Below are 72,089 nucleotides of genomic sequence, written 5' to 3'. Positions count from 1 at the left end.
TGACAGAGAACTCAGAAAATCTGACTTCCGAATCAAATCAAACACCCGTTTGCTAGCATGTGACGTGATGCATACAGTAAAACTCTGCTGTATTGTCATGCAGCAACCAGATGCAAAAGTAAAGAAGAGCAGTTTCTGAGCCGCATGATGCTTCTGGGAGGCGACAGCTCCATAAATGTGCATAATAAATGTCACTGTGTCAAAGTTTTAATGTCGTAAGGTTACGTAATTCATCTTTAAATCTAAAGCTTGTGGCTTTCATTGGATTTTTCTCAAGCTGATTTGTTTTTAGGTGGGAACAAATGGTCCTTTTGATCTTTTACAAAACAATTTGTTATATCGAAATAAAATAAACACAGAAACTCTTTAATTTATTTTAAATTGACTGGAAAAGGCACCATCAAGTACTGGTTTCACCCTTTTTATGCACCAAAAGTGGTCTTTCTTTGTCCCAGTCCTGCTCACGATCCCTCATTTAATGTTACCGACAGACACTGTAGATCTTGTCCTGAAGGGGAAGAAACTTTTCATGACCTGCATATTTACTTTCAGGCTGATGAGTGGGTTGATTTAAAGCCCTTAGGCTGTTCTCGTAACACAGCCACACTGCCATGAGTTGTGACTGCCTAAATAAAACATAAAGTTTTCATAAACAGCAGAAAAACAAGTCACAGCTAAGAGATTTCATTCTGCCGTTGGTTAAACACCATCAGTAACTACACATCTTCACCTGGTCTGTTCTTAAAACTGCAGGCAATGTCACCCCATCAATGCCCATTTAATTACTTTTAATAACACCACTTACATGTCCTCATCTCTGTCTCTCTTCTGCGTGAGCCCTCAGTCTCAGGACCTGTCAAGGGTATTTCGGGGTTTTAACAGCTGACATGTCCTTTCAACTTGAAAGGAGATTGATATTCATCAAACTAAAAGCAAAAATAAAAGCACCTTTGTGAATTTGTGAATTCAACACAGTTTTCTTGAGTCAGAATGAAATTTGACGTTAAACTAACTTCAGAAACTGATGAAACGAATAAGTAAGTAAATAAATATGTTTCTATCGTGGCTGCAACTATTTCCGTTGGGAGTATTTGTGTGTGTTTGTTATCGCTAGTTTGTTTTAGGAGTGCTAACGCGTTGGTTCCAGGGAACTTGCTCTGAGCAAACTGTGCAGCTTTTGAGACATTTGAGTGCATCTCAGTTCAGAAATGCAACCTGATGAGTGTTCAGTTCCACACAACGCAGTGTAAAATACAGATCTGCTGATCCCAGAACCTGGCCAGAATCACATGGTTTCTCTGCATATACAATACACATTCATACACACACACACACACACACACACACACACACACACACACACACACACACACATTCCTCTGATTTCATACATCATGTTCTTCTGCACACTTTTAATTTCAGATGTTTCTGTTGGATTGCTCATGGATGAGACTGTAAATGATTCTTATGATTTGCTGGAGTTACGCTGATTTCAGGTCAGACTCAGAAACAAGCTACGCTCAGTTTTCAGTTGACACACACACACACACACTTACACACACACACACACACACTTTTACTTAGGATTTTGTGAGGCAGTTGAGTAACTCAGCTGTATTTAAAGTAGCCTCTACTCTAGTTGTGAATTAGTGCTCGTAAGTAAACATGAACTGACATTAAATGTTGTTTTTAACAGTGTGAAGCTGGAGCTGTCATTAGCACTTAGCTGATAGCGCAGCTTAGCCAAAGTAGCCAAGAAGAGCGCTTGACAAAGCTGAAAACTCCAACTTTTACCTTACCTGATGCAAATAAGCACCTTAAAACCAAAACATAAACAAATCTCCTCTTTGCTGATAAAGACAGTTTCAGCTTTTTGCAAATATAATCTTTTATAATTAAACAAATCTGTTCCTTTAAAGGTGCAGCATGTAACCAAATCAAAGCTCAGTTACATTAATATTTAATAAATCAATAAAAATCTGCTCACATAAAAAAGCTGTTATGTTTTGATTCTATAAGACTGCTCCATTTATATTTACTTGCTGTGGGTCCACATACATTAAAGCTGCTATATTTGTGTAACTATGTTTACTATGGTGTCTCTGAGTGGACAAACAACTCTGAATGTGAAGTGAGAATACTCTGAGCCTAAAACCTGTAGTAGCAGCTTCGTTTGAGAGGTGACAGAGCACTGTTTGGAATAAGTAACACTGATGCTTGTCCACAGGCAAACCAGGCAGATGCTAGGAGCTCCCAGGCAGAGGGGGTCCTCTGAGAGCTGACCAACTTTGAATCAAGACGAAGCAGTGGCAACGTAGAGGGTTTGCAATGACAGTGGTCGACCATGAAATAACTTCTCACAAATATGAGAAGTTTTCCAGACACAAAAGAAAGAAAGAGAAAACAGGAAAAGTAAAGAAGCTCATTTAGCTCAGAGGAGACAACCTGGGAGGCTGAAAATAAATACAGATAAGATGGATAATATCAAACTAAAGCTGCTAATTCAGGCTAACTGTAAAGCTAAGGAAGTTAAATTATAGAATTAATAAGTAAGGACTCTAATATGTACTAATGAAGTGTATACATGAAGGTTATTGTGTGCAAATGGCGTTTCTATTTTATTTTCCATGTCCAGCAGGCTTCAGGCTTCTAAAAAGTACTAGCTGTTTAGCTGTAAATGTAATCCTAGTAATGCAGGTTTCAGTGCACAGTTTAAGTTTCTCCAGTGAAAATACGTTAAATCATTTTGCTTCTGTTCAATTAATTAAAAAAAGCTAATGATGAAAACAAATTCAGAAAAAATAAAAGTCATCAAAACATTTAACAGTTTGAGGAATTTAACGTTGTGACACCTTTGAAGATAACATTATTATTATGTATTTGTCTTTAGCTGCATTTTCATGACATTTTTTTGTCAAATAAAAACAATATTTCTAAGTTTCCACAAACAACAATTGCGATTTGCGGGTTTTTCCATTAAACAGCGTTTAGCGCATTAGCCTCAACTCTCGTAAAATCTCATTTGAGTGATGAGATTTTGCAAGGATTGGGACTTGTCCAAGGAGGCCACGTAGCGTTATTTTGGGGTTTTTTATTTGTTCCAGCTTTTCAAAACTTTTCTCCCTCTTTTTCTTTTCTAAAACTCTAAAGTTTGTTGCTGTTTGTTCCACACTGCGCCATCCTTACCAGAAATAAACTGGTATAAACCCCCTCCCCCACTCTCCGTCACGTCCAGGGACACGTAAATGTAGTCTTTCTATTACACTTTTCCCATCTATTTCTATATCGAAACATCTGAAAAACCACCTCATGAGTGTAAAAACTTTTTAGCGATGTTTGAGACTATATTTCTAAAATGTAGGTGTTTCCATTAGCCATTTTTTAATTGTGATATTTAGCTTTTGTGCAATTCTATGTGTAATGGAAACACATCTACTGTTATAAGTTTTCAATATTATAATTAAAGGCCAATAAATGCTGGTTGGTGGGCCCACCTGTCAAATTTGGCTTGCAGATTATTTAGTTTTAACACACTGCTGCAGTTTATTAACTCAAGATATAATGCAATATGTCACATGTTGATGTCAGATATACCTTATTATGATAACCTGTAAAGTCTAGAGGTGCTTTATGATGATCTGCTGGTAGAACGTTGTATGGTAACATGCAAAGTAGTTTGTCCTAACGTTTGTAGATGACTGAAAAAGAAAAGAAGCAAAAATATAAATAAAAATGGAGATGTTATAAAGACGACAGGAGGTCACATAAGCACTGATTCAAACCAAGATATGCAGAGCATCATCTCTGAAGACACAACAAGTCCAGCCTGGAAGCAGATGGTCTCCAGCAGCAGAAGACCACACCGGGTTCCCTCCTGTCAGTAAGAACAGGAAACTGAGGCTACAATTCCCACAGACTCACCAGAACTGGACAATAGAAGATGGAGAAACGTTGCTGGTCTGATGAGTCTCCAGTTCAGCTCCACATTCACATGGAGTTTGGTTGAAAGGATCCATCCTTATTTCAAAGGTTCAGGCTGTTGATAGTGTTGGAAACGCTTTCTCGTCCCACTTTGGACCCCTTAGTCCCAACATGACATGGTTTAACCAGCACAGCCTACCTGAGTCCTGCTGCTGACCATGTCCATCCTTTTCTGAGCACAGTGTGGCATCTTCTGATGGAAACTTCCAGCAGGATGGTGCACCATGTCACAAAGCTCCCATCATCTCCACCATGTCCTCCAACGGCCTCCACAGTCACCAGATCTCAGTCCAGCAGAGCAGGAATCCCTGAGGTCCACTGTCCTGCACACTTCGATATGTTTAATGGCATACTTGTGCAGGGCTCGTAAGAGATCCATTTCTTTTGAATCAGAAGGGTTGCAGCAGAGAAACCTCTGATAACTGGAGAAGCAGAGTTGGAGATCACTGTAATAGAGCAGTGATGGAACGGGAGATTCTCATCATGGACGTGCAGCAACTGTGTGATGCGTCATGTCAATGTGGAGCAAAATCTCTGAGGAATGTTTCCAGCATCTTATTGGATCAATGACACCAAGAATGAAGGCAGTTCTGGAGGAAAAATGGGTCCAAACTGGTACTAGCACGCAGGACCTGCAGTGTTATTTGACAGGACAACATCATTAGCAATTCTAATGGAGCATCCTTGTTATTAAAAGATAATCTTGATCTTTTTCATGTTTTTTTTTCCCCTGAGGATGACATAGAAGAATGCAGCTGTTCAGCCTGCAGGGAATATTGTTTCTTCCTCTCTCCAAGCAGAAATTGATTTAGGTTTTGAAATGGCTTTTGATTCTGAGCCAAAACTAAAATGCTGTCTCATTTTGTTTGCTCATAGCCAAGAAAAAAGAAAAAGTGGAGATATTATCTCATCTGGCTGCATTTGCTCTGACTTAAATGCAGATTTATAAACAATATATGTTAAACAATAAAACAGATTATTATAATAAATGAAAAAGGGGAACTGGGTCAAAAACGTTTCTTCTGAATTAGTTTAATCAGTGGCTTGATGCACAATAGACTAAAAATATTTGTCTTGATTAAATTGCTGCACAGCTAGAAAAAAAGACATCAGTTCAGTGGGACAAAGTGAGAGTAACCTAAAAATATCCGTCCTGACGTTACAATAGTTGCCTTGCTAGGAAAGTTGGTCCGCTTAATGCAGGAAGGACAGCTTGGAAACGAAGCTGCAGTCTGATTTACAACCGTTTGTTTTGGACATGTGTGTAAAGTTGGGTTAAAAGGCCTACCCTGGAAAAAAAACCACATATTTGGCACAGCTTTTCCACAACATGAGCAACCTGACACTTCCGCTGCCTGCAGTGCTGCTACCTTGCATTTCTGCTTTATTGACCTGAGTGCTTGTTGTAACACGGTTAATTCCCTGCAAGCTGCACTCCTGGGTCCAAACATCACTTAGCACTGAACATTAAACATTAAAAGCTCATCAGGAGCAGGGAAGGAAGGAGGGAGATGCTGAAAAACGAATCCCAAAATGCGAGGGGTGTCGATGTGAAGTGCTGCATGTCCGCATCAAAAAGCTCCTCCTGCCTGTTGGTGTGTTTGGACTGCAGCCACGTCCTGACTGGATGTGCATGAAGATGTGGTCATCTACATCTTCTGTTGTTGAGTCAGTGAAAAAGGATCTCTGTTTGTGCTTGAACTCATGTGTTCAGTCTGTGTCGGGGAATGACCTGCGACTCCCAATGATGCCGTTCAGAAAGCAACAAATCAGCCCTGAGGCAATGGAACGCAGCTGAAAACACAACGGGAACTTTTAAAGATAATATCAAATAAAAATCTTTTATTGTTGCTGATATTTCTCATTCAGTTTTTAAGAGATACAGTATTAAAAATTATGCTGGCGTTATTAAATAATAAAAAAATACAAATTCTACTATTAAATTCTACTATTTAAAACTTGCTAGATGTGAACACAACTGCAACTAGAAAAGCACTGTGAGGTCGCAGCTTGTTCCCATCGTGTGATGATTTCCAGCGTTGGTCATTTTACATGGACACACTATCAGATTCCAGATACAGTCATTATGACTCCACTGTCTGGGCTGTATCCTAAGGTTTGTTGCATGTTTTAGCACGTCGTTCTGGATGGTAGTATCTAGTACGTCGTTCCTGTTCTGGATGGTAGTATCTAGAACATCGTTCCTGTTCTGGATGGTAGTATCTAGAATGCCGTTCCTGTTCTGGATGGTAGTATCTAGAATGCCGTTCCTGTTCTGGATGGTAGTATCTAGAACGTCGTTCCTGTTCTGGATGGTAGTATCTAGAATGCCGTTCCTGTTCTGGATGGTAGTATCTAGAATGCCGTTCCTGTTCTGGATGGTAGTATCTAGAACGTCGTTCCTGTTCTGGATGGTAGTATCTAGAATGCCGTTCCTGTTCTGGATGGTAGTATCTAGAATGCCGTTCCTGTTCTGGATGGTAGTATCTAGAACGTCGTTCCTGTCCTGGATGGTAATATCTAGAACGCCGTTCCTGTTCTGGATGGTAGTATCTAGAAGGTCCTTCCTGTTCTGGATGGTAGTATCTAGAACGTCGTTCCTGTTCTGGATGGTAGTATCTAGAATGCCGTTCCTGTTCTGGATGGTAGTATCTAGAATGCCGTTCCTGTTCTGGATAGTAGCATCTAGAACTTCGTTCCTGTTCTGGATGGTAGTATCTAGAATGCCGTTCCTGTTCTGGATGGTAGTATCTAGAACGCCGTTCCTGTTCTGGATGGTAGTATCTAGAATGCCGTTCCTGTTCTGGATAGTAGTATCTAGAACTTCGTTCCTGTTCTGGATGGTAGTATCTAGAATGCCGTTCCTGTTCTGGATGGTAGTATCGAGAACATCGTTCCTGTTCTGGATGGTAGTATCTAGAACGTCATTCCTGTTCTGGATGGTAGTATCTAAAACGCCATTCCTGTTCTGGATGGTAGTATCTAGAACGCCGTTCCTGTTCTGGATGGTAGTATCTAGAATGCCGTTCCTGTTCTGGATAGTAGTATCTAGAACTTCGTTCCTGTTCTGGATGGTAGTATCTAGAACGTCGTTCCTGTTCTGGATGGTAGTATCTAGAACGTCGTTCCTATTCTGGATGGTGGTATCTAGAACGTCGTTCCTGTTCTGGATGGTAGTATCTAGAACGTCGTTCCTGTTCTGGATGGTAGTATCTATAACTTTGTTTCCTGTTCTGGATGGTAGTATCTAGAACGCCGTTACTGTTCTGGATGGTAGTATCTAGAATGCCGTTCCTGTTCTGGATGGTGGTATCTAGAACGCCGTTCCTGTTCTGGATGGTAGTATCTAGAATGCCGTTCCTGTTCTGGATGGTGGTATCTAGAATGCCGTTCCTGTTCTGGATGGTAGTATCTAGAACGCCGTTCCTGTTCTGGATGGTAGTATCTAGAATGCCGTTCCTGTTCTGGATGGTAGTATCTAGAAAACGTCGTTCCTGTTCTGGATGGTAGTATCTAGAACGTCGTTCCTGTTCTGGATGGTAGTATCTAGAACGTTGTTTTCTGTTCTGGATGGTAGTATCTAGAACGTTGTTCCTGTTCTGGATGGTAGTATCTAGAATGCCGTTCCTGTTCTGGATGGTAGTATCTAGAACGCCGTTCCTGTTCTGGATGGTAGTATCTAGAATGCCGTTCCTGTTCTGGATAGTAGTATCTAGAACTTCGTTCCTGTTCTGGATGGTAGTATCTAGAACGTCGTTCCTGTTCTGGATGGTAGTATCTAGAACGTCGTTCCTATTCTGGATGGTGGTATCTAGAACGTCGTTCCTGTTCTGGATGGTAGTATCTAGAACGTCGTTCCTGTTCTGGATGGTAGTATCTATAACTTTGTTTCCTGTTCTGGATGGTAGTATCTAGAACGCCGTTACTGTTCTGGATGGTAGTATCTAGAATGCCGTTCCTGTTCTGGATGGTGGTATCTAGAACGCCGTTCCTGTTCTGGATGGTAGTATCTAGAATGCCGTTCCTGTTCTGGATGGTGGTATCTAGAATGCCGTTCCTGTTCTGGATGGTAGTATCTAGAACGCCGTTCCTGTTCTGGATGGTAGTATCTAGAATGCCGTTCCTGTTCTGGATGGTAGTATCTAGAAAACGTCGTTCCTGTTCTGGATTGTAGTATCTAGAACGTTGTTTTCTGTTCTGGATGGTAGTATCTAGAACGTTGTTCCTGTTCTGGATGGTAGTATCTAGAATGCCGTTCCTGTTCTGGATGGTAGTATCTAGAACATCGTTCCTGTTCTGGATGGTAGTATCTAGTACGTCGTTCCTGTTCTGGATGGTAGTATCTAGAATGCCGTTCCTGTTCTGGATGGTAGTATCTAGAACGTCGTTCCTGTTCTGGATGGTAGTATCTAGAACGTCGTTCCTGTTCTGGATGGTAGTATCTAGAACGCCGTTCCTGTTCTGGATGGTAGTATCTAGAACGCCGTTCCTGTTCTGGATGGTAGTATCTAGAACGTCGTTCCTGTTCTGGATGGTAGTATCTAGAACGCCGTTCCTGTTCTGGATGGTAGTATCTAGAATGCCGTTCCTGTTCTGGATGGTAGTATCTAGAACATCGTTCCTGTTCTGGATGGTAGTATCTAGTACGTCGTTCCTGTTCTGGATGGTAGTATCTAGAACATCATTCCTGTTCTGGATGGTAGTGTCTAGAATGCCGTTCCTGTTCTGGATGGTAGTATCTAGAACGCCGTTACTGTTCTGGATGGTAGTATCTAGAATGCCGTTCCTGTTCTGGATGGTGGTATCTAGAACGCCGTTCCTGTTCTGGAGGGTAGTATCTAGAATGCCGTTCCTGTTCTGGATGGTGGTATCTAGAATGCCGTTCCTGTTCTGGATGGTAGTATCTAGAATGCCGTTCCTGTTCTGGATGGTAGTATCTAGAAAACGTCGTTCCTGTTCTGGATTGTAGTATCTAGAACGTTGTTTTCTGTTCTGGATGGTAGTATCTAGAACGTTGTTCCTGTTCTGGATGGTAGTATCTAGAATGCCGTTCCTGTTCTGGATGGTAGTATCTAGAACATCGTTCCTGTTCTGGATGGTAGTATCTAGTACGTCGTTCCTGTTCTGGATGGTAGTATCTAGAATGCCGTTCCTGTTCTGGATGGTAGTATCTAGAACGTCGTTCCTGTTCTGGATGGTAGTATCTAGAACGTCGTTCCTGTTCTGGATGGTAGTATCTAGAACGCCGTTCCTGTTCTGGATGGTAGTATCTAGAACGCCGTTCCTGTTCTGGATGGTAGTATCTAAAATACCGTTCCTGTTCTGGATGGTAGTATCTAGAACGCCGTTCCTGTTCTGGATGGTAGTATCTAGAACGTCGTTCCTGTTCTGGATGGTAGTATCTAGAACGCCGTTCCTGTTCTGGATGGTAGTATCTAGAATGCCGTTCCTGTTCTGGATGGTAGTATCTAGAACATCGTTCCTGTTCTGGATGGTAGTATCTAGTACGTCGTTCCTGTTCTGGATGGTAGTATCTAGAACATCATTCCTGTTCTGGATGGTAGTGTCTAGAATGCCGTTCCTGTTCTGGATGGTAGTATCTAGAATGCCGTTCCTGTTCTGGATGGTAGTATCTAGAACGCCGTTCCTGTTCTGGATGGTAGTATCTAGAACGTCGTTCCTGTTCTGGATGGTAGTATCTAGAACGCCGTTCCTGTTCTGGATGGTAGTATCTAGAATGCCGTTCCTGTTCTGGATGGTAGTATCTAGAACATCGTTCCTGTTCTGGATGGTAGTATCTAGTACGTCGTTCCTGTTCTGGATGGTAGTATCTAGAACATCATTCCTGTTCTGGATGGTAGTATCTAGAACGCCGTTCCTGTTCTGGATGGTAGTATCTAGAACGCCGTTCCTGTTCTGGATGGTAGTATCTAAAATACCGTTCCTGTTCTGGATGGTAGTGTCTAGAATGCCGTTCCTGTTCTGGATGGTAGTATCTAGAATTCCGTTCCGGTTCTGGATGGTAGTATGTAGAACGTCGTTCCTGTCCTGGATGGTAGTATCTAGAATGCCGTTCCTGTTCTGGATGGTAGTATCTAGAATGCCGTTCCTTTTCTGGATGGTAGTATCTAGAAAACGTCGTTCCTGTTCTGGATGGTAGTATCTAGAATGCCGTTCCTGTTCTGGATGGTAGTATCGAGAACATCGTTCCTGTTCTGGATGGTAGTATCTAGAACGTCATTCCTGTTCTGGATGGTAGTATGTAAAACGCCATTCCTGTTCTGGATGGTAGTATCTAGAACGCCGTTCCTGTTCTGGATGGTAGTATCTAGAATGCCGTTCCTGTTCTGGATAGTAGTATCTAGAACTTCGTTCCTGTTCTGGATGGTAGTATCTAGAACGTCGTTCCTGTTCTGGATGGTAGTATCTAGAACGTCGTTCCTATTCTGGATGGTGGTATCTAGAACGTCGTTCCTGTTCTGGATGGTAGTATCTAGAACGTCGTTCCTGTTCTGGATGGTAGTATCTATAACTTTGTTTCCTGTTCTGGATGGTAGTATCTAGAACGCCGTTCCTGTTCTGGATGGTAGTATCTAGAATGCCGTTCATGTTCTGGATGGTGGTATCTAGAACGCCGTTCCTGTTCTGGATGGTAGTATCTAGAATGCCGTTCCTGTTCTGGATGGTGGTATCTAGAATGCCGTTCCTGTTCTGGATGGTAGTATCTAGAACACCGTTCCTGTTCTGGATGGTAGTATCTAGAATGCCGTTCCTGTTCTGGATGGTAGTATCTAGAAAACGTCGTTCCTGTTCTGGATGGTAGTATCTAGAACGTCGTTCCTGTTCTGGATGGTAGTATCTAGAACGTTGTTTTCTGTTCTGGATGGTAGTATCTAGAACGTTGTTCCTGTTCTGGATGGTAGTATCTAGAATGCCGTTCCTGTTCTGGATGGTAGTATCTAGAACATCGTTCCTGTTCTGGATGGTAGTATCTAGTACGTCGTTCCTGTTCTGGATGGTAGTATCTAGAATGCCGTTCCTGTTCTGGATGGTAGTATCTAGAACGTCGTTCCTGTTCTGGATGGTAGTATCTAGAACGTCGTTCCTGTTCTGGATGGTAGTATCTAGAACGCCATTCCTGTTCTGGATGGTAGTATCTAGAACGCCGTTCCTGTTCTGGATGGTAGTATCTAAAATACCGTTCCTGTTCTGGATGGTAGTATCTAGAACGCCGTTCCTGTTCTGGATGGTAGTATCTAGAACGTCGTTCCTGTTCTGGATGGTAGTATCTAGAACGCCGTTCCTGTTCTGGATGGTAGTATGTAGAATGCCGTTCCTGTTCTGGATGGTAGTATCTAGAACATCGTTCCTGTTCTGGATGGTAGTATCTAGTACGTCGTTCCTGTTCTGGATGGTAGTATCTAGAACATCATTCCTGTTCTGGATGGTAGTATCTAGAATGCCGTTCCTGTTCTGGATGGTAGTATCTAGAATGCCATTCCTGTTCTGGATGGTAGTATCTAGAACGACTTTCCTGTTCTGGATGGTAGTATCTAGAATGCCGTTCCTGTTCTGGATGGTAGTATCTAGAATGCCGTTCCTGTTCTGGATGGTAGTATGTAGAACGTCATTCCTGTCCTGGATGGTAGTATCTAGAATGCCGTTCCTGTTCTGGATGGTAGTATCTAGAATGCCGTTCCTTTTCTGGATGGTAGTATCTAGAAAACGTCGTTCCTGTTCTGGATGGTAGTATCTAGAACGTCGTTCCTGTTCTGGATGGTAGTATCTAGAACGTCGTTCCTGTTCTGGATGGTAGTATCTAGAACGTCGTTCCTGTTCTGGATGGTAGTATCTAGAACGTTGTTTCCTGTTCTGGATGGTAGTATCTAGAACGTCGTTCCTGTTCTGGATGGTAGTATCTAGAACGCCGTTCCTGTTCTGGGTGGTAGTATCTAAAACGTTGTTTTCTTTTCTGGATGGTAGTATCTAGAACGTCGTTCCTGCTCTGGATGGTAGTATCTAGAATGTTGTTTTCTGTTCTGGATGGTAGTATCTAGAATGCCGTTCCTGTTCTGGATGGTAGTATCTAGACTGCCGTTCCTGTTCTGGATGGTAGTATCTAGAACATCGTTCCTGTTCTGGATGGTAGTATCTAGCACGTCGTTCCTGTTCTGGATGGTAGTATCTAGAATGTGTGGTGGAAAATACTCTGGTCTTGAGAAGTTGTAATACATCTAAGAGTCAACTGTCTTCTTACAATGAACATTTTATTATAAACTAATACAAGCACACGCTGGAGCTTGGAGAGAGAACCCTCTCTACAGATGCTGAAGTAACACCCGATTATAAACCATGCTTAACTCCTCCTAGTTGCTGGGCAGACCATATGAAACAATCATTATCTCTTATTTAAGACTAAACTGAACTCACTAAGCATCAATCACTCACTATATTACTTTATTACCTTTAACCTCTAACCTTTAGACAACTGGTCAACCAAGCAGTTGACAAAAACCGATGCCCTGCAGGAAACTCTTCCTGTCTCAGACTTTGTCTGCACATTCCAGACAAGGATCATATGACTTAAAGAAAGCTTTGTGCATAGACACAAAACACAGCAGGATCACAGCAAATCAATGCATATATGTCTAATACTTAATACAAACCAAACTCATAACAATTTTCCCCAACACTCTCCCTCCTCTTGGTCCTACAGGACCAACAATAAGAAGAGAAATTGTTATCAGAACGCAAAAATACATACAGAAGACAACATTCTCAAAACATCAGGAGCCTCATGCCTATCAGGTTTTAAAAGAATCTTTCAGAAATTACAATAGTGAGGAGCCATTTGCTTCAGCTTCAAAATCTGAGTCTAGCAATAAATGTAAGAAAAGTGGAAACAAATCATTCCTCTTAGGGGGTGACAGAGGTGCAGTGAAGACACTGTCGGCGTTCTGGTGGGACTTGGCATATCACAGTGGCAGTGGAGCGCTTTTTTTCACCTCACACTGATCTTGCTTGAGAGCGAAGGCTGGTCTTCAGGTGTGAGAGTAGACTATCTCACTTACCCACGCAACCACAGGGATTATTCTGCCCTTTGTTGGGTGGTGCGTTATTCTTCTGTAATTTCAGACTGAAGAGCTTCAGGAGGTTCAAGCAATCTGTAGTGCCAAGCAGCTCACTCTGCGACCTTTACCGCTGTCTGGGTCGTCAGGAAAACCTGAAATGGCCTAAACCATCGATGTTGGTTCCAGCGCTGATGTTTAAAACTTCTTATCAGGACAAAATCTCCAGGCTGAAGTGAATAGAGCTGCATAGATGCTGATTCATGAAGGGCAGCTTTCACCTGTGTGCAAATGCCTGAAAAGGGTTCCTATGAGGTTAGGACAGTATGTTAAAACATTACTTTCACACAGAGCTGTGTCTGAACAGGCAGTCTTGGAAGGAACCATGCCCACTTGGGTGAGGGTCCTGCAAAAAGAATCACAAAAAAGCCCATGTTTCCATGTTACGCATGCGCATATACATCAGAACCAGAAAAAGTACTTTTGGTCCAAGGAAGACCTGAAAAGAGAGCCAGAAGGAAATTTCCCCGTCTGCAACCTGTGGGAGGAAAACATTCAGGAAAATGGCATCCAGAAAGTCATTCATAAGAGAGCGCCAAAACATGGACTCGTTTTCAGCTAAAGAGTAAGCTCAAGTAACGAGAACTGAGACGGGAGAGCTGCAGCCTCCACCGTGTCACAGTCAGAGCAAACAGCATCAAAAGGAAAATCAAGTCAGGGTCAACTAGAGGTCGGTCAGGGGCCAGGCCTGGGGGGTGCAGAGGATAGTCAGTTTCAGCTAAACAGTCATGGAGTAAATCATGAACAATACAAAGCAACAGTTAGGGCCACTCAGTTATCTGGTAGGTAATCATTCAAAGTAACCAAATTCATTTAATTAATTATTGCAAAGTTCCTATCAGGTAGTCTCATCTTAACCAACAACCAGAAAAAATCCTCTAGTACTGCATAGCAGGACATGTGTCAAACTGGACTCCCAGCAGTCTGACCAACACTTATCCATGCTGGAATTTCCTTTCTGATTTACTGCTCGTGTTGTTTATGTCATGTCTGCTAAATGACAGAAGCAGAACCACACTGAAGAATCTCTGCATATATTAAATAAAGCTCATTCAGAACTGTTGATTTAATCAGTAATGTAGTCTAGTTTAGTCTCATGGTTTACTCTGATTTGTCTCTCCCAGACTCCAACAGACCCATTCAGGAGCAACACACACAAAACTGAGATCATAATAAGACTGGCTTTCTATTCCAAATATATTGTGAACATAAGCATAAGCATAAAGCAACAAGATGTAAACCCATCTTTAACAGCTGGACTTCAGGTACTGAACAGCCAGAGACCTTCAGGTCATAATAAAGCTGTTTGTTTTCTATCTACATTTGAACTAAAGCAGCATTTAGAAACAAACTTCTAATACTGATGGCAAAGCTGTTTTCATCTACAACAACACGACGCACACATGCACGTGCACACACCCACAGCAGCATTTCTTCCTTAATGATTTTAATGCAAAGAAAAGGCCAAGGCTAACTGTTTAGCATAGTTAGCTTAACTTTGGAAGTATCAATACTGTTCAAATAATCTGCCTCATATTCATGTTAATTTTGAGGACATACAGGGCTTAAATGACTTGTTTGTTTACTTATTAAGCGTGTTAACTAAGAGACTGGTCTGTTTACTGGCAGCCATCGCAAGAGTTGCTTCTACTATTTGAATAAAAATCATCTGATGTGTATTTTAACCACTGAGCATGTCTGCTTTAATTCAAAATAATGAATTCAGATTAGGGATAAAACACCAGCTGTCAGCAAATAAAACACGGAGATTGTTGTACTTGTGTTGCATTCGCTGAAGTTGGGAAATTACAAAGCTACCTTCTTATTTAATGTCATATAGCGGCTTATTTTTTCTCTTTTGACATCTATTCTGTCTCAAACATTAAAAACTTAGTATTCATCACTTTTTTTTTTTTTTTTTTGAAAAGGCGGCAGAATTTGACACCTTTTTTTTGTTTGTTATAAGGCACAGCGTGCCAGAAGTTGACTTGTCTGTATGAACTGTTCAGCTTCCCTGCAGCAGAGCAGAGATGTCTGTGTCATTGTTCAGTTGCAGAAGTCTGCAGGAGTGCAAAATTTTATGCATGCTCATAAATGTGGTATAAAGCTAAGCAGAAACAGTGAGTAAATGTTTGGTTGTAGGGCCTCATTCCTTGGCCTGGTCTTGTGGATAATCATTCAGCTCGTATCACTCGATCTGCTCAGGAGTCAGACGCGCCACAGCCACCATGCTCTCCTCCAATCAGCATACAATCAGAAATTCATGCCAGGAAGTGCCCGACACATGTTCATCAAAGCTTCCTGGTAGATAAATCAGATTCATATGTGTAATTAATTAAGAGTAACATGTAAAGGATCAGAAAGTAGGCAAAAGTTCAAGGAAGGAGATCCAGGTTTTCCACAGAGAACTGAGTGAACCCAACAGTCTTTCTGACAGAATCAGGGTGCAGCTCATTCCAGAAAACATCATCTGACTCTGTAGTCGGGGTGGGATTTGTGCTGCCTGCCGGCCACATTGTTAGTCTTTTACTTCCAGAAAATTCCACAACTGAAACACAGTCTGAGGACAAGGAGGATCCATCACCTCCAGAGGTCAAAGGTGAAAATCCAGCTCAAATGTCCACCATAGAAGCCATATCCACACTGTTCACAGTCACAACCAACAGGGCTCTGCCAGACCCTCTGGTTCTGGGATCTCCAGGCCCCATCAGCAGCGGCCGGGTCCATGCAGCCACATCTGCATATCAGGTTCTGCTCCAGGACTCAGAGCTGACACAGAAGGGAGGTGGAATGATGCTTTAGGTTGTAGGGACCGTTTCTGCTCCAGTCTCCTGACTGACCACGCGTGTCACCCAGAACTCTGCAGTGACCCGGATCAAGAACTCACTCTCCCCCAGCCCCTCCTCTGAATCCCCTCAGGCAGGATAGACAATTTTAGGTCCCTGTGGACCAAGCTGCATGCTGACAAGGGTTTAGAAGGGAACGCTGCAATGTGTCCAACACCATACAGCAGACAAGCTTTTGAGACTGAACCATTTGGTCATGTGGTGTATTTTCTTCTCCAGTAAGGGGAAAATAAAGATCATAGCCTCATAATTATAATAGTTTTCTTCTGAATCCTGAGGCAAACATATTATGTGGACCATGTTCTGTGCTGTGAACAGCATGTAACTTGAACATTACATTGTAATTGTGTGTGTGAGACTATATTGTCAGTGGATTCATAACTCAGTTCTCTCCTGGGAAAGCTGAACATGATCTTGCTAAGAAGATACACTTGTTCTGAGAACTTCTCTTCTCGCCGTTAGCTCACATTTAGCTAAAGTGAACTTATTGCAAGGGAAATTTACTCTAGCAAAGTTACGTTGGTTCACCATTCCTATTTTAAGGTCAAGAATTTTCTTTTTTTCCTAACATTATGCTTATTTTCAGCATCCTTCAGCTGCATTATTTATTTCCAGTCTATCTAAATTTATTTAGACATGCTAGGTGTAAATTAATAATTGCAGTAGTAAAGGAATAAAAATCACCTTATGAATGTCTGAAAGGGAACAGACAGAAACCTAAGCTTATTGCCTACACAATGTACAGTAATTTAACATAGTAAGTTCCTAATACTATAAATCACATCTCTCACATTTCTGATTTTTCATTCTTAATATGTTGTTGCTCTTTAAAATGTTCTCAGGTGATAATAAAGAATGCTTTTCCTTAGGAAAAGGTTTCCACATTCATACAGGGAGTGGCTTTTATGCTCTTATAAAAGCTTTAGGAAGAAAAGCACAAGCAGCTATTTTACACAGGATTTATATGTTTGTTTCTGCCTAACATGCTATGACATCATCTCCTTCAGTGAGCAGAAGGCCTTTAATGAACACACTCTTTTCCTCACTTCCTTCTCTCATACATTTTTTGTTGTTTGTTTTTTTTCTTTTTTTTTTCTTACTGCAGTAAATTAGATTTTACACAAACAATTCACTTCAACAGTTGGATGAATGCATGTGAATGGGTCGTGCCCCCACGTTTGTCTACCCCCACACAAGCTTCTAGGCTCTCCTGCGAGAGTCCGGTGTGGCTTCACAAGACGTGGTTTTAATTCTCCACACAATCAATCCAATCAAGTTTAACACAGGAAATTTTACACAACCACCCCAGTTTCCCCTCACATGAAGACAGAGATTTCAATTTCTTAATGGTGCTGTACATCAACCTCCTACTGCAAAGGAACTAGTTCTGTTTGCAGCGGATGTACACAGAGGGTCAATCCCACACCTTTGTAGAATTATCAAGCAAAACTCTCAATGTCTCCAGAAACCAGCCCACACAGTTTCTTCTCTGTTCCTCCTCACTCAAGATGGCTTTCCTCTCAATTTTCTAACTCAAGGTTGGCCTGGTCTTGCTTCTCGAGCTCACAGGACTTACTGACTAATTTACTGGTCTCGGTCTTGTAACTCACAAGATTTACTGGTCTGGTCTTGCTACGTCTAGCTCACAGCACTTACGACTTGGTCTTGTTACTCACGATTTTTAACTTAAACTTTAACCTAAACTTAACTTAAACTCACAGGATTTTATTTATGACGTCAACCTGATCTCGTCTTAAGTTATTCTCTTATCCCTTGAGTTGTTCTTTCGATGAGGAGGTGAGGAGGAGAATCCCTGTCACAATGAGAATAATGAAGACAATTGACCACAAAACAGAAAAATATTGTGATTATTAATTAAGATATTGATTATTAATTTGTGATAAATTTCTAGTAATGTTTGACTCCAGGTTGAGTCTGAAAATTAATGTAAATTTAGAATAACACTTCTCACCATTGTCTTTTCACACTGGTTCAGAAGGAGTCCTGGCGTAGTCGACCACGGGTGGGAGAAAGACGTCCTGTCCTCTGAAATTCTCTAATTGAGGTTCTTAGGATGAATCTGTGGATTCAGGTGGCCAACCCGTCTATCCCCAACCTGGGCGGACTGACGCAGGATCCCGAGACGAGCCCCCAAAAACTGTGGTGGAAAATACTCTGGTCTTGAGAAGTTGTAATACATCTAAGAGTCAACTGTCTTCTTACAATGAACATTTTATTATAAACTAATACAAGCACACGCTGGAGCTTGGAGAGAGAACCCTCTCTACAGATACTGAAGTAACACCCGATTATAAACCATGCTTAACTTCTCCTAGTTGCTGGGCAGACCATATGAAACAATCATTATCTCTTATTTAAGACTAAACTGAACTCACTAAGCATCAATCACTCACTATATTACTTTATTACCTTTAACCTCTAACCTTTAGACAACTGGTCAACCAAGCAGTTGACAAAAACCGATGCCCTGCAGGAAACTCTTCCTGTCTCAGACTTTGTCTGCACATTCCAGACAAGGATCATATGACTTAAAGAAAGCTTTGTGCATAGACACAAAACACAGCAGGATCACAGCAAATCAATGCATATATGTCTAATACTTAATACAAACCAAACTCATAACAATTTTCCCCAACAAATGCCGTTCCTGTTCTGGATGGTAGTATCTAGAACGTCGGTCCTGTTCTGGATGGTAGTATCTAGAATGCCGTTCCTGTTCTGGATGGTAGTATCTAGAATGCCGTTCCTGTTCTGGATGGTAGTATCTAGAACGTTGTTTTCTGTTCTGGATGGTAGTATCTAGAATGCCGTTCCTGTTCTGGATGGTAGTATCTAGAATGCCGTTCCTGTTCTGGATGGTAGTATCTAGAATACCGTTCCTGTTCTGGATGGTAGTATCTAGAACGCCGTTCCTGTTCTGGATGGTAGTATCTAGAACGCCATTCGTGTTCTGGATGATAGTATCTAGAATGCCGTTCCTGTTCTGGATGGTAGTATCTAGAATGCCGTTCCTTTTCTGGATGGTAGTATCGAGAATGCCGTTCCTGTTCTGGATGGTAGTATCTAGAACATCGTTCCTGTTCTGGATGGTAGTATCTAGTACGTCGTTCCTGTTCTGGATGGTAGTATCTAGAACATCGTTCCTGTTCTGGATGGTAGTATCTAGAATGCCGTTCCTGTTCTGGATGGTAGTATCTAGAATGCCGTTCCTGTTCTGGATGGTAGTATCTAGAACGTCGTTCCTGTTCTGGATGGTAGTATCTAGAATGCCGTTCCTGTTGTGGATGGTAGTATCTAGAATGCCGTTCCTGTTCTGGATGGTAGTATCTAGAACGTCGTTCCTGTCCTGGATGGTGGTATCCAGAATGCCGTTCCTGTTCTGGATGGTAGTATCTAGAATGCCGTTCCTGTTCTGGATGGTAGTATCTAGAACGTCGTTCCTGTTCTGGATGGTAGTATATAGAATGCCGTTCCTGTTCTGGATGGTAGTATCTAGAACGCCGTTCCTGTTCTGGATGGTAGTATCGAGAATGCCGTTCCTGTTCTGGATGGTAGTATCTAGAATACCGTTCCTGTTCTGGATGGTAGTATCTAGAACGCCGTTCCTGTTCTGGATGGTAGTATCTAGAACGCCATTCGTGTTCTGGATGATAGTATCTAGAATGCCGTTCCTGTTCTGGATGGTAGTATCTAGAATGCCGTTCCTGTTCTGGATGGTAGTATCTAGAACATCGTTCCTGTTCTGGATGGTAGTATCTAGTACGTCGTTCCTGTTCTGGATGGTAGTATCTAGAACATCGTTCCTGTTCTGGATGGTAGTATCTAGAATGCCGTTCCTGTTCTGGATGGTAGTATCTAGAATGCCGTTCCTGTTCTGGATGGTAGTATCTAGAACGTCGTTCCTGTTCTGGATGGTAGTATTTAGAATGCCGTTCCTGCTCTGGATGGTAGTATCTAGAATGCCGTTCCTGTTCTGGATGGTAGTATCTAGAATGCTTTTCCTGTTCTGGATGGTAGTATCTAGAACGTCGTTCCTGTCCTGGATGGTAGTATCTAGAATGCCGTTCCTGTTCTGGATCGTAGTATCTAGAATGCCGTTCCTGTTCTGGATGGTAGTATCTAGAACGTCGTTCCTGTTCTGGATGGTAGTATTTAGAATGCCGTTCCTGCTCTGGATGGTAGTATCTAGAACGTCGTTCCTGTTCTGGATGGTAGTATCTAGAACATCGTTCCTGTTCTGGATGGTAGTATCTAGTACGTCGTTCCTGTTCTGGATGGTAGTATCTAGAACATCGTTCCTGTTCTGGATGGTAGTATCTAGAATGCCGTTCCTGTTCTGGATGGTAGTATCTAGAATGCCGTTCCTGTTCTGGATGGTAGTATCTAGAACGTCGTTCCTGTTCTGGATGGTAGTATCTAGAATGCCGTTCCTGTTCTGGATGGTAGTATCTAGAATGCTTTTCCTGTTCTGGATGGTAGTATCTTGAACGTCGTTCCTGTCCTGGATGGTAGTATCTAGAACGCCGTTCCTGCTCTGGATGGTAGTATCTAGAACATCGTTCCTTTTCTGGATGGTAGTATCTAGAACGCCGTTCCTGCTCTGGATGGTAGTATCTAGAACGTCGTTCCTTTTCTGGATGGTAGTATCTAGAACGTCGTTCCTGTTCTGGATGGTAATATCCAGAATGTTTCCACATCCATCTTTTATATCGTGTAAAACTGTAGGAAACTTCTGGATTTTCTCATACTCCATTGAGGAGTTCTATGCAGATATACTGAAAACGGTTCCATCTCACAACGAGAAAGAATCCCGCATTCCTGGATCCAGATACTGATCAGGATCTCTCCCAACATTTAATAGAGTCTAAGTCAGACCAAGACTTGTTCTTCATGAAAACATCATGAAAATGCGTTCAGTAGTTTAACATAAAATTGCTGACAAACAGTATAGACAGTAAAACAAACAGATAAATGGTGGAAAAAACATCACCTCCTTGGTGAAGTTGATAATTTGACCAAATATTCACAATCTAAACTATTTTATCTGTCCCTCAAAGATAGTAATGTAATTAATCTTACAGATGACATTATGCATCAGAAACAACGATATTATAGTATATTATATAATAAAGTCCACATTGCACTGGATTACATGATAATACATACATTATACATGCATAGAAACTCTGCTGCTGATGTGAGGCTGGGTCACAGCAGTGGAGCAGAGACAAGACGTCCCTTTCATGCTGTTAGCGTTCATCTGATCCGGCGCTTTGCTTGCTAAAGAGCTTCTTCATCAATTTATTAAAACATTAAAATAAATCAAGTTCTTTCTGGTTTTCATCTACACTTTATAACAAACTTCAATTCATTCCACTTAATACCAAACTAAAGAGTTTCTGTTTGACTTTTTCTACAAGCCTGTGGTGTAAGGCTGACTGGAGTTAATATTCCCACAATGACTTAATGATTAAATGAATTCATAATTTCATAATTTGCCTTCTGAATGTTTGAAACTACAAGGTATCCGTCCACAGCCTGGCAGCCTGACGAACAGTGATCAGCCTCCAGTTTCTTGTCCACAATCGGAGCATTTACAGAGAGCGTACAGCATCAAATTGAGTTAAATCTCCACGTGAAAAACTGTATCATCCACTCTGTCGCTGCTGCAGCCAGAAACATCGTGATGGTCCCTGTCAGATTAGGCAAATCAATCAGGCTGACCGGAAGAGAAAAGGGAGACGAGGAGGAGCAGAAGAAAGAGGACTGAGGGAAGTGTCTGTGTTTGCCAGGGAGGGGGGGAGCAGCTCCTCCCATAATTAAGTTAGCGTGCTGCGCTGGAGGTCCATGTTTATTCCTCAGACCAGGAAGTTTCCTTCACTTGGTGGACGACTCTGAAGGCAGCAGCGAGCTCTGTCTCTCCTCCGGCTTTTTCTGCAACTCATCCCTGGCTGCGCTGCGACTGACAGGCTGCTTCAGGACGAGGAGAGAGGAAGAAGCGGCACCTGTGTAACCCTCCACCATCCCTCTCTCCATCCCCTCCGCTTGCCCGATCCCAGGACTTCATCGCCATCTCCGCTGCCATCATGTGTGACTGCTTCCACCTGGCGTTCCCCAACTGGCATCATGCCTCATCAGGGACCGGTGGGCTGTTTTTACTCTGTCTTTTCCTCTGCTTTGACCCCCCCTTCCTGAGCAGTTTAGTGATTCAGCAGCAGGGATTAGCGGTGCAGCAGGAGGAGAACATGTTTGTGATGATGTGCGAGGCAGCTGGTGCTGATGCTGACCTGCAGTGAGTGCTGGGTGTGTCTGCAGAGTGCCTGAGGATGTCACTGACCAGGCTGTCAGGCAGCGCTGCAGTTTCTCCTCTTTCCTTGCAGCCGTGTGCTTGAAGCCCAGTCTGAAAGGTAAACAAAAGAGTAAAGCAGAAAAAAAAGCTGCTCTCCAAAAACAGCAGCAAAGGATGAAGTCCTCACGACTTCTACTGAAGAGAAAAATGATGAGAAAATGAACTAAACACAGATTTAAATGTGAAAATGAGAAGAGTTACAACCTGTAAGCATGCAAAACGTTGAAGCCTCCTTGAGCTTAAAGATTTTATTTTTTCCTTCTGATTACATCAAACAGGAAACTGATCCGCTTTAAGAATTTCCACATATCCTCAGATCATCTCTCTGTCAAATCCATTATGTTCAGGTTGTGTTCTCAGTGAAGGAAAACACGCGTGATCTTCAAGTTATGATAAGAAGTTGCTGATTTGAATATAATTTTATGGGAAATCTTTTTTAACGTGTTGCTGACTTACACATCCATGTTGAATCGATTCAGCCGTTTAACCTGAGCGGATGTTTTCTGGTGCATGAACAACATCACAGCCCCGACAGACTGAAATCTTCCAGAAAAAAAAACTGCTCAGTGGTGGAAAAGATCCTTCCCAGACTGGTGAGACCAAACACTGGAAATGAAATTACATCACCAACATGACAAACAGATGATGCATTCAGGGTCAAAAGAAGGTGACAAGCTTGTTTGTATGAAAAACGTTCAGTTTCAGGGTTTTTTTAAAATGTAAAATATGTGCACTTTTTCATAGAAAATTAGCACAATTATTATAAAAAAAAACAAACAAACCAAATTTCTAATGAAGAAAATATAAAAAAAATGAAATAAAAGTTGTTTTGTCAGATTGTTGACATTCAGCAGAAGGCGCAGGGTTTGTGTTGTTAAGTTCTTCATAGCTTAGAAGCTGTTGAGACTTTTCCCGACTTACTGACTGGAAATATGCTGTAAAGTTAACTCTTTAAGATCTGACTCATAAAAAAATGCAATTTTTTGGTGGATATTTACAATTTATTACCATGTGATATGTCAAGATTATTTTCTTTGTTATTTTCAGCTTTTTGGGATCTATTAGGGAGCAAAAGATACATATCATATTGTGTTTAACAGGATTTTTAAAAATTATATAGTCCAGTGTATTTCAAGGTTCTTTGAGCCAAGGCACACTTTTTTTTCACACAACAAACCAAAATGTTTACATATAAATATATATATATATATATATATATATATATATATATATATATATATATATATATATATGTATATGTATATATATATATATATATATATATATATATATATATATATATATATATATATATATATATATATATATATATATATATATTTATATCTGAGCTGATTCCCATCGTTCTGCACACCTTGTCCCGTCCCGATGACGCACATATTCTGCGCCTTGTTTTGCCTCCTGTCTTCGCTGGTCTCTCTTCCTTCTCCTTCTCAGCTGCTGAATAAGTGAAGCGGTATGCTGTTGCCAAGCTGGTGCTTCAAAATTATAATCAAAATAGTGACGAAACTGGTACTTCTGTAGTTTTTGCAGTGTAGACATCAATGTGTCACGTCTGCACTCTGTCCAATCAGAACCTTTCCCAGCGAGCTGCTGTAAACTTGTAGGAGAATACTTTATTCTGAGTTAATAAAACATCATAAAACCTTTTGTGTCGCAGCATTTTCCTCTGCTTACACTACAAAAACTCAGCCTTAAAAAACAAGAAAAAAATATACAAAAATTAGGTAAATGTTGCTTAAAATAAGATAAATTATCTGCCAACAGAACAAGAAAATTTGGCTTGTCAAGACTTCCCAAAAAAAGTAAAAACACTCATAAAACAAGAGGAATTCTCTGGCATAAAAACTAAGAATTATCTTACCTTTAAAAAAAATAAGTATATGTGTACTCAATTTCAGATTTTTAATCTTAGATTTCAGTTTTTGCAGTGTATTTATTTAGATGTTGTGGAGAATGCTGAGGCACTGCGTCTGGGTGCCTTATTAGCATTCACAGAGATTCCCATTTAAGCACAACAAGCCACAGCGGCTTGTCCTGATCATTTGCATGACTTTTCCTGAAACTGTGCTTGTGATTATCAGACATTGATTGCATTAACATCTTGTGATACTGCTGTGCTCTGACATGCTCACATCCATCTTGGTGAGTATAATAATGAATTCTCTGGTTCGTTTATCTTTGCTGCTGGTTTTAATTGAATCTGCCTGAAGATGTGGGGAGACTTGTTTTGCTTTCAGAGGCTTTGGGCGATGCTCGAGGCCAGAGAGGCAGGCGAGGGGAGGGATCCAGACAGGGTGGCTGATTTACTCGATGCTGGAACCTAAAATAAATGATCCTGATCAATTCGAACTATCAGCCTTAGAAGCACAAATCTTGCTCTGACATCGGCTGGAGTTAGCTTAAACAGTTTTTATGTGTGGCTGCTGTCACTCAGGGAAAAACGTCTGTCTGTCTACCTGCTGGATGTTGGATAAACACACTCCTTTACACGCAAACCTGTTGACAAATCTGTCCAACAATCAAACTGTTGTGTTAGCTCTCTACTTACAGTAGATGTCCCCATGATCACATTGGATCATGGTCACACACACATATGTGTGTTTTCATATTTAAGAGTTTAATTATAATGTCTTCTGAGCATCTTATGACACAGCTACAGTGGACTAAGACAACTCTGAGGGGCTTGAGATGAGTTCCTATAAACGTACTTACAGGATGTGGGTCAAAGTATATTTTGGTAGTAATTGTTTTCATTCTACATAATATATCAATCAGAAGGGCTGTGACGATATGCTTTTGTTCCGATTCGGTTTGATTCTTATTTTTTAGGTGCTGATTTGATTTAAATTTTGATTCTCACAATTCTTCGATTTGCTGTTTTTTGTAGATTAAAAACGAACAAAAAAAAAGTACGAATCTTTTTTTTCCTGTCATTTTTCTTGATTTCATTATTTTGCTTCTATAATGCCCAAGAAGACACGTAAAAGGATCAACAAAAACAAAAACAAAAAGGATAAGGTTTTATAATGGATTCGTTTTATTTATTTAAAAAAAACAACTATTTTTTTAACAAAAAAAAAAAAAAAAAAAAAAAAAAAAAAAATCGATTTTAAAATTGTGAAGCAAAAAATGCCGATATTCAATTTTTTGATTCGATCAGGGCCTGTGTAGTGGAAAAAAGTCTGTAAATAACAAGGAGTTTGGTGTTGAAGTGAAAAAGATTACAACATTTGTTGAACAGAAAATAAGAAAGAACAGAATAATACAAATTGCGATTTGGAGATGCAGGTCAGAGGTCCGACGGCAGAAGTCTGAAATGCTCTAAAGAGTTCGACACAAAACTACTTTTTAAGCCTTTGCCTACAGTACGGCCCTGCGATGGACTGGCGAGCTGACCAGGGTGTACAAGACTGCTGGGATAGGCTCCAGCTTCCCCACGACCCTTCATTGGACGAAACGGTTGGGATAATGACTGACTGACTGATTGGCCTACAGTACATCAATTGCATGTCATAAATCTATGTTATTCTAAACATGAAATGTCTGTTGTTGCTTAAAAGGTGAGGTCAAACTTACCACTAAGTTATAACCTCCCTAATGGCACCGTGGTATCTGACCCCTGCTCTGTAAAACTCTTTAAAGGAAGAGAGTGTTCTAGTTAATCAGATCCCAGATGTCTGAACGCAGACGTCTCAGAGCCTCTATGTCTATGTCTGTAAGGGTAGATAAGCAGACGCTGTGTTACTAAGCTTAAGTTCTTAAGTTGATCATGACCTTTTCAGAAAGCCCCTGAAGCCATAATCATAAATGAATATATGCTAATGATTATGAAATAAATGAAAATCTAAGTTAGAACATAAAATTTCCACAACACCCTGTAATTGAGTCTCTTCACTAAACGATCCTGATTAAATCTGAGTTTACGAGGTAGTCAGAGTCAAAACAAACACTGACACGTGTCAGAGTTGATGGATGTGGGTTGCGTCCTGACTGTGTGTTTTCATTTTATTTCATGTAACTGTGGATTATGGGAACACGGTAGGATGGGAATGCAAATTCCAGAGCTGTGATGAAACTGGCTGTAAGTCTGCAGCAGATTAATAGATTGAAAGCATGCGCTTTTGCAGTCTCATGTTCTTATAACCACGCAGAAAATCTAATTTGGATTTTTTTTTCCTCCTTCAGTAAAATCTTATTATAATGTGGATCCAAGCTAACTGCCCTTCAGTGAAAGACGTATGTGTCTGTTCTGTTGCACAAAAAATGAGCAGAATCCGAAACCAAGAACACAAATAATGAGCTGTATAACTTTCTATTAGTTTAGTGAAGAGAGGAGTTTCAGGGAGGTAGTTACACTGGAAATGCAAACTAGAGCAGAAGAAGAGTTGAGAATTAGCTCGACACATGAGTCAAGTGTAGAATTTCTTGTTGTGAAGCTTTTTAAACTTTTTCTCTGAGCAAGACTCTCTTAGTAAAGTCTATCTGAATGGTGACGTGTCTCTGTGGTATTTTAGCACACAGGAGTTTAAGAGTCAACACGAGTGTTTGAAAGCAGGCATGTCAACAATTTATAAGCTTAACTCCCTGTCAAGTTAGCACAACTAAAAGGATTTGCCACACCCAAATCCAGTGCTACACCCACATGGGAATCATCCGGGTCCAAACCACAGAACCCTCAGTCGGCTTGGGTTTCTTGTCTGCAGAATATTGCGATCAAAGTCCAATTATTGCACCAGGTTGCAGCTTCAGATATCGTAAAATAATCAGTAAAAAAAAAAAAAAACCCTTCATAAAACCAAACAGGTTTTTATTAAAACTCGACTTTCCTCTAATAGCAGATTATGCAACTATTGAATTATACATAATCTGGAATAATTTCTTTAGATGAAGAATAACATTTGACCAACATTTAATAAATCTACGTTTGGGTAATCTTTTGTAGAATGGATAATGATATTATATAAAAACCCAAATGCATGAAGATAAATTATCAAACTTCTCCAAGTTTCTGTTTATAGAGAGACGCCAGAAAGTTTTGCACTGTTTCTCCAGCAGCCCTGAGCTGCTGCCATAAGACACAATAAAGAGATGAAAGAATTCATTCCAAAAACAGGGAACATAGGTCGCCCTATGCAGCTGGAACAGGGTGGATTGCCCTCTCCGGGTCGGGAGTCAGGTCCTGTCTCAAGTGGAGGAGTTTAAATATCTTGGGGTCTTGTTCAGTGAGGGAAGGATGGAGCGCGAGATCGACAGACGGATCGGTGCGGCGTCTGCAGTAATGCGGACTCTGCGTCGGTCTGTCGTGGTGAAGAAGGAGCTGAGCCAGAAGGCGAAGCTCTCGATTTACCAGTCGATCGACGTTCCTACCCTCACCTATGGTCATGAGCTGTGGGTCGTGACCGAAAGAAGGAGATCTCGTATACAGGCGGCTGAAATGAGTTTCCTCCGCAGGGTGGGCTCTCCCTTAGAGATAGGGTGAGGAGCTCGGTCATCCGGGAGGAGATCAGAGTAGAGCCGCTGCTCCTCCGCATCAAGAGGAACCAGTTGAGGTGGCTCGGGCATCTGGTCAGGATGCCTCCTGGACCTCCCTGGTGAGGTGTTCCAGGCACGTCCCTCTGGGAGGAGACCCCGGGGAAGACCCAGGACACGCTGGAGGGATTAAATCTCTCGGCTGGCCTGGGAACGCCTTGGGATCCCCCCCGCAGAGTTGGCAAATGTGGCTGGGGAGAGGGAAGTCTGGGCTTCCCTGCCTAGGCTGCTGCCCCTGTGACCCGACCCTGGATAAGCGTCAGAAGATGGATGGATGGATGGAAGATCAGTTTTTATGCTGCTGATGAATTGCTTTTCCTCTAGAACTCACAAACATCTCTCACCCAGACAATCACATTCATTCACAAATCCTCATCCTAATCTGACTACATGGTGAACTGGTCCAAGTCTACAGTTCTGCCCATTAACTGGGACTTACCGAAGATCACAACACAGTGTGGAAACGTGAGATTTTTAGGCTTAAACATCTCTCCCAGATTATCAAAACAAACTAAGCTAAATTATGCTCATCTTTTTAAAAACAGTGGCGGATGATGATGAAGAGGTTCAGAGGGTAAAGTTAACGGTTTGTTTTAATGATTCCCATCAAACCATTTTCCAGTTGGTTTAAATGGCTGGAATTACTCATTTCCAAGCTACTTTGGAAAAACAAGCCATCGTGTATCAGTCTAAAAACTTTACAACAGACTAAAGATTGAGGTCGATTGGATTCACCCAGATTTAATCAGCATTTCCTGGCTAACAAGCTGCAATACTGTATGTCTCCAACCTGCTTAAACCTAGTTATCTTGATAAACATGGCTGGATGTGCAGCAAGCATTTAGACTGAGGATGTATTCATCTCGACATGCCATTTATTAGCTCAACATCAAACCTTATAAATGTCTTAAAAGCATCAACATCAGCTCCTCTTTGATGGCTTGTCTGGAATTCCTTAAAATAACTAATAACTTTACTCATTTCATGTAAGCTTACACCCAAAAAACAACCTGCAAAACAGAAAAATGATCAACATCACTCAGTGGAAAAATAAAGGAATAAAACAGTTTCACTTCACAATATGGAAACAGCAGCACAACACTTTCAGAATACAATTTACTTTCATCTATTTTAGGTAAACAAACAAAAAAAACCCACTCAACCAACTAAACCTGCAGCTACCTACAGTATCAGCCTTGCAGAATTCCTGATTCGCCATACCCTGAAATATTTCAGGCACTCGGAGAGCACACACCTCCATCGAGCAGCTCATTTCCCCCCCTACTCTGAAGAATCCTATCCTATCCACAATTGCTTTCAGATCGATCCCAAAATCACAAAAATCTAAGTTAGACCAAGACCCACTCAGAAAAAATTCACTAAAATCCACTGTAGAGTCGTTTTTACCTAAAGTTGCTACCAAACAGCTCAGGAGGAAGAGCAGTCGTCCTTCAACTGGAAAGTTGGGAGGTCAATTCCAGGATTTCCCTGACGACATGCCGAAGTGTCCTGGGGCAAGACACTGAACCCCAAGCTGCCCTCCCATGTGCCCATCGGGGTATGAGTGTGTGTGAATGGGTAAGTGTGACAAGTAGTGTAAACTTCAGTTCAATTCAACTTTATTTATATAGCGTCAAATCACAGCAATGCCATCTCAAGACGCTTTACAGACAGAAAAAAAACCATAATGAAAGCCAATTCATAATAGCCTATATAAGGAAACCAACAAAACTGAGTTGGAAGCTCCAACTCAATCTCACAGCTTTAAGTGGTCGGGATGACTGGAAAGGGTTATAAAAGTACAAGACCATTTACCATTTACCATTTCATGAATGCGAGGCAGCAACACAACCTCCTCTCGAGGGTTAAAAAATCCCCTTCAGGGCAGATGTGTGGTGGTCTTTGTGGTGGGTGGGTGGGTTTTATGCTGCTTGTTTGCAGCTGACCGCCCAGGTCTAGAGTTCATTTTAAGTTTCTTTTATTTGTTTTTAAGTCCTTTAATGGTTTGGCTCCTGTGTACCTCTCAGAGCTGCTTACACTCGCCACCCTGGTGCCTCAGATCAGCTGATCAGCTCCTTCTGGAGGTACCGAAGTCTAGGCGGAAGCTCAGAGGAGCATCTGTGGTTGCTGCACCAAAACTTCACAATTCTTTGCTACTACAGGTTAGAGAAGCCACATCACTAACAGTATATTATCCAGCATGAGACTGTTTATTATGTACTTTTATTTGCTGTTTTTGTTGTTTTTATTGTTTTATCTTTTATCAGTTTAACTGCTATTATCCAGATCTCCCTGAATCGGACTGAGTGGTTAGGATAATGAATGAATTATCCAGATGTCACTTTGCACTGTTTAAAAGTTTTCCTTCTCTCTTCAGCACTTTGTTGTAGCTGGCGTTGTGTTAAAGTGCTCGATAAATAAAGCTGATTTAAGTTGAGGTCTTGGAGTGATCCTGGTCCGCCTCTTTGCAGAGGTGTGGTTGTTTTTGTACTCGATTCTTCTTACTCTGCATGCTCTGTGGGTTTATGCACTAAAAGCTTTTTTATTGTGTAGTGCTTTATTTTTGTCTTCCTGGCGCTTTGGTTGTTGCTGAAAAACATGTTCTTTTCTGCTTTTCTGTGTCTTAAAGGTGCTCCTGATGATTGTCTGCTTTGTTTCCTGTAAAGTTCTCCCTTGACTTTCTGTGCAGATGTCCTAGTTGGTTAATAGAAACTCAGAGTTTCTGTTTTGATTGAAGAGCTTTGGCTTTCTCTCTGGTGTATCTTCATCTCCTTTTTCTCCTTGTTTTCCTTTTCTGTTCACTCTTTATCCTTTGTTGTCCCCCCATCTATTAGGTCCGGCAATGTCATGCAAATTCAGAAATAAAAAACAAAACAAAACAAAATAATCATCTAATAATCAGATAGAGCCTTACATCAACAAAACTTGCTCAGCTCAACACAGCAGCCATGCTGAAACATGAGAAAAGGAAGAAAAAGAGGAGCTTCAGGAAGCCTTCCAGGTCATTTTACATTGTAAAACATGGACTAAAGCGCCTCACAGCCAAGTGTAGAATGTATTTTTATAAAACAAAACTTTTTATCTCTGTAAGATCTTATCTGAATTGTGATTAGTCCCGGCTGTATTTCAGCATGCAGGAGTCACCACAAATGTCTGAAAGCTCGACTCCCTGCAGGTTAGCCCACACAAAAAGCATGAGCCACACCTAAATCCAGAGCTGCACCCACACAGGAATCATCAGGATCCACAAACCACCGAAGCTTCAGCGTGAGTGTTCTTGTGTGTCTGCAGAATATTGCAACAACACTCATAATTACAGTATCTGAACCATTATAATGCCGGCATGTAAACACCCACTTTTAATTTATCCTTTAATACAATTTATTTATTAATTTTCTCCCAAGAGATAATTTAATCTTCATGAAGTAAAAAAAAAAAACCTAAATATCATATAGCTACATAAAAGCCTCCTGGTCAGAGAGTTTCACTTCAGTAATTAGGCCGATTTAGAGAAAATCATCTTTTTATATTCATTTATTTATTCAACCCCGAGCTAATTATTTTACACTAATTGGTTTATATGTACGTATTATAAATACTAATATGGATCATTAATTGAATTTGTTTTACCAGGATTATAACTGGACCATGAAAGATTTATGCTGAATCGGAGTGTTTGTGTAAAATAGCCCCGAGCTGATGTTGTCAGCTGGTTGTGTGTGACTTAAGCTGAAATTAGTTTAGAAGACTCAGGAGTTAAATATCAAAATATGTATTTGGTGCTGAATTTGGTCATCTTTCAATAAGTTTGTAAAACTGTTGTTATCTAAAGAAAAGTGACAAATTTGTTGTCATAAAGACTTTTAATGTATTTAATTTCAAATGATCTTACATATTAGCATGTACTTTACTTCTCCTGAAAATTATTATTATTATTATTATTATTATTATCATCATCATCATCATCATCATCATCATCATCATCATCATTATTATTATTATTATTATTATTATTATTATTATTATTATTATTATTATTAATAAAGCAACTCCATGACAAATATTGGAGAAAGGAGTTTCTACATTAGTAGGGTCAGGAATAATGGATGTGAGTTTAAATGACCTGATGATTAATGTCAGGAACATTAAAAACCACATTAATATGCTAACCCCGTTTTACATGAGACCTTGAGGGACCTCAGTACTCCAGTTAGTACTCTAACTTTGTACATCTCACCCTCCTTAGGGTTTTTATTTAACACACAATCAGCTGTAAACACTGACTGTCCCTGCACCTTCGCTTGTTTAGTGCAAAACTAAACTCTAATTTTCCTAATATGTGGCTGAAGGTGACTGGGAGTGTTAATATCTTTAAGAGGCAGCTTAAAACTTACCGTTTTAGCAGGGCCGGATTAAAAGTTCATAAACCTCTGGGCCCAGAGGGTTCAAGGGCCCCCTTCCCCACCGCAACATTGTGAAAACTGTGAATGATACACTGTGAAACAACATTTCTAACACCTCTCAGCCAGTGGGACCAATAGCATGAACTAGACACAGTGATGTATTTATCTGGCTTTTATGTACATTTTGTTTCATGTTCGAACTGCTGGAGTATGCCCTATGTGGGCCCTAAGGGGGTGTGGGCCCTTGGGCCCGTACCCATAATGTCCATTGGAAAATCCCGCCTTTTGATTAATCATTATTTAATTTATAATTGTTTTGATCCTATTTTAAATATTATTTATTATTTTACAACATCATATATAACTTTATATATGATGTTTTTTTTTAAAGAATTATTTTAATTTGTAATGTCATTTTAATGTATTTATCAGTCTTTTATTGCTTCTTATCATATCTTTATTTTAATTTTTCATCTTTATATTCTCTTAAATTTTCTTTAGTCTTAGTATCTTTTCCCCCCCAGTGTTTTAGCCTCCTGGCACAGTTGATGGGGTTGGTGCAGCACCTTTTGGGACATAATTTAATGTGTTCGCTATGTTGTGTACATGTTGTGTACAACAGACTTAATTTGGGGAGATATGATCAGTAGTTTTGTTTTTTTTCATGTTGTTTTGCTTTAATGTAAAGCACTTTGTGCTACATTTTCATTGCATAAAAAGTGCTTTATAAATATATATTGAGTAACTGATTGATGTCTGTTCTGGTTCTGTACTATACTCCATATTCATCTGTACTTTATCTCATCTGAAGCTTTCTAAGCTGTAAGTTTTATTTGCATCATTTATTAGTTTTGTTGTCAAGGTGAAATGTTTCTGCACCGTTTCACAAACCAACCTGTATTCAGCTACTGGTCCATCAATACGCCCCACATCTGCAGAGTAATCAGAGTATTTGTGTAAATGTTGGGCCCCTAAGTTGTGATGGAAGTCTGAGGTGTACAGAAGAGAAATGATGAGAGTACAGTTCCTTTTGGTGCTCCTTTCCTGCGTATCATCATGCAGAGATGCAACCTTTCAGTCTAACAAACTGCTGTTTATCAGGTAGTCAGAAATCCAGGTGGTTCTGGAGTTTTCCACCTGGAATCTATGGAGCTTCTCACATAACAGAGCAGCTGAACTGTTTCAAAAGCACCTGATAAATGAAAGAACATGATGCTGCCTGATTGGTCCAGATAAGAGTGAGGTCTCTGAGGCAGGTATATTATATTATATTATATTATATTATATTATATTATATTATATTATATTATATTATATTATATTATATTATATTATATTATATTATGGTAAGTGATAATTCTAATGAAAACTGATGTGCATTATTTATTTTTCAAACGCACACGTAGTTTGGTGATTTAAATCACTGTAATATCCCTCCTTTATGGGGCGTCACCGCAGCAACGTGTTAATCAGCTGATTCAGATAAGCTGTTTTTAAAAGGTGAATGAGAAAAACATGCTTTAGCTTGACAGTGGGTGTTGTTTAGCATAAAAAGTACATCGAGGCCAGCATTAAATAGATCCTATACTTTAGCGTATTTAGCAAGTTGCACTCTGCTGCGCATCGTGGTGTTCTTGACTCCACGTTGTACATTATAACCGTTTATTGCACAGATCCTTGTTGTTTAATCCTCACTTATATTATATTATATTATATTATATTATATTATATTATATTATATTATATTATATTATATTATATTATATTATATTATATTTACTCTCACCTGCTAATTGCTAAGATAGTCTGCTGCTTCCCTGGGACTCTGATTCTGAGTATGTGATATAAAAAATGGTGAATCTTTCTATAAATGAATATAATTAATGGGCACAAGTCTCCTGGAAGATTGTATAGCTGATGGTAGAATCTCAAAATAACGAAACAGTGATTTGGAGTAGTGTCCTGTCTAACATCTCAGTCTGAACCGGCTAACAATGGTCTTGATGGATAATAGCTTGTTAACAAAGCACTAAATAGAAGTGAGGCTGATGTGAATGTGGTTGGTTTGGAAATGTTTGTCTGAAACACCGAACAGAAAAGAGTGAAATATTCACCTCACCTTATCTTATGGGGGAAATATTTTCTTTAAGGCGAGCAGGAGACTCTTTACTGCTTGGAAATCAGCCATGTCAGAGATGTTATAAGGCATGCACCTCTATAGGTTGAGTAGAGAATATTAAATATTTTTTTTATAGTAACTTTAGAAGCAGTAAATGTTTTTTTTTTTTTACAATGAATTATACCTGCTTAATGGAGTTTTCATGAAGAAAGAAGTTTAATTTCTTTTGTGTGTTTTTGGTTTGAGCATATCTGCTCTGTTGTGTTGCAGTTGTTTTGTTCATATGGATGTCATTCCTGCCTGTAGTTCCACTTTTCTTTAAATAAGTATTGTTCTTTCAGCTAGAAATCCCAGTGTAAACAGAGAGAAGAGAGCGGGTCAAACACTGCTGTGGCTTTCCACACGGTCGAAGGTCCTGGTGCTGGTGTGTGTTCCTGAAGTCCTTCAGCCTCCTGCACCATCATAGGTCCTGTGTAAAAACTCTGAATTCTACTAAAAAGCACCATATTTCTTACAGTAAGAAGATTTATTTTAGTACCATTAAAGAAACTTGATTTTCATTTAGCTTTAATGATTCTGTGTGACGTCTCCATCAGCTGAAAACTAAAAATAAACACTTGCCAAAGTAAGGAATAATTCTAACTACACGAGGAGGAGGGTGGCACTGAGAGATTATTTTAACTTTCACGAGGTGCGAAGAGTTAAAGTTCTAAAACAAAGTCACAATGAGTTCCTTCAGAAACGCTAAATTCAGTTTGAGAGTGACACATTTTCAGACAAGGTATGCCTGCTACCCTAAAGTGTCCCGCCTTCTTTAATCTGAGGCTGAACGAAACACTTTCAGCTCTTTCTGAGTCACACAAACACAGCGGGACTGCCTAGGAGTGGACTGGATGGCGTCTTATTAACACATTGTTGTCCTTCCAGGTGCTAGACATACAGCAGCTGAAGGTAGGTGGAAACGATGAGAAAAACTCTTGTTTAGTTTAACGTTGTAATCCGCTAGAAGGACGTTTTCTGATCACTGCACACAGAAAGGCATCTAGACTTGGTGGGATGACCTGGTGTGACCCTTGCTGGTGGCTTGTAATGGTTTATTTTTATTAGCAGCAGAGCTTTAATGTTATTGGACAATTCTTCATGCATTTTGAATGATCAGCCGTTATGCAACAACACCCTCTGAAGATGTAGCCTTGACTTTAACAGCCCTCTAATGCATTTAGACGAGCTGGAAGAGCTCCTCACATGACATACATCACTGGACGGCCGAGGGTGGAGTGTACATACACTGCTTCTGCTTTAAACTCTAAACCGGCCATCACTGGGCACAACTGAACCCAATTAAGTAGTTATACTTTTCACTTTGCCTGGTCTCTATTATAAAGTTATCTACTGCTTTTATTCTGAAGGATACCAAAGAACACGAGCAGGTGAGAGAATGTGCACTTTTAATAGTGCTGAGATTCAGATATCTTTCATTATAACAACATCCAGAAGCAAAAAAATAAATGGATAAATAAATAAATAAATAGATGAATGAACAAGTTAAAAAAAAAAGTTAGTTCATTTATTTCGAATGAATAACAACAAAAAAAAAATTTATATGTATATATATATATATATATATATATATATATATATATATATATATATATATATATATACATATATGTGTGTGTGTGTGTGTGTGTGTGTGTGTGTGTGTATATATATGTCCATATACATATCTATATATATAGAGATATATATATAGATATGTATATATATGTGTTTGTGTATTTACATATGTACAAACAGGTGAGAAAATACTACTACTACTACTACTACTACTAATAATAATAATAATGCATAATTAAATCATCACTCCAAGAAGTTTTTAAAAAAATGAGAAGTGTATACTTTTTTGGAATTTCTACCCCTTACTACTTATCCTGCTTCATTTAGCTGTGTACAACAGTATCCTCGTACTTCATACTTATTCAAACTGAATATATATACGTATGCACATGCATATATGCACATCTACATATGTAGACGACATAAAACATACAATACGAGGATACTTATTACTTTTTTTAATTCTTCATCCACTTTATACATTGATGATGTACAGAGAATTTAGTTTTAACTAGAAAAACACTCAGAGCGCAAACCTCTGCCAAGGCCTTTAAAAAGTTCCTGAATACAAACGGGGAGCTGGATCACCACCAAAATCAAACCAGTTCTTCCTTTTCAAGTCCTGAAAATTTCCTGAAAATCCGTCCATAACTTTTGAGTTATCTTGAACACAAACAGACAAACAAACAGATAAATGCCGGTAAAAACAGGTAATAATGTGATTTTTCATGCGTAATGCAACCAAATGAATAAAATATTAATATCTGCTGACAGTAAAGCAAATGATGGCATCAGATGAATCATAGAGACGGTATCAGAGAAGGTGACAACAAAAATCTGACGAAGCTAAATTGCTCTGAGTCAGACGCTCTCTTTTTGGCAACCTTGAGGGGTCGGGCTGAGAGACTGCAGAGTTTAATATGATGATCAATATGGTGGATCACTTACCAGGAGAAGCAGGCTGCAGGTCTCTGGGGAAATTTTTGCCAGGAAGAACTCTAAATAGTCTCACAGTCGGCTCCAGTGTCTCTCTGAGCCTCAAAACAAGCACCGGGAGCCGGGCTGGGTGGAAGGCAGGACTTACTGCTGAGATATTAACAAATGTAGGGAAATATCAGTTTTTCATGTCGGCTTTTTCTTGGTTTTTGTGACCTGAGAGAAATTTTCCCTGTTTTTACGTTCATCCTTTAAGCTCCATTCCTGATTTTTAGGTCTCTGCTCTGAGACGAATAAAGGCTTTATCTGTCTATGTGTTATTGGGGAAGAATAAATAAAGACGGTATGAGATATGAGTAACAAATGTTTTAGGCTTGCCTCTAAAAAAAACCTTTTTAGGACGAATATGAATATGTTCATTAAATCATTGTACAATATGTCACATTATGTGTGCAAAGGTTAGTTCTGATGGAGTGAAATTAGAGAGAAGTTTTAATTCAGACAATTCAGGAAAACTCTCCAAAATTGTAAAATTGTAAATTAAAAGTTTGATCACAATATAATATGATTTTGATTTAATGGAAAGCAATTTGATGTTTGACAATATCTCAAACTGAGTCATGATCTGATTTAAATTTGATTCAGTTTTGGAGGCACAGATTGATTTGAAACAATATTGCAGGTAATCAGATGCAATCATTTTCATTTATATCAAAATAATCAAAAGCAACTAAAATATCTTTAATTTAATTCATTTTCTCCCCCGGTTTGTCCATTTCCGCGTCGCAGGAAGCTGGAGCGTATCCCAGCAATCATTGGGCGACAGGCAGCGTAATCATTTAACATGTTTATTTAAATTAATCAGTTTAAATAAAAAAAATCTGCTCTTACAAAGACAGAGTAGTAAAAAACCAAAAGCAACGGGCCAGGAAAACTCAACATACAGGCATTTTCAAAATAAAAGTATGTTTGATGGATGGCCATGGTTTTTGAACGATGTTTCCATTCGAGATGGAAGCCACGTCTTCATGCAGATTGACGGGTTGTTGTGCTTCTACAAAATGAACTTTTTGGCCCAGTTTGACACATTTTGTCCTTATCTTCCCCAGTTTTGGACCTCGGGTTAAAAAAAAAAAATTCATACTGTGTTCAGCATTAATTTTAAAGAAAACATTTAATATTGGAAACCAGTTAGATATCAGCCTGTTTCAATGTCATTACTCTGTAATCCCATAAAACCCAGACACCCTCTGGAAGACCCCAGGAAACCTGTGGCTAACTGGGCTAACTGGGGTAAGATTATGCATCTCCATGTGCTTTTAGTGGGTGAACTATTTCCTGCTCAGTTATTCAGCTTTTCATGCCAAACTCCGATGAATCTAGCTGAACGAGAACAACACAGAACTGAAGCCACATAAAGATGTTGTATGGAGGATGACTCAGCTGATGCGTTTTCTTTTGTGTTTTTGTGAACAGGGGGACGACGGCTGCGAGCGCCAGAGCCCGCCACAGACGACGATTCAGTGAGTGATTTAACTGTGTGGAAGTAAAATGAACGCCATATTTTATGTTATGATGAAAGTTTGCGTTTTAGATTTACCCAACAAAAATAACCAGAATTTGTCATTTAACTAAAACCATTTTCACAATTCATTTAAGTTGATCTTTTAATGTAGTAAGTTCAGTTTAAATGAGATTTCTTGCTTAAGTTGTGTGAAATGTGAACTAAATCCTGTTCCATGACATTTATTGCACCTTTGAAACAGCTGCTGACCATGTTTTAAGTAGGAGAAAGTTCTGCACACAAAAGCAAGTCATGTCATGTAAATAAGACATCCATCCTCCATTAATGCAAAAGTTTTTTAAAACAGGACATAAGTGGATGATCTGCAGATTTCATGTCCATACACATGGGTTTTTTTGTTTTTGGGTTTTGGGTTTATTATACAGCTTATTATAAAAGCACAAGGAATGGGAGAACTATTTAGAAATACAGACTGGTTGTCTCAGCTGGAAAGGATTAACAGGTTTTAAAAAATGACTCAGAAAACCAACTTGGTCCAGTTCTTTGAGATAATCAGTGACCTGTATGTGTCCTTCTGTGGTAGTCGAATATCAGTTTATTTTTTTTAAGCCAAGAAACTTTTACACAGGATATGTGATTTATTCTTTCCACTTTTGAACACTTGTAAATACAGTGTGTAAGAATTACTGACATCTAGTGGTTAAAATTAATATAACAATTACTAACTCTGTTGAATCACATGCATACTGTCTTCTTCTGTGGTCCTTTTTTTTTTTAAGGTGCTCCAACACAAAACAAAGCTGGTGCTGCTGTGTTAAAAGGTTTTAATGTCACACAGTGGTGTTTTGTTCAGTCAGAGACACCGTAGTAAAAATACTGGAACAAATACATACAGTCGTCCTCGTAGTTGCATCCAATAACAACACAAAAGTAAACAATATATATGTATATATATTTTTGTGTTGTTATTGGATGCAACTTTACAAACTTCGGCTGCTATAACCCTTTCTTCTGTAGACTGATGGGCTGCAACAATTACTTCTAAAATATAATCTCTGATTTATTCCCTTCCTTGGCATTGTGCCACCACACACCAGAAAGCTGCAGAGCTTCAAACTGAATTTGGTTTTTGCTTTTGATCTGCAGCATCTCGCTCCTACTCATGCTCTTAGTTCCTATTGAAGCGGTAAGAATGTATTCAGTCGTAGTTCTTGAAAATCAAATCAAATCAAACTTTATGAGCAGTTTTATATAAAATATCAATAAAAATTTGCAGCCAATTCAAAAGTAATATACCGCCTCCTCACAGTCCTCACTAGAGCATCCTGTTGCATTGAACTGGTGATGTTATAAAACAGTCGTAGGTCTGACACAGCCAGGTAGGTGGTCAGGCTATAAGTTATGACAAGTCCAGGGTGTGTCCTCTGTTGTGGAAATCAAAGACAGGGTAATATAAGTTTTTAAAAAAAAAAATGTTTTTACCTACAATAAAGACCTGAAAAGCACCAAATATGACTATTGCTTTTCAAAGTTCTCAGAATCTTTTACTATATTAAATAATTCTGCCAGACTTGTCAATATTTTCTTGTTAGTATTAATAAACTATGGGAGAGAGGTAATTCAGCACTGGTGCACATGTTGATATTTGCCTGATTACATGATTTCACTGAAACTGATGTTATAACCTGTTTTCATGCTCATTTATTTATTTATTTATTTATTTTTAAAATTCTGCTTCAGAACAGCTGAACGGACAAGTCTGGAGGCTTTAAACTAAAGAAGTAAAGTATCTCTGTAGAATATATCCTCTGGCAAACCTTTATGGGAATATAACTGTTTAAGCAGACAGACTGACCAACATGATTTTTCCAGGAAACAACTTCTAATTAGATCACTAGATACCAAAAATCTAAATACCCAGTTAGAATGCAACAAAGTGTAATCACACCATTTCTGATAGAAATCAATCAATTCTTACAGTTTATGCTGCAGCTGCAACAATAATGAAATGTTACAGCAGTTTTACATGTGACTGAGGAACTGTTTGACAGTGCCGCTGTGTTTCGCACTCTTCTATATCCAATGCAGATATGTGAAGAGCCATCTACGTTCACAGACGGGGAGAGACCACGCCCGCAAGGATCATCACCCGTGGAGGACTATCCTGAGTCTGCAAAATACACCGACAAAGAGGTAAACTACACAAACATACCACTAGGGTTACACATACATAATAACAAGCAGCAGGGAAACAGCTTATGTGGATTTCCAGTATAAATATAACCAGAGGGGATCTTGTTCCACTGGCTAATACGTGTCTCTTTATTCCATGACTCAGCAAATTGGTTACGAGGAAAACTTAACCTAGTTACCTCATTGCATGCCAGTATACTGAATCACTCAAAAAGTCTATTTATAACATATTTTCTGCAGACCAGGAGAGATGATGTTGTGAGAGAAAATAGGGCAGGTCAGGTTTATATGTATATATATATATATATATATATATATATATATATATATATATATATATATATATATATATATATATATATATATATCATGTTTTATACACCTTGTTACAACTGGAAATATTCCAATCCAATCCAATCCAGTTTATTTATAAAGCACCGTTAAAAACAACAAAGTTGACCAAAGTGCTGTACAGAAGAAACAATAAAACATACATATTTACATCATAATGGGGCATCAGCACATTGTTAATAGTAAAACAACCCTTTAAATTAGTCAAACGCCAAAGAGAAAAAATGAGTCTTCAGACAAGACTTAAAAACAAGAAGCGATTCAGCCTGTCTAATGTACAGGGGCAGCTTATTCCACAACTTGGGACCAATAACAGAAAAAGCTCGGTCACCTCTCAGTTTACGCTTCGTCTTAGGAACCACAAGCAGAAGTTGATCTGTGGACCTCAGAGAGCGTGTAGGGGAATACCTCACCAGCAGGTCTGACAGGTAGCGAGGGGCCAGACCGTTCAGGCATTTAAAAACAAATAAAAGAATCTTAAAATCAATTCTGTAACGGACAGGGAGCCAGTGAAGGGAAGACAAAATTGGTAAAACGTGGTCAGACTTTCGAGATCCAGTTAAAAGACGCGCTGCAGCGTTCTGCACCAGCTGCTGCCATGCGAGAGAGGACTGACTGATCCCACAGTACAGGGCGTTACAATAATCAAGCCGTGTGGTTACAAAAGCATGGATCAAAATTTCAAAATCATGTCTTGAGAGTGAGGACCTTATTATTGCAAGCTGTCTCAGGTGGAAAATACTTGCTTTCACCACAGCACTAATTTGTTTGTCCAATTTAAGTTCCTGATCCATTTTCACACCAAGATTGCAGACAGTAGGCTTAACAAGCTGTGACAAGGATCCAAGGTTAACTGAGACAGCATCACCAACACTGCTAGGTCCAAGAAGAAGAACCTCTGTTTTTTTTATCATTAAAATGCAAAAAATTTATTGACATCCAAATTTTAATTTCATCAGTGCACTTTAAGAGTTCAGTGGCACTGAAGCTTTCTTGACGTTTGAGGGGAATGTAAATTTGGCTATCATCAGCATAAAGATGAAAAGACACACCAAGCCTTCGGAGAATAGACCCCAGCGGCAACAGATACAATGAAAAAAGGAGCGGACCAAGGATTGATCCTTGCGGCACGCCACAATTCAAGGGGGCCGAGGATGAAGCAAAGTCACCCAATCTCACACAAAAACTCCTATCTGCTAAGTAGGAACGGAACCACTCCAAGGCAGCCCCGTGAATGCCCACTGTGTTCTCAAGTCGGCGCAGTAGGATTTCATGATCCACTGTGTCGAACGCAGCGGTCAGATCTAACAAAACCAGTGCAACAGTATGACCAGAGTCAGTATACATCAAAATGTCATTAAAGACATTCTTCAGAGATTTTTATTTATTTATTTGTATGTTTTATTTTTCTCCATATTGACCTATTGACATGAAGCATCACCCAGATTTAAGATTTGTGTGATGCTTATGATTTGTCTTGTGGCTGTGAAGGCCATTGGAATACTTGTCATGATCGAGACACCAGAGATGATTTAAGCTTTCTGACTTGGTGCATCCCCAAACCATTACACCAGCAGTCAGAACTGTCAATCCAAGACAGGATGGATCCATGTTTTCATGATGCTTTCACCAAAATCTGATCCTACCATGTGAATGTGGAGATGAACTGGAGACTCATCAGACCAGCAACGTTTCTCCATCTTCTATTGTCCAGTTCTGGTGAATCTGTGTGAATTGTAGCCTCAGTTTCCTGTTCGTAGCTCACAGGAGTGGCACCTGGTGTGGCCTTCTGCTGCTGTAGACCATCTGCTTCCTGGCTGGACGTGTTGTGTGTTCAGAGATGATGTTCTGCATATCTTGGTTGGAATCAGTGAAGTGAATTTTGGATTTAATGGTTTAATGAAGATGTAGTTTTTGGCCTCCAGGACCTCTGGGTCCCTCCAGGACCACCTAAAAGAAACTTATATTAACTTCTGATTAATTCAGTCATTCTACTCTGTTAGAACATGTTTGTGTGTTAAACGGAGATCTGGTAATATTTCATTGGCTCGTTTTAAAAGCTGTTTACCTTCTTTAGTGTGAAGCAGAGCATGACCCACATCACAAAAGTGGGAGTGGACACAAAGCTAAAAAGTCTGGTCTGGGCTCCATGTTTGAGAGGCGCTCAACTCCAAAGATGAGTAAACTGAAGGTGAGACGCTCACACCTTCACATCTTCGTTCTGCAGATGAGGAGAAAGCTCACAGCATGGTGCTCTGTCTTGTCTCTTCTGACATGCTGGCAGGAGGTTCCCAGCCCCGAGGCTGAGGTCATTGTGAAAACAGCCAGAGACGGATGTGCAGAGGGTCTTGTTTATGGAGGTGGAAAAGAGGGGATCTTCATTAAGGAAGTGGTACCAGAGTCACCTGCTTCAAAAAGTCTGAAGGTGAAAGAAGGTAAGATAGCAGCTAGAAATGAAGACAAAACATGATTCTTTTATTTTTTTATATAGGAAAATAGTAAAGAATGTGGACTGAATGAAACCTTTTACCACAAAAATCTGATTACTTTCGGCTTTTTTGTTTGAAATTTTTCCACAATAAGACTAAAAGTCACCTATTTAAAAGTTTCTAAGTTATTTTCCTCTTGTTGCTGCAGGCGATCAGCTTCTGAGCGCCACTGTGTACTTTGACAACGTATCGTACGAAGATGCCATTCAGATCTTGGAGCACGCTCAGGCGTACAAAGTGAAGTTGTGCTTGAAACGCAAACCGGACATCACAGAGATGGAACCCGCCATTGAATCTGACGTTATCCATGTAACTAAAGTTTTGTGCTCATGTTCTTCTTCTGAGATTTAGCACTGAGATTAAATCTAATATTTTATATTTCTGTTGCTTAACAGGAAGAAGACATGTATCCTACAGAAGGGAGGGAGCAGGGAAAGACCAAAAGGCGTGGGGATGCCCGCATTTCATGGCCAAAGTTTCCCTCTTTTGGGAAAGGACGGAAATCCCGTTTTACCAGGTCCCACAGTTCCTCAGAAGCAGATGAGCAGAGAAAACTCGAGCTCAGTCCACCAACAAGTGACACAGAGTCACCTATAAAATCCCAGGATGCTCTCAAAGGAAAAAAGAAACATAAAATAAAGCTGTCGGGTCTGACAAAGCGAGGCCGTATAAGCTCATCCGAAGACCAAGACACAGATGTTCCAGCAGGGCAGATCAGTGGTGACATCCACCTAACACAAGAATCAGATATGCTTTCACCCGAAAGCCTTGAAGGCCCCTCAGGAGAAATGGTAGAAGTCAATGTGACTGAGGATTTGAAGGTAGAGGAAGATTTAAGACCAGAGCAAATCAATCAAACTCTGACTGACGCTCCAAGTGTTCAACACAAAGTGGAGCTCATCAGTATTGACAGCACACTGAAAACGACAGATCTAACCGTGGCTCTGGCTGATCAGGTAAGCCCCTCTGATGGAAAGAAAAAGAAGAAAGAGAAGTCTGAATTAAAAGTCAAAATTCTGGGGAAGGATAAATCACACAAGAAAGATGCAAAACCAAAAGCTTCACCAAAAAGGCTGAAAGCTCTTGGGGCAAGTATTGAAAAGGAAGAACAACTTCAAACTGAAAAATCTGACGTTGTCTCAAGTTTTGAGTCACACGCAAATAAACCTGGAGATCAAGCTGCTCTTGATGCATCTGTGACAAAACAGCCTGCAACTGAGGATGTGAAAACCAAAGAAGATCCTTATGACAGGCTGTCAAAAAGCCGCGTTTCCACAACGCAGCTTCCCAAACGTGAGGACATTGAAATTCCAGGCATGGAGGACATGACTAAAGTCAAAGCAGCCACAGACATACCAGAGTCTAAAACTGACTTCACAGGACATTCCGATGAAAGTCAATCTGAAACAGTTCAGCTGCTAATTGATGTTAACAGTGTGAAAGAAGCCGTTTCTAAATTACCTGGATATAAACTGCCTCAAGTTGACACATCTGGGGTTCCTATTCTCGAAGAAATTACCGTTATAGATGCAAATGCACAACGAATATCTGTGAAAACACCAACTAAAGTGGTTGAAACTAAAGCAAAACATGAAGCACAGTCAACTGGGTTTGACATAACGGCCTCTCCAGAAATCTCTAAAATCAAAGTACCAAAGATCATGGCAGCTGATTTAACCTCAGAGGAACATCTAACTGAAACCAAGACTGAAAAGGAACATGAAACTAAGGCAAAGGAAGGTCACAAAGAGGCTAAAACTGAGGCTCCTCAAGCAGAATCCACTCTTCAGGACAAAACAAACAGAGCAGATGAATATGAATCTGCAGCTGAAAAAGAATTAACTAAGAAATCAAAGAGAACAAAGATTACAATGCCGAGTTTCGGGATAACGACACCTGATATCATAATTCCTGAGATTGGAATTGACTTGCCGAAACAAAATATCTCCCTGCAAAAAGGTTTTCAGTCAAAAACTGAACTGAAGAAAGGGAAGATGCAGCCTGGAGAAGCTGTATGTGATGTCAAACTGCTTGAAAACACAGAGGATTTAACAGAAGAAGCAGCGGCCATTTCCGTTCCAGGAGACAGAGGGGGAGAAAAAGATGTCGATGCTGTTGGAGAAAGCAAAGCAGCTCCTTCAGACGCTGAAGAAAACGTGACCAGCGGAGAAAAAGATGTATACACTGAGGCAAAAACTCTTGAAAGAGAAGTAAAGGGCAGCAAATTTAAACTGCCACATCTTAGCATCTCCGTACCAAAAGTGAAAGGAATAAAAACTGACTTAAGCACAAAAAAGAAAGAGGTTTTGGATACAGCTGAAGTCCAGCTTCCAGAAGCCCTGGAGGTGGAGGAGGTGGTTGGAAGTGAAGCCGTTTGCATTTCAGAACAAAAGTTGGAAGCAGAAGCACCTGACTTTGAGTCTCAAGGTGAACTTGATGGACAAGGAAGCAAACTGAAAAGGTCAAAATTTGGAATCAAACTTCCAAAACTTAAAGGTCCGGAATTTGATTTAAGCTTGTCAAGGAAAGATGGAGATGTCAAACTACCGGATGCTAATGCTGAGATCCACCAGGCTGAGAGAATGGATGTTTCTGTTCCAGAGGAAAAGATGGATGCAGACAAACCAGAAGGAGAAGCCAAACCTCTGAGTGTTGAAGGGGAACTTGATGGACATGGAAGCAAATTGAAAATGCCAAAATTTGGAATCAAGATTCCAAAAATCAAAAGCTCAGATTTTGAATTAAGTCTGTCCAGCAAAGACAGAGGGATCGAAATGCCTGAGACACAAGTCTGTGTCCCAAAAGCCCCCGAGGCTGATGATTTTGGAACGGTAGATCCCAACATTTCAGACAAAAAAACAGATCCAGAGAAATCTGAAACTGAAATCAAAGCATTAGAGGCACACGGTGAAATTCATGGACAAGGAAGCAAGTTCAAGATGCCAAAGTTTGGGATCAAAATGCCAAAATTTAAAGGTCCAGAGTTTGATTTACATTTTTTAAAGAAAGATGAGGAAGCCACTCTTCCACAGGATGAAGCTGAGGATCCAATCCCAGCTGAGTATGAGACTGATGTTACTCCTGGAAAACTAGATGTCCCTATTTTAGAGAATAAAATGGAGTTAGAAGGACCTGAACTGGAAATTAAAGCTGCCCAGGCCGAGACTGAAGCTGATTTAACAGAGGCCAAATTAAAAAAGCCAAAGTTTGGAATCAAAATGCCAAAAATAAAAGGTCCTGAACTTGATATCAGCCTGTCAAAGAAAGCTGGAGGCGTCACTCTTTCAGAGACAAAAGGTGAGGCCCAACTTCCAGAAATCCATCATGTTGACGTTTCCTTCGGAGGAGAGGATGTTAATGTTCTGGAGCAAAAGATGGGTGCAGGCAAACCTGAACGAGAAATGAAACCTGTGCAGGCCGAGGCTGAAGCTGATGTACAAGGAGGAAAATTAAAAAAGCCAAAGTTTGGAATCAAAATGCCAAAAATAAAAGGTCCTGAATTTGATATCAGCCTGTCAAAGAAAGATGGAGGTGTAACTGTCTCAGAGATTAAATCTGAGGCCCAACTCCCAGAAAACGACGTTAACATTGTCTCTGTTCCAGAGCCAAAGATAACACCAGAAAAACCAGAACTGAAAGTCAAACCTGTGCAAACTGAAGGTGAACCTGATGGACAAGGACATAAATTCAAAATGCCAAAGCTGGGAATTTCAATGCCCAAAGTAAAAGAGCTTGAGGTAGATTTAAACCTATTAAAGAAGGATGAAGATGTGACATTGCCAGACGCTAATGGAGAAATCAAAATTACTAATGCAGAACCAAAGGAATTCTCCGCTAATGTAGAAATTAGAGCTCCACAAACACCAGATGTTACAGTGGGTTCTCTTGATGTGAAAACAAAAGCAGCTGAAGTTGATGAAAAAACAAGCAAGTTCAAAATGCCAAAATTTGGAATTTCACTTCCAAAACTAAAAGGTCCTGAAAAGGATTCAAGCATTTCAAAGAGAGATGTAGAAATTTCTTTGCCTGATGTGGAAACAGATGAAAAACTTTCTGATGTGAAGCAAGATGGCAGAACTCATGAGATTCCAGATGTGGAGGGATCTGCATCAAAAGTTCAAATGAAAACATTTGAAGTACCAAAACTTCAGGCTGAAAGTCCACAAATCTCAGTGGAAATATCTGTTATGGACAAAGATGTGAACATTGATGGAGCTGGCATTACTGTACCTGAAAAAGGTTTCGCAGTTGGTGTTAAAGCACCGAGCGCTGAAGCTGAGATTGCTGGAAGTGAGCTTGATGTGAAGGGAAGCAAGTTTAAAATGCCACATCTGGGCTTCACTATGTCAAAAGTAAAGGGGCCTAAAATCGATCTATCAAAAATGGAAGCAGGTACCACATTGCCCAAAGCCAAAGCTGATGTCACCCTTCAAAAAGCTGATCTGGAAAAAGCTGATGTTTCTGTTCAAAAAGCCACGGTAGACATTGAAAAACCTGAACTGGAAATGGAAGCCCTGGAGCTTGAGGCTCCACCTGATGGAGAAAAAGACGAGATTAAAATGCCAAAGTTTGGTATCAAGATGCCAAAAGTCAAAGGACCTGAATTTCATTTTGGACTTCCAAAGAAAGCAGATGTCCCAACTCCAGAAGCCAAAGCAGGCATCAGTCTCCTTGATGCTGAACCAAAAGCACCCTCTGCAAAAGCCAAAATGGCAGCTCCTGAGACTGAAGCTGCAGCTGATGACACAGAACGGTCTTCTTCAGCATTTAAGATGCCAAGCATCAGTTTCTCTATGCCTAAAGTCAAACTGCCTGATGCAAGTTTAAGCTTACCAAAGAGAGAAAGAGAGGTCACACTGCCAGACGCAGAAGCTCAGATGGAAATACCAGAGGTTTCTAATGTGGAGGTTAGCCTTGGAAAAGCAGAAGTTATGATACCAGAGGGAAAAGTAGAAGCTGAAAAACCTGAAGTACAAATAAAACCCTTGCAGACTCAAGTTACATTTGAAGGACAGGGTGGCAGGTTCAAAATACCAAAGCTGGGAATCACAATGCCAAAAGCAAAAGCTTCTGAAATGGATTTAAACCTGTCAAAGGAAGATACGGATGGGACACTAGCAGAAGCCAACGCTGAAGTCAAAATGCCTGATCCTGAATTCAAAGAATCTTCAGGAAAGGTGGAAATCAAGACCCCTGAAATCCAAGATCAGTTCAGTCATGTAGAGCAAACAGCAAAGTTTAAACTACCAACTTTAAAGTTCCCAACATTCAAAGTTGCTGCAAGTGCAGACGCACCTGATCTGGACAAAGACACAAAAATTGAAGAAACCCAATTCACAGTACCTGCAGACACAGCAAAGGTTGATATTGAAGGACCAAAATTTGACACTGAAGATCAGTTTCTCAATGGGAAAGTGAAAGGAACTGAAAGCAAAGGAAAAGAAAGCAAATTCAAACTTCCAAAATTTGGAATATCACTGCCAAGTGTTCAAGGCTCTGAAAAAGATTTTAGCATATCCAAGAAAGATGTAAAATTACCAAAGGGTAAAGCTGATGTTCAACTCCCAAAGGGTCCTGAAACTAATGTCAATCTTGGAGAAGTAAATGTCTCAATTCCAGAAGTAAGCATTGAGATGAAGAAACCTGACATGCAGAAGCTGCAGCCTGAAGCAGAACTTGATAGACCAGCTCTCAAGTTCAAAACACCAACATTTGGAGAAGCAAAACTAGAAGGACCTCAAGCTGATTTCAGTTCATCAAAGACAAGTGTGCCGATCATACCTCCAGAAGTAAAAGCAGAAGTTGGTTTTCCTGGAGTCGATTTAAAAGAAGCTTCAGCTGTTGTGGAAGTCAAAGCTGCTCAGATTGAACCTCAATCCACTGGCATGAAAGGATCACCATCAAAATTTAAATTGCCAAAGTTAAAATTTCCTAAGTTTGGTGTCACAACTCCAAATGTCAGGGCTGAAGTACCCGACATAGACAAAGGAATCAAAATAGATGGAGCTGATGTGCAGACAGGCATGCCAAGCGCAAATGTTGATGTAGCGGAAATTAAAGGAGAGGTCCATCTTCCAGATGTAGAGGTCAAAGCACCTTTGAGCACTCATGTGTTAGGGCAACAGCAGGATGTTGAAGTTGATGCAAAATCAAAAAAATATAGGTTTTCAATGCCAAAATTTTCTTTTTCAAAACAAAGCATCAAAGCTTCAGAAGTTGATGTTGGTTTTCCAGAAGTTGAAGTCCCAGAAGGTGAAGTGGAAGTGAAAGTTGGAGGAGAAATGGCTACGGAGCCACTAGAAATCAAAATGCAAAAAGAACTAAAGCCTGAAATAGAGTTATGCTTATCGAAGGAAAGTGAAGATGTGGTGCTTTCTGAAGCTGAAGTCAATCTCCCTGATGTAGAAGTGAGAAAGGGCATAGTGGAAGTGGAAGCTAAAGCCCCTGAGATCAAAATGGTGACTAAAACAGCAGAAGGATCACCATCAAAATTCAAGATGCCGACATTCAAATTACAAAAATTTGGACTTGGCACCCCGACTTCCACCATGGAAGAACCAGCTTCCGATAAAGATGTTCATATAGATGGCACTGATGTTAAAATTCCTGAAGAGGTTCTTGCTGTTACCATTGAAGCTTCTGGATCGGACTTTGAAGCACCCTCAATAGAAATCAAAACTGTAGAGACTAAACTTGAAGGAAAAGGAAGCAAGTTTAAACTTCCAAGTCTTGGTTTTTCAGTGCCTCAAACCAAAGGACCAGATGTTGATTTAAGCCAATCAAATCCAGATGTGGATGTGACACAGCCAGGAGTCAAAGGTCAAGTTAAACTTCCTGATGTTGAAGTTAAAAAACCTTTTGTTGAAGCTGCAGAGATAAAAACTGTGACAAAGGACTCAGATAGATCTTCATTAAAATTCAAAATGCCCTCATTCAAATTACCAAAGTTTGGGGTTGGCAGCCCAAGTGCAACAATGGAGGAACCTACACTGGAGAAAGATGTTAAACTAGACAAATCTGATATAAAGCTTCCTGAAGGGGCTCTGGCAGTGAACATCACAGCACCCAGCACCGACACTGAAGGTCCGACTGTAGATTTGAAAATGAAAGAAAATGAGCTAAAAGGAAAAGGAGGCAGTTTTAAACTTCCTAGTCTTGGGGTGTCTGTCCCTGGATTGAAAGGTCCAGACATAGATTTAGACCTGTCAAAAACAGATGTAGCTGTGACTCAACCAGAAAGCAAGGCTGAAAGCCAGCTACCTGAAGCGGAACTGATGAAAGTGTCTGCTGAAGTGGAAGCTAAAGCTCCTGAGATCAAAGTTAGAACCAAGGAAGCAGAAGGATCACCGTCCAAATTCAAGATGCCAACATTCAAATTACCAAAATTTGGTCTTGGGACACCAAGTGCCACTGTAGTAGTACCAGCTTTGGATGTTAAAGCAGAGATTCCTCATGAGCTTCTTGCGGTTAACATCTCTGCACCTGACATTGAAGCTGAAGGTCCTTCAGTAAATATAAAAACATCAGAAATTGAACATCCAAGCGAAGGAAGTACATATAAACTTCCAACTCTTGCTGTGTCCGTCCCTGGAGTGAAAGACCCAAATGTAGATTTAAGCCTGTCAAAGACAGATGTAGATGTAACCCTACCTGAGGTTGAAGCCGAGGTCCAACTCCCTGATTTTAAACTGGATAGACCTTCTACTGATGTGGAAGCTAAAGGTCCTGAGATCAAAATTAGAACAAAGGAAGCAGAAGTATCACCATCTAAATTCAAGATGCCAACATTCAAATTACCCAAACTTGGTCTTGGGACTCCAAGCACCACTGTAGAGGTACTAGCATTGGACAAAGATGTTACAATGCCTGAGGAGGCTGCTGTTACAATCACAGAACCCTGCATTGAAACCAAAGATGCAACACTAGATATCAAAACTGAAACAGATGGACACGAAACAAAAGAAAGCAAGTTTAAGCTTCCAAGTCTTGGTGTGTCTGTTCCTCGCATTAAAGGCCCAGATGTAGATTTAAGCCTGTCAAAGACAGATGTAGATGTGGCCCTACCTGAGATCCAAGCCGCGGTCCAAGTCTCTGATGTTAAATTGGACAAACGTTCAATTGATGTGGAAGCTAAAGGTTCTGAGATCAAAGTCAAAACTAAGGAAGCAGAAGGATCACCATCCAAATTCAAGATGCCAACATTCAAATTACCTAAATTTGGCATTGGTGCTTCAAGTTCCAATGAACAAGTACTGGCTTTGGCTAAAGATGTTAAAGCAGACATGCCTGATGAGGTTCTTGAAGTTACCATCTCTGCACCTGGCATTGAAGCTGAAGGTCCAACAGTAGATATAAAAACATCAGGAACTGAACATGAAAGCAAAGGAAGTAAATTTAAACTTCCAAGTCTGGGTGTGTCTGTCCCTGGAGTGAAAGGTCCAGACCGAGATTTAAGCCTGTCAAAGATGGATGTAGCTGTGACACTACCAGAAAGCAAGACTGAAGTCCAGCTACCTGAAGCGGAACTGATGAAAATGTCTCCTAAAGTGGAAGCTAAAGCTCCTGAGATCAAAGTTAGAACCAAGGAAGCAGAAGGATCACCATCCAAATTCAAGATGCCAACCTTCAAATTACCCAAATTTAGTGTTGGAACTCCAAGCACCACTGTAGAGGTACCAGCTTTGGACAAAGATGTTGCAACAGAGATGCCCGAGGAGGCTGCTGTTAGAATCACAGCATCCAGCATTGAAACCAAAGATGCAATACTGAATATTAAAACTGAAAAAGATGGACACGAAACAAAAGAAAGCAAGTTTAAACTTCCAAGTCTTGGTGTGTCTGTTCCTCACGTTAAAGGCCCAGATGTAGATTTAAGCCTGTCAAAGACAGATGTAGACGTGACCCTACCTGAGGTTCAAGCTGATGTCCAGGTCTCTGATGTTAAATTGGACAAACATTCTATTAACGTAGAAGCTAAAGGTTCTGAGTTCAAAATTAAAACTAAGGAAGCAGAAGGATCACCATCCAAATTCAAGATGCCGACATTCAAATTACCTAAATTTGGTATTGGTGCTCCAAGTTCCAGTGAAGAGGTAAAGGCTTTGGACAAGGATATTAAAGCAGACATGCATGATGAGGTTCTTGCAGTTACCATCTCTGCACCTGGCATTGAAGCTGAAGGTCCAACAGTAGATATAAAAACATCAGGAACTGAACATGAAAGCAAAGGAAGTAAATTTAAACTTCCAAGTCTGGGTGTGTCTGTCCCTGGAGTGAAAGGTCCAGACATAGATTTAAGCCTGTCAAAGACAGATGTAGCTGTGACTCTAGCAGAAAGCAAGGCTGAAGGCCAGCTACCTGAAGGGGGAATGATGAAAGTGTCTGCTGAAGTGGAAGCTAAAGCTCCTGAGATCAAAGTTAGAACCAAGGAAGCAGAAGGATCACCGTCCAAATTCAAGATGCCAACATTCAAATTACCCAAATTTCGTCTTGGGACACCAAGCGCCAGTGTAGAAGTACCAGCTTTGGATAAAGATGTTAAAGCAGAGATTCCTGACGAGGTTCTTGCAGTTACCATCTCTGCACCTGACATTGAAGCTGAAGGTCCATCAGTAGATATAAAACCAACAGGAATTGAAGATAAAAGCGAAGGAGGTAAATTTAAACTTCCAAGTCTTGGTATGTCTGGCCCTGGAGTGAAAGGCCCGTCAAAGACAGATGTAGACGTAACCCTACCTGAGGTCCAAGGCGAGGTCCAACTCCCAGATGTTAAACTGGACAAACCTTCTATTGATGAGGAAGCTAAAGCACCTGAGATCAAAGTTAAAACCAAGGAAGCAGAAGGATCACCATCCAAATTTAAGATGCCAACATTCAAATTACCTAAATTTGGCATTGGTGCTCCAAGTTCCAGTGTAGAGGTACCAGCTTTGGAGAAAGATATTATAACAGAGTTGCCTGATGAGGTTCTTGCAGTTACCATCTCTGCACCCAGTACTGAAGCTGAAGATCCAACAGTAGATGTAAAAACAACAGGAATCGAACATGAAAGCAAAGGAAGTAAATTTAAACTTCCAAGTCTTGGTTTTTCAGCACCAAAAGTGAAAGGCCCGATCATAGATTTAAGCCTAAAAAATATGGACGTTGATGCGCCACCACTAGAGGTCGAAGCTGATGTTAAACTCACAGACACTGAACTAAAGAAATCATCTGTCGAAGTCAAAAGTGAAGTTCCAGGAGTCAATATTGAAGCAAGTAATATTGAAGGGTCACCATCCAAATTTAGAATGCCATCATTCAAATTACCCAAATTTGGAGCCAGTGTGGAAATGCCTGATATGGAAAAAAATATCAAAGCAGAAGAAATAAAAACTGAAGTCAAGCTTCCAGATGTTGAAATCAAAGAGCCTGCAGGCTTTGTAGAGGAGGATATTAAAGTGAGAAAGACAAGCTGGACATTGCCAAAATTTTCCTTTTCAAAGACAAACACTAAAGTCACTGAGACTGACATCAACCTTGAAGATGAAGGCATCCAAACAGATGTACATGCTGCAGATACAGACACCAAAGAAGCCTCTGTTGCTTTGATAGATGGAAGAACCACAACAGACCTCGATGCCAAACTGAAAAAGCCAAGATTTTCACTACCTAAGTTTTCATTTTCAAAACAAGATACAAAAAAGGCTGAAGTAGACAGTAGTCAGGTAAATGTTGATGTCTCTCTTCCAGAAGGGAAAGCAGAAGTTAAACAACCAGACATTACGGTCAAGTCACCAGAATGTGAAACAGATTTAGATGGTCAGGAAAGCAAATTTAAAATACCAAAGTTTGGCATCACAATGCCGAAAGTTAAAGTTGTGGACATTTCAAGGAAGGATGTCAGTACTGTACTTCCAGATATCCAGGCTGAAGTTCAACTTCCAAATATTGACATTAAACAAACTTCTGCTGATATGGAAATTAAGGCTCAAGCAGGGAGCAATGAAAGCTCACCATCAAAATTTGGAATGCTATTTGGAGCTGCAACTCCACAAGTCAGCATGGAAGGACCTGATGTAAACAAAGATAGCACCAGGAGCTTATCTGTAGCTTTAAAATCTATAGAAAGTGAGCTGAAGACAGATGTAGATACTACGCTGCCAGAAACTAAACTTCCCACTGCTGATGTCAAAGAAGCTATAACTGCTGTTGCTGCACCAGAGATCCCTACAACTGAAACCGAGGCTCAGACGAAGCAACCATCCTGGACTTTTCCGAAAATTTCATTTTCCAAAGCAGGCAGCAAAGCCCCTGATGTTGATGTCAACCTTGAAACACAAAAAGTTGATGTAACAGCACCAGAGACCAGTCTACCAGACAAACCTTCAGAGGCCAAGTCAGTGGAAGAGTCTCCTGCTATGGAAATTGACACAAGCCTCAAGAAAAGTAAATTTTCCCTTCCTAGGTTTTCCTTTTCAAAGGGAAGCAGTAAAGAACTGGAAGTGAAGGTTGAGGCTCCACATGTCGCTGCAAAAACTGAGCACCAGGAAATCAAGCTCAGCGGTCTTGAGCTGGAAACCAGAGGCGGCAGTCAAGGACCTGAAGTTGCTCTGACCTCATCTCAGAAAGGTGTAGAAATAAAAGCAGATGTCAAAGTCTCTGAAGGAGAAACTGGTGTGGAGTCTAAGTCAAAAGATGTCAAAGGATCACCAATAAAATTCAAAATGCCAACACTGAAAATGCCAAAATTTAGCAGTGTCTCTTATGACATCACCAGTGAAGAAAAGGTGCCTGAAGCAGATCAAACAAAACGTAAAGATGATGGTAGTGTCGCCATCAAAGATACAAGTACAGACGCAAAAACAGATGCAACCAAAGCAGAAATATTAGATTCTGAAACACCCAAGACTGAAACTGATGGCGCAGTTCATGGGTCTCCAAGTAAATTCAAACTACCATCCTTTAAAATGCCGAGATTAAGCTTTTCTAAACCTAAACCTGAAGATGTTCTTGCTGACAGTGAATGCAAAAAAGATCAAGAGGAAATGGAGGCTGAGCAAAAAACAGAGAGTAATTCATCCAAAGCATCTTTAATATCATTTGGTGAGATCCTCAAGGCCATCGACGTTGAATTTGATGTTCCAAAGATTGACAAAGTTGAAGAAAATCTTGAAACCCCAAAGGAAGTTTGTGAAACAGATGAAACTTCTGGAAAGCATTCTGATGAAAAGGAAAAAGAAATGAAGTCCAAGCAAGAAGCTACCAAAAGTCCTGACAGAACAGGTTGGTTTAAATTTCCAAAGTTTGGGCTGTCATCCCCAACGGAGCCACCCAAGATTCCTGACAAAAGACAACAAAAGGACGAAATGAGCCCAGAACAGGAAAGAGGGGATGAGGAAAGAAGTCCCTCTGGTTCTGTCCAGTCATCAGACGCCTTCGCTGATATAAGCTCTACAATCACAAGTGAACCTGTTGGCCTGTCCTCATCGTCCCCAGCAAAGGTAACTGTTAAATACTCTGATCCGACTGCTGCTGTTGGGCCTGGAGAGATGCATGGAGACATCATAACCATGAGGACTGAGCTCATCTCAGATGTGCCCAACTTGCCTGAGAAAATCACCATTCCATTGTCCGGAGTTTCATCTTCGTCTGAAGACACAGTCAGGCTGGAATCTGGAAAAATACACGTCATTACATCAAATATCCAAGCCACTCCAGAAACACAGCACGCCAAACTGCTCACTGCCATCCAAATACAATCAGCTGGAGGCCTTGATGTAAAAACAGAGGCAAGCGAAGCTGCATCGTGGACTGTCGGAGACTCGCAAAGTGGCAGGACAACAGTGTTTGAGAGGCACGTAGTTCAGGAAACGTCAAGTGAAAAAAGTGAAAGCAAAGAAACGATTGTTATAACGAAACAAATAACGCATGTGTTAGAAAAATCTGACCCCATCTCAGGAGAGACAGCCTCATCCATACAACGCCTTAAAGACTCTGTGCACACTGAGAAAATGAGGTTCTTTGATGAGGCTGAGAAGTGAAGTAAGATATAGTTACTCAGAGCCCAGTTCCTCATAGACTGATGGACTTTGAATGTGACTAGTTACAGTCATGTGACCAGAAACTGCAAGAAGCAGCATGCTGACAAACAGAAAAGGTCTTTAACTGGTTAGACTTAGAGTCCAGGTATGATCACGATGACCTGAGGTCACTCTGCATGTAAACTAAACCATAAAGAAACAAATTAATATGACAAGGGGAGACTAATACACTTACAAAGTGACAAAGATGTTGATAAGCTGTGTAAATGATTGCTTTTGCTACATCATATATGTATAAGCTTTGCCACATGTCCTCATTCTAAATGATGTTAGAGAACAATTGCTTTTTCTGATCAAGCATATAAACCTCTCTGTCTGTTTGAAAATACAACTAATTTAGGACTGGTGCAAGGATCAATCAGTGTTACTGACATTCCAGATTAAGTTTATAGGAATCTCACTGGAACGCTAACATCACCTGCAACTGAGTGAAGCAGTATAAAAGAGCAACATGAATATGCACACGTGTCGGTCATGCTGTTGTCATTGTAGCTGGTATGTAAAGAAATAAAAGCAATGCAAAACTTAAATGAAATGTTCATTATGAAATTCAGTAACTGTACTGCTGCAGTTATTTTTCTAATATCTGCTATGTATAAGCTAATTTGCTATGAGATGCTCTTCATCTGTCAAATACATTTTCTTCATTACCTCTGTAAAAATAGGAATACTGAACTGACTGTGTAAATAGCTTTTAGAGGCCTTTGAGTTACTTTTTGGTCACTTCTCTGTTTTATTCTTTATTTTTTTTTATCCTGACAGGCTTTAACTAAACTAAATGTGTTTGGAAAGGTATACACAACAAATAAATAAATAAATAAATACTATTGTATTCCAAACTGTGTCTGGGGTCGATGATGACTGGCATGTGTCTCATGTTACGTTTGCTATTTTCATCTTGAAGTCAATCTCATTAGATTTACTGAGGTAGTTAAAAAGTTCAGATAGTTAAAAAAAAAAGATAAAAATTAATATATAGATAAGTAAATAAGTGTTTTTAAGAGACTTAAATTCCTTGGGAAATTACTAATAATAAAAAGAAATAAAAAGTGAATTACATAAAATAAATTTATATATATATATATATATATATATATATATATATATATATATATATATATATATATATATATATATATATATATATACACACACATAAAAAATTTTTATTTTATGTAATTCACTTTTTATTTCTTTTTATTATTAGTAATTTCCCAAGGAATTTAAGTCTCTCTCTCTCTCTCTCTCTCTCTATATATATATATATATATATATATATATATACACACATAAAACAATTTTATTTTATGTAATTCACTTTTTATTTCTTTTTATTATTAGTAATTTCCCAAGGAATTTAAGTCTCTTAAAAACACACACACACACACATATATATATATATATATATATATATATATATATATATATATATATATATATATATATATATATATATATATAAATAAAGAAAAAATAAAGATGCATAAAAAGAAGGCTTGAATGAGTAGACACTAAATAAATAAATAAAAGTTAGAAAAATTCTGAGTAACTTGAGACTTTTGTCAATATATAAAATTAAAAATCAAGCTTTTAAGTTCGAACATTAAAGAGAGAGAGAGAGAGCGAGAGAGAGAGAGAGAGAGAGAGAGAAAAGCTCACTAGAGGGAGACATAGCTCACAGAGACATTTCTCCAGCTGTGGGAAAACAACCTGTCAGAAAAGATGAATTAAACTTACAAAATAAAATTCCTCATTATTAGTTTAACCAGACCCAAAGCTAATTTTCTCACCATAAGCATCTGCTTTTTTTACACAGCGAGAGAAGCAAAAACTTCTCTGAAACGTTTCCTAAAGATTAAAACAGTAAAGATGCAATACTATGATGTCTTCAGTGTTTCTATACAATTTTCACAGTTTAAATTAGAGCAATAAGTACACAAATTCAGCAAACTGCGACAAACAACCACTAATGTTGGCAATTTAGACACAAGCGAATACTTCACGTGTACCTCGTAAATTCTAAACTGTTGAGGAAATGAGATGAAACTAGCTCCATCCTTTACATGCAGAGGTCACAGGTTTTCTCATGTTTTGTATTCTAGAAAGGAAGACATAGTTGAGAGTTTTTACTCCCTTCCCTCACAGTCTTTTTTTTCTTTTTTAATATACATTTTCTTGAATTATGTAAGCACTTTGGGGAAAATTTGACCCAAAATTTGTTGCAATGATGTGAGCGATACCTAATCTGAACGTAATAATTTGTACATTAGATAAATAAGTCCCTTTCGGTGCTTCATAAGGTGGACAAACACTCCCAACTTCCTCTTTTTGTAACAATACACTCTTTTTCGACGGTCATTGAAAGCAGCACCATTTCTTCTCCACTGCGCAGCCTCCAAACATTTTCCTACAAGCGATAACTTCACCGAAGAGCCTCGCGCGCGCCCCTCCGCCTGTCGCCCACAACAGCTACCATCATCATCATCATCATCATCACCATCATCATCATCAGCGGCTACAGCATCACCAGCAACAGCGTCAGTGTGATGAAGAAGCGGAGGACGGAGACCCTCCTGCTCTGAGACACTGGATCACCCCGCAGACAGGTAGGGAGCTGTTTAACCAGTCTGCTCTGTCTGTGCACATTGTTCTTCATTTCATTCATTTATTTTAAAAGTGACTTATCATGTTGGTAATTCAAGCTGTTTGGCAAATGTTTAGGAGCATGAATAAAAACCTGCTTTGGATGGAGTTTTTTCCTCACATTGAGCTGCTTAAAGAGTTAGAATGTGTAGAAAAGCGCACATCTGTCTTTATGTGGAAGTGTTGAGGAAGCTGTTGATTAAATCTATCAATATTATCTGCAGCCTACCTGTTGTATGCATGCAGGTAGGCTCCTCCAGAGCCCAGGCATATGCTGACTTACATGTAAAGTGAATGAAAAAAAAAAAGAATTTGGATTATATTAAAAGATTGTAAGATGTGTAAATTTCAACAAATGCAGGAGAAATCCAAGCAAACCTGAACAGAAAATTAAATATTTTGGTGAGGCTGTAAAACAGAGCATGACTTTAGTCCATAGATTGAATTTTTCTCTTGACCTCGGGCTGTAAAAGAAAACTTAAAGGATTTTTCTGAGGAACCTGCATGTTAGGAGGTGGTGCTGCCCCTGGCTGTGATTTAGCAGCTGAAATGGAAAAAGTGTTTGAAGTGAAACTGCAGTGAAATGACAGGAGACTGGAGTGGTCATTCCTGTCAGATTCTCTCAATACCCCGCATCTGCAAGTGGGAAGAGGTGGAATTAAAGTGACTGTGGAAAGAAGCCCCAGAGGATACCGGCTCAGAAAGTCTCTCCCATGAGGAATCTCTTGATGGACAGAGGAGAGGGGAGGATTTTTACCTGTTTGCACGATTTGCTGCTGGCTGAATCACTGTTGGAAGATCAGGTTTTTTTTTTTTTGTAGGTCTGACTCCAGTAGAAGAAAAATGATGCAGAAACATAAATAAATGATGCACCAGATGTCTGCAGGGCTTCAAGTTAACTTTGACTTGCATGATTCATTAATATGCCAATTGTTAGTCTTTAAAATATGAAAAATTACTAAAGTAAAGATAAGGAGCCAAATTCAAACAGAGAAATTGATAATTCAGTGACTTTGTTTTCTTGTTTCTGAATCATGTTTGTATGTAAAGGGAGAAACGGTGCAAATTAGGTGAAATAAATGTTTCATAAATCTGACTCATGACAGTTTTCACAGCTGATTGTTGAAGATGATAGCAATCTGTCAAAGATCCTCTCTTAAAAACCCTCTTAGATCTTCATATTTGATCAGTTTTCTTTAACTATTAATTGCTTATGATGTGTTTGAGGACCTATTTCATTTTAATTTTTTTTAATAATCAATGAGATCAGTTTATCAAAGTATTTAGAAATTATTTTATTTTCAGATTTTTAAGTTTAACTCTTAAGTAAAATTTTATTTTTCTCTTATTTACAGCCCATGTTAGTTCCGGATTGTTCTACTGTCAACTTTAACTTAACTCTTTGGTGGCAAACTTACACCTGACTTCCTGAAAGTCACATCAGAAGTAATTTCCTGTTACATTTACAGTTACAACCAAGGTTTGAGTCTGCAGCCTATTCAGAGACACTATTAGTAGTTTCTCACTGAAATGTGGTCATATCTTAACATTTAAACTGCAGAAGAAGGGCAACATACCTAGCCATTTATCCAACCCAAAAGTTAAAACCAGTGATTATAAGTCACAGGGTGGAGGTTCCTAAACTTAAGGCAAAAATTCAATTCAATTCAATTCAATTCAACTTTATTTATATAGCGTCAAATCACAGCAATGCCATCTCAAGACGCTTTACAGACAGAATGAGGAAAAATATCTGGAATTGAAGGTTGGAAGACAGTGTGGCTCAGAAGGGAAACACAGCTTAAATCCATGAAGAGAGGAAGGCGATGAGACGTGGGGAAGTCAATTAGAAAAACACACAGAAGAGAATCTGTGGTGGACATAGCGATAGATGGAGATATTTAAAAATTGTCCTAATAAAAAACAAAATTTAAAATGTGTAACTTCTGCCAGGAGTCTTTCCCAGTTGTGGCAAACAACCATGCACATTCTCACCAAGGTTAATTTATAATCACCAATTAATTTAATGTGCATGTTTTTGGACTGGGAACTTTTGTTTGTTTGCTTTGGCTAACAACCAACATGTACCCCACAAATAAAACTGACTTATTACATGTAGGTCGGTTTGTAGACTTTGTGGTGTGGGATCTTTAGATTACAATTTCCCTGTAGGATTAATAAAGTAATTTTCATTTAATTGAATCTAAATAAACACACAGCATTTATGACATTTACCTTTTTCCCCACTTTATACGTCTTAAGCCTTTATACAACCTCTTGAAGGGACATCATGTTTATTTGTTCTACATCATATCTTATTTTTTTACATATATACCTGTCATTTTATGTTTCTGAACAATATAAACTTTACACAAAAAGTAAGAACATTATAGTTTATTGGATTATTTCTTTGCTGTAACAATGCATTGTTCAACTCAGGCTAACAGAGACTCTTTATTAACTTAAGCCTGAATTGTTTACAGATTTTCAAATTCGTGGTTACAGTAGTGTATTACTCTACTGTTTTCTGTGTGTGTTCTTTTTTATTGTTCAGCACTTTGAGAGCAGTGTTACTGTTTGAAAATGTGCCATATAAATAAAGTTGACCTTGACCATTGTCTGCTGTTGGAAAGCCTGTTCATGCAAGTCAGAAAAACTCAGCAGAAAATTAAATTTACTAAAATCCAAAGTTTTCTGCAAAATTTGTTTTCAAGACCAAATCATTTCTGACTTGAAAACAAATATAAAATCATTTTAAACAAAAGAGATGTTCTGTAAGTCTGAGCTAAATGTTCACATTAGCATGTTTAGCTAATGTTGAAGTGCTAGCTTTGCTTCACCTGCTAGCATGCTAGCAGCTAAAGTTGCTAGTTTTCTAGGTATCTGTCATAAATTTGCTGGTTAAATGAAAGTTTCAATGGTATGGTGGCGCCAGTAGCATCAGATTTAAGTAATTAAATAGGAACTAATGTTCCCTTAAAAAGTCGTGATAGATGTTCAGACTATAAAGTCGAGGATTTATCAATATTTACTGGCCAGACATAGCACGAACCAGAAGGAAATGAGGTTTAAGTGGATCATTTATCTGTTGTAAAAATGCATCTTCACAATAAATCTGAAAAACTTGTTTATTTCCCATTTAAACAGCATCACATCTGTCAAGAAAAATCATTTTTCAAATGAGCAGCAGTGTTGAGTATGTGGCTTCTAATCATGCAAAACTTGCCAAATCCTCTGTTTGCTGCACTGACAGGGCATCAGCTTTTGCTGGAGGCAGTATGATGGTGTGGGGCGGCATTTCCCTCACTGGAAAAAACAAGGCTTGTCATCTTAATAGAAAACCTCAGTGCGGAGAGATTGAGATGGTAAACCTATACCACAACACTCACCCACAGAGCAGAGCCTTATCAGAATCTACCTCCAGAGTTTAGGAGTGGTCTGACCAGTCCTGACATTAACCTGGCTGAGATCAGCTTGGACGTGCTGTTGGTACCAGAGTTACCAACACAACTACATGGGCTGACTGCTGGTTACTGCTGGTTAAAGAGTGGGATGGCATCCCACAGCAGTGAGTGACCAGCGTGAGGAGGAGGAGGCGCCTGGCTGTTGTATCTGTCAAGACTTCTTCCACATGCTAATGAGGCTCCTGTTTGTTAAATAAATTAACATTCACATTGCAAATAGGTCTTCCTTTTTCATACTTCAATAATCCAATAAGTGAAACCAATCAGAAGTCAACAACAGAATTACCTGTTAGACAGAGAAGATGACTTTGACCCACAGCTACGCAGCTCATCCCACAAATACACGTTCCTTGTATGAATGTAGCTCCATTTAAAACACAATTACCAACAGTGTCAGATTTATTGCCAAAATGCAGTGCAGCAACAACCAAAAAATCCACTGAACACTAATTTCCTTAGGTTTTGTGCAGACAGTTTAATGACTCGTCTCTTAATAACGTGACTGTTATGTTTTTAACCACACAACAGTTTTCTTTGTTAGATTGTGGTTTGTTTTATTTCCTCTTGCAGAACAGTTCAGTCTTTCAGACAATGTGATCATTGCTGTGGTGCAAGTTTAACCAGCATGAATGCAGCCTGCTTTCATTTTGGTTTTGTGTGATTGTTGCCTTACAGTTGGAAAAATTATTACCCACATAAATGTTTTATGATAGTTTAAATTACCGAAGGCTTTAACTTCGAATCGAAAGTGACACTGAGTCACATCATTGTAATAACCTTAGATTTTATTTGAACTAAAGAAACAACAACCTTGTTTTGCTGCTTCAGTTTGACCTTGCCAAAGAGGTGACTGGAAAAGTGTGTTTTCTTCTAAAATCGTTGCTGAGGCAGAAAGTGAAGCAGCTTCCTGTAAGGACCAACAGGAACTACATTCATAGCTCCAACAAGACTTTATTCAGCTTCAAAAAAGAGGCATGTCTGCAGCGTCACGCTTGGCACCAACATTTAAATTCTTCTCCTTGTTACGCTTCGTGTCACTGCAGAGTGGATGCTTTTTGCAGAAATATGATCAGTCTGAAATCCCGTGCAGAGCTCCACAGGCCTTTCGTTTCCTACCTCGTAGACCGTCAGAGCAGAGGTCGATCGGAGTGACCGCGCCAAGTCCCTCCAGAGGAACAATACCAGCCTCTGATGAGGAATAAAGGCTGTATTGTCTCTTTGCTGAGATGATGATGATGAAGGGCAGAAGCAATTTCAGGTTTCACAGAGAAGTCTCACAACAACACAATTGCTGCGCAGCGGCACACATGAATAACCCCGAATCAGTCTCCAGTCTCGTGTGTTCAGGCAAAGTACGCTACTCAGACCATCAGAGGCATAAAATCTGAATTGCTCGTCCCCATGGCAACAGCAACTGCCTGTCTGATTGCAGAAAAGTGCCATCTCTGATCACTTGTCGTGAAAAGTCTGCTTTTCACCACTGGGCATGCTGCGATTGTTGGCTAGTTTTTAGATGTGCAAAGAGTGATTTGTTAGTAAGAGAGGTGTCAGTTTAACAATGCAACGTTTAGTCAGACGTTACGTCAATCCGTTTGTCCATGGATTGTCCTTCTTATGTGTCCACCCTGACACAATGAAACATCCTGAAGATGATGTCGCTCCATCGCAGGGTTAACCATTACATAACCTGTTTAAAGTAACCATTTATTTAGACTTTTATGCTCAGAGGAATCAGTAGCACATGTAGGAACACTTGTTGTATCAGTGTACGACTTACTGGATGATGCAGAATAACCTGAAGCAGTAAGATATGTTAAAACACTACATGCAGCTGTGATTGAAGCAGTCATAGTTTATATTTTTACTTGAATGTAACTATAAAAACAACCTGACATTACACTCAAAGGCTCTGGTATGGATGAACCCAAGATGTTTCTTCCTAATTAGCAGCTAATGTTAGTTTTGCACAACTTAATCCAGCTGTATAACCTTACTTTTTCTTGTCACTCCTAAAGGGAGACCTCTGGCTACAACAGGCAGCATAAAAACAGCGAATAAACAATAGTTTAAAGTTTTTAGCAGCGGTAGAACCAGATATTCTCACTGGGTTTGTACTAATTAAGACCAGAGCTAAACAGGATTAATTCATTCATTCATTCATTTTCCGAACCGCTTATTCCAATTCAGGGTCGCGGGGAAGCTGGAGCCTATCCCAGCCGGCTTTGGGCGACAGGCAGGGTACACCCTGGACAGCTCGCCAGTCCATCGCAGGGCTAAACAGGATTAAATATAAAAATAAAAAAAAAAATAGTAAAATTCCTAAATCTCTAAAAAATACAGAGATTGTGAGTAAAAACAATAATAAATAAATTATAAATATTGACTGAAAATTAAATTATATAAGCCTAAAAATAGAGAAGAACTAGAGAGAAATAAAACCAAAATTCAACTAAAGTACTTTCAGCTGACAATATTAATCTGGCATTTTAAAGAAAGGAAACAAAACAAAACAAACAAAACATGACATTTTAATCAGGATTTTTCAAGTCAAAACAAACTTTTAAAAATGTTTCTTATATTATCTATATCTGTTAAAGAATATTAATATGTTTACAAATCTAAGGTTATTTAAGTATATTTTATAAATTCATATGTCAATATTTCATAAAAAATAATTAATTTATACACTTTTTATTTAAAAAAAAAAAAAAAAAAAGAGTATAAAATTGAACTTTTGTTGATTTTTTAAACCATTTCCTCACCTGATTGAAGGAAAAGACGTCATCTTCGTAGCATGAGCAGTTAGGACCATGTCTCAATCTTAAACACATTTTTAGTGCCAAACTGAATTAATATCCACCTTTTTAAATGATCTATTTAATTATATCTGATTGATCATTTTCTCATCTCGAGAAACACTGATTTTAATTGAAAGTTCTTCATAAAATTTTTCAATTCAATTCAGCTTTATTTGTGTAGCGCCACTTCACAACAATGTTGTCACAGGGCACTTTACATACACATCATTTCAAGCCAATTCATACATATCCTATAACAGAAACCAACTGATTGCATCGAGTCATGACTTTGATCCAATCCCCCATTCTGAGCTGCACAAGGCGACAGTGGGAAGGAAAAAACTCCCTTTTAACAGGAATAAAACCTCTGGCGGAACCCGGCTCAGGGAGGGCAGCCATCTGCCTCGACTGTTGGGGTGGAGAGGACAGGAAAGACAGACCAACATGTACAACTGACATGGTTCTTTCTTTTGCTCAAACAACATAGAATAGGTGCTCATTCTTGCTTTTGAACCCAGCAACACATTAAAAACAGATAAAGCAGAGTCATATTTTCGTCTGCGTTGCATCAGCTCTTCTTTCAACAACACTGTGTAAACATTTGGGACCTCCAGAGACAAATTCCTGTATTTCTTTTGTGTCGTGTTTAAAAAAAGTACAACCTGTCAAATGTTTTCATGGTGTAGCTGCTGCTGGGTCGGGTTAGCAGCGGGGTTTGTGCACCACAGGCCATGCTGCTGTAATACGAGCACAACATGGTTCAGTTTAGTCTTTCTGAAAAAACAGAAGTCTTCCTTTTAGTGTAATGAAAAAAGGTGATATTCAGCTCAAACAAAATCTTTTTCTCCTCCAGCCTCAAAAGGCAGCAGCGGTATAGATGATTAGGCACCCCCTGCTTTCTAACAATCAATTTTTACAAGATCTGAATAATGATGGGTCAGTTTTTTTACAACACTGAAGTCATAGAGAGTGACAATAAATGATAACTTGGCTCGTTATGCTGGTTAACAGTTTCACTATTAGCAATTTAAATAACTTCACTATACAGCCCCATGCCACAATATCAAGAAACGTTTTATAATTATGATGAGAAAACTTTGTTATCATTATGTATGGCATAAAATGAGAGTTCAGGCGCTGGAACATTTGTGCTTTTAAAAATTTACATTATCAATCCAAAGTTTAGACACTCATATTCATTCAAATTTAATAGGTCTGTGTTCAAACTTTCTGTTGATCCTGTATATAAATACATTAAAGAAAATTTCCACAATATACCAAGTAACACACAGCACAGCTTAATTTAAAAAAGAAATTAAACAACATATGTCGTTATCAGGCCCTGCGATGGACTGGCGAGCTGTCCAGGGTGTATCCTGCCTTTTGCCCATAGGCTGCTGAGATAGGTGGCAGCTTCCCTTGATTGGACTAAGCAGTTAGGAAAATGATTGAATGAATGAATGTTGTTATCAGACCAAAAATGAAATAAATCAGGATGAAGAGTTGGATGATGAGGAACAAAAAGAATGAGGACAGTATTACACAAGATGACAGCAATTACAGATATAGAGCATTTAGTCCAATTTAGTCTATTTCAATTAAATGAGCTGTAATCAAATTAAAATTTCAATTAAATCTAATTAATTATAATCCACATATGTCCATTTCATTATCACTGGGTTCAAATGGAGCATATTAATTAAATTTTGTTTTGCCAAAAAAGACATTGCATTGCGCTGAATCTTCACTTTGATTCGGTCCCCCATCCTGTGAGGGCACTGGCTGACATGGAAACGGTGGAGACGCAAACCCTCTTTTCACAGCAAGAAAAAGCTCCAGCAGAATCAAACTCAGGAAAGGTGGCCGTCTCCCTCAGTGGCAAAAGGATCAGCAAGTAGCATAAATTGAAGACAAGGATTATTGCTGATAAAGAAAAGGGAGAATATATTTTAAATACAGAAATAGATTCAAATGTGGAGAGGAAAGAACACAGAGCTCAGTGCCAAACGAGATGCCCCCTGCAGTCTATAGGTCCATAAGCTTTATCACAATGGAAAGTTTGAAGTCTAACCTTAAAGGCAGAGAGGATGTCTGGAGTTCTTAGATCCAAACTAGGAACTGGTACCACACAGAGGGGTCTTATAACTGGAGATCCTGCCTCCCATTAAACTTTTAGAGACTCTGGGAACCACAAGTAAACCTGCAGTCTGAGAGTGAAGTGCTCTGTTGGGAAAATCTGGAAATCTGAGACCTTTAGGATCCAATGGAACTTGATCACTAAGAGCTTTGTGAGGTGAGGAGTTTTAACTCTGGATTTAACAGGAAGCAAAGACGAGAAGCTAGAATTGGATGAATAAGGTCCCTGCTATCTCATCAGAGGCCTCATTGGACCATTTTGGATCAGTTGGAGGCTTTTTGGGTCAGCACATCCTGGTCTCTCTCTTCTCAAAAAGCATCACTGGCATAAAATGATAAATGCATCTCTTAATGTCGACTTTGAAACATTGTTTTCAATTAAATGCAAGGTTTAAATGTTTTGCAAATGACTAATGGCTATTTTTATTTTTTAGCATAGTCTGTGTTTAAGTCATCGGGTTTCTGAGAGCTCTTCAACCAACAAGAATGTTAAACAGCATGGAAAGTTCATGAAGCACAAGTGGTGGCTAAATACATGTTAAGCTGACAGCCAGCTGCTGTTGCTCATTAGTTTAGCGTCTGTATTTGACCAGTACCTGCTGTTTTTAGGATAACTGACTCTAAATAGTCATTATAGCTGATTAAAGCGATTAAAGCGGCCTGTTTCTAGACACATTACTGATTATTGTGAATACTGGTAACAAAACGGAGCATTATCCTTCACTATTTAATGTACTGTGATGTGATCAGTATGCAGGAAAACCTTGAATATCAACGCTACTTTCTGAGTTTAACACAATGACAAAGTAACACAGAAAGAGATTAATAGTAATCATCAACATATTTTCTTCCAGAATGACTGAGGTGATTAACTCTCTGGAGCCAGGAATGGAGGACTTCAGTGGGGGTGGAGCTGCAGGAGACCAGGGTTCAGTATCCTTTCCATTATGTGTATGCATTTTTACAGCTGCGATAGTAAACACAGGAACAACCCACATACTCATATGCTGCTCATCCCACAAATACTTTTGTCTTTATAATTGTTACATCATTCATCCAACAGGATGAGCCTGTAATGTCAAGATGCATTGCTACAATTAAGAAATAATTAATCAAATACAAACTTCTTTACACACTGTGCTGTTTTACAAGTGTTAATAGATCCACTATTCACTGCCTGAACAATTTTTATACATTTTTATGACATCGGGCCCCGACTCACAAGTCTTACATGGGATTCTACATGGGGGGGTGAATTTTTTCTAACTCACCCATTTAAAAGTAATTTAATCTCAAAATCTGTCATATTTAGGGGCGTGTCCTTTTGATTGACAGGTACCCGATCTTCCACTTTGAGTAAGAAGAACGTAGAACAACTGCGGTTTTTAGCCGGTTAATAGCGTGACTTAGCTTTAGCCCGCTTACCTCTGTTAGCTGGTTAGCTCTTGTTATCTCCAGGTTAGCTCGGTTAGCTCTTAGCTACAGGCAGCTCGGAGTTTGCTCAATGTCAATCATCTACCATAACGCTCACAGCCCCCCTCTCAGCCTTACGGGTGAAACAACACGCATCCCCCTGCCAGGATAGTGATGGTAGGAACCGCCCACTGATCAATTCAGCTATTCAGAAACCTATAGGTGACATCTTGGACCCTCCGTCCATCTTTTTACATACAGTCTGGGGCCACACTGCAGAGGCCTATATAACCGATGGGGTTCTACTGAAAAGAGTCTTTCTTTGTTCCCCACTGAAGCTATGTAAGTCTGTTTAATAAGGGAGTCTTTTCTGCTATCAGGCTGTGTCCTCTCTGTTGCATCAAGATAGTATCAAATATTTCACAAAACTAGTACTTAGCATGAGCTATAGATGCTAATGGGAGCATTAAGCTTAGCCTTAAACAACAACTTTGATGGTTTTGGGTGTGATAACTTTTAAGTTTGGCACAATTTTACTCCGTAAACATAGTGTTGAAGATACATTTTATAAAAACCTTTTTAATTTAGTAAATATAGTTTTAGTAAATATGCTTTTCTATACTTTTTTGCTAGCTTAAAGTTCGCTTAACCAAACATGATTATGTTATGTTATGCATTGTGTTAAAGTGTCCTACATGCACATATAAATCCTTCAACTTAAAAATCACTGTACTTTATGAAGTTCTTTATTTTCCATCTATCTTACGTGCCCAGTTGCACTTTCCATAATCTGATTTTTTCCACATAGTTGTTCGCTCAAATGTTCTGTGAATAATGATGTTTTAATCCCCACAAATATGATAATTCTCCTTTTAACCTTACATAAGTTTTAAACAGATCTTCCCAGAGACCCATGAAAGGTATCCAAAGCTGTCCAAGAGGCTTCCATCTATTGTGGTGGAGCCAACAGATGCAGCTGAGGTGGAGAGCGGGGAGCTCCGTTGGCCACCAGATGAGCCCAGCTCCCCAGATGCCCAAACCACAAGGCGAACTCCAGAGGAACAAACTGCAGGTGAAAATGAAACAAAAGCTATTTAACTTTGTTATAATTATTGGAAACAATAAGGCTGCAAAAAGTTCTGTGAACTCACCAACATGACCTTCTGTTTGCTGTTTTTATTTTTGTTGCATTTATTTTAACCTAATTTCTATATATACAATTTAGTGCAGAAATTTCCATCAAAGAGGGTTGAAACGCTTTAAATGGTTGAAAAATAAAGCTCATGAAAAAAAGAATAAAAAAGGAAAAAAAGTCATGATTCTGTACATGACATTTCTGCTTTTTAAATCTTTGCTTTAATAGCTGTACCCATCTAATCTGTTCAACTACTTTATATTCCACTTGTATTTTACTAAGACAAAAAGCTTGGAAGCTTTTTCTTCTTTGTTTACTAAGCTGCATCAGCAATGTACCCAAAGCTGCAAAGCACACAGCATTAAGAATACAGTGAGAGCGAGTTTTAAGGGATGAAATGAAAATAATGGTTTTATTCAACTCCATAAACATCTTCCATATTATTATGATTAAGAATAGATTTTTGTACTTATATGTACTTTGTGCTCTATGTATAGCAGGAAAAAGGGCAATATTTATCTGAATCTGCTGCTGTATTTTGTAGAAAGCATTAAAACTGTAAGGCGATGACTTTCTGTATGCTGTTCATACCAGTAAAGATCGTACAGGCACGCAAGCTGTTGACATTTGTTTCAGTTTATTTGCATATTTCACTCCTTGCTGGGCACCAGTAGATAACATCTGCTTTTTTTGTGCCGTCTTTATAAAGGTTACTTCCTCTAATGCATTCCTGTCCTAGTTTTTATACTAATGACACACTATACTTTCATACTCACTTGAGGAAATGCTTTACAGTTGGCATAGGTGTTATAATGGGGCAAAATATTGCCATATTATGCATGCCTTGCTTTAGAATTGGATTTATCTAGCCTTATCTAGTCATTTGCTAATAAACAGGCGAATGTCTGAGTTATGCAACATGGGATGATTAAAATTTCCCAAGCAGAGTGGGTGATTTAAAGGTTCATGTTTCATCTTAGCTCATGCTGACCAGTATGGAGTCTATGGAGGAAGATACAAAAGAGACATGACAGTTATCTGAAGATGAAGCACAGATATCCATATTTACAGGCTGCAGCCCTGGTTTGTCCAACAAAGTGCTAATATGTAATGCCAGTTGCCTTTTCTGCCGAGAAAGTTTCTAATTTGCAGACTGTGAGGAAAGATTTTAAGAGTTTGCAACCAAGGAAGAAACAGATTCATAGGTATGAAATTAAAGGACACCGTCAGATGTGTAGGAGTTTACAGTACCTTGCATGCACTGCAGATTGGTGCTGTTTCAGCCTGTCATACAACTCATTTACTGGGTGTATTGAATTGTTTTACGTTGTGTGGTTTAGTGAAGAGTGCGTGAGCAGGTCTGTTTCTATTTTATTTCTATGTTTCTATCCATTCATTGATTCATTCATTGATTCATTGATTCATTCATCCATCCATTGATCCATCTACTCATCCACCCGCCCACCCAACCATCATCCATCCATCCATCTACAGATCCACCCGCCCACCCAACCATCATCCATCCATCCATCCATCCATCCACCCATCCACCCGCCCACCCAATCATCATCCATCCATCCATCCATCCATCCATCCATCCATCCATCCATCCAACCATCATCCATCCATCCACCCATCCATTCACCCGCCCACCCAATCATCATCCATCCATCCATCCATCCACCCACCCATCCATCCATCCAACCATCGTCCATCAATCCATCCATCCACCCATTCATCCATCCACCCATCCATCCATCCATCTACAAATCCACCCGCCCACCCAACCATCATCCATCCATCCATCAATCCACCCAACCATCATCCATCCATCCATCCATCCATCCATCCATCCATCCATCCATCCATCCATCCACCCACCCACCCACCCATCCATCCATCCATTCATC

At 39.6% G+C, this 72,089-nt stretch overlaps 2 protein-coding genes across 2 annotated transcripts in view; both read left to right on the top strand.

The window, feature by feature from the left end:
• Window positions 1–22,062: 22,062 nt before the first annotated feature.
• Window positions 22,063–56,530, top strand: LOC306772268 (uncharacterized protein; the record flags this gene model as incomplete). Its single annotated transcript, XM_079261682.1, has 7 exons — window positions 22,063–22,120; window positions 38,430–38,476; window positions 40,567–40,671; window positions 43,100–43,213; window positions 43,307–43,457; window positions 43,660–43,820; window positions 43,907–56,530. The coding sequence occupies 7 exons, from the start codon at window positions 22,063–22,065 to the stop codon at window positions 56,528–56,530; spliced, it is 13,260 nt and encodes a 4,419-aa protein (XP_079117808.1).
• Window positions 56,531–68,486: 11,956 nt separating this feature from the next.
• LOC306772540 (protein LBH-like) overlaps window positions 68,487–72,089 on the top strand; it is a gene marked incomplete at its 5' end in the record, with an annotated part of 3,810 nt that continues 207 nt past the window's right edge. Inside the window, 2 exons of the mRNA XM_079262055.1 lie at window positions 68,487–68,564; window positions 69,942–70,116. Coding sequence (XP_079118181.1) covers window positions 68,487–68,564; window positions 69,942–70,116 — 253 coding nt within the window. The remainder of the gene's footprint in view (window positions 68,565–69,941; window positions 70,117–72,089) is intronic.

This window comes from Telmatherina bonti (assembly GCF_933228915.1).
Source record: "Telmatherina bonti genome assembly, chromosome: 22".
Lineage (NCBI taxonomy): Eukaryota > Metazoa > Chordata > Actinopteri > Atheriniformes > Telmatherinidae > Telmatherina > Telmatherina bonti.
The sequence above is the reverse complement of the archived record's forward strand: the minus strand, read 5'-3'. Positions and strand labels throughout refer to the sequence as shown.